This window comes from Neoarius graeffei, chromosome 13 (assembly GCF_027579695.1).
Source record: "Neoarius graeffei isolate fNeoGra1 chromosome 13, fNeoGra1.pri, whole genome shotgun sequence".
Taxonomy (NCBI): domain Eukaryota; kingdom Metazoa; phylum Chordata; class Actinopteri; order Siluriformes; family Ariidae; genus Neoarius; species Neoarius graeffei.
In genome coordinates, this window is record NC_083581.1 from 82,399,865 (window position 1) to 82,471,953 (window position 72,089).

The window sequence follows — 72,089 nt, forward strand, 5'->3', positions numbered from 1 at the left end:
GATAAAGCGGCTACAGATAATGAGATGAGATGAGTTGTAGGTCTCTCTGATTGGACGTTCTATTTTTTGGGTTTGGAGTCAGTCACTGATTCACACTAAACGTCAATACCCACTGCATTTCCCGAAGTGCTTGCTTCACAGTGGGTCATTGGTGATTTCAAGAGAATTTCAGCATTGTGAGATGCAAGTCCATACATGCTGTAAAGGGATGAATGTGGAATGTGGGTGTCACTATGCTGCAGGTTTCACATGAATTCTCGACAGTGTGGTAATGTTGAGTGGTCGGTACAATGAGCCGAATGAAAGCACCTGTGTTATGAAATTAGTCATATTGTATATTCCCTTTTATTTTCCCAATTTAAACACAGCTGAGCAGTTGAGGGCTCAAGGATCCCAGGGAATGATTTCAAAATGGAACTCTCTTGGATTATTTTTGTGAATGTATGTGTCTGTATCACTGAGTCATCTTAATGCTTCTTGTCAATGGTGGACAAAAGTCCATGAAAATATGCATGACTTAAAATTATAAAATAGTGCTTATTGTTTAAATAGGACACTGTGTCCCAGCTCCATAACACATTCTGACAGTGGTTCAGATCTGAATACTGATGCAGATATTTAAATTATTATACAGATACAGTTAGTGGCATTGCATTAAACATGATGTTCTCACTCATTTCCATTTGGGTTATTTTAGCTGGCAACTTTTTGAAAAAGATAAGTGTTATCAACACTTGTATGAAAATGTTATAAACAGAACCATATCTGTTTTTTTTTTTTTTGGGGGGGGATCAGTTGTTTTATCCCTGAGACAAATTCAAAGATATAGCTTTCAGATTTAGACGCATATTAAACATTATTTCTGATTAAAATAATTCATGATAAATATATTTATGAAATGCAAATGAAAATTTGGCAAGATAAATGTTGTTAAATCAGAAAGTAACTTGTTTTCACAATCAGGCCCGTGGTTGAAGTCACCCAAGATCACACATTTTCCTTATTCTGATGTTTGATGTGAACCTTAACTGGGGTTGTGGTGGCTACTTTAACCCTATCAGCTCAACCTATTGAATGCTAACTGATCTATTGCATTGTGCTGCTGCTACATTATTGGCTGAGTCATGACTGTATATTTACATACATAGGTAGCTACCAGAGAAATAAGTGGTAAAATTTAGGACATACAGTAAATACAATAATCAAGTTCAATCAAGTGCCTTGCATAAGTATTCACCTCCTTGAACTTTTCGATGTTGTGTTAGAATCTGAAACAGAAATGGTCGTAATTGGGATTATATACCATTAATCTTGACAAAATAGTCTATAATATTTAAATGAGGGATATCAATATGGTGAGACAGACCCAAATGACTAGAATTTAGCCCCTAACTGAAGCTACTTCAGTCCAAGTGAATCACCCTTAAATTAATCTGTAGTGTTCCTTCACAGAGCAGGCCATTCAACTAAATGAATGTAGCAGATGCACGATTCCTCAAATGCAACACTTTATTAAGAATTCATTTCAATATAAAAATATATTTAATACATGCAACTGTAACTCCAGTATAACTTGTATGAATTGGGCCTCAAGAGGCAGCAGTGTAGCAATGCAACATAGGCTCAGTCCCCCTAACTCCACAAACCAAACAAAATAATCACAGCACTCTACAGCAAAAGCCAAATAAAAAAATACAAACCCAAATAATAAATGCACACTCAATAAGACCTGTTACAAAAGACACCCAAATGAAAATAACCCACAGCCAACAAAAAACAAGATATGCATGTAAGCCAGTACACTTGTCTCCCCCTTAGATGTAATTACCCAAGCCAGTACTGAGAGGTTACAGTGCAATATCAAATAAAAAAAAAACAAACAAACAAATTATCCAATATCAAAATGGACTTATCGGACAACACAATACAAACAAACACAGAACAAACAAGCAGACATACAGACAAACAAACCAACACTCAAGCACAGCACAGTTAATACAAGACACAGACGACACCATTCACCCTCACACAAGTAGGAGACACGTCACCATGCACACACAACGTAGACACCAAACATACCACAAGCACACGAAGCCGCCATACAATGGCCCACAGGAAAAGTGGAGAACAGCGGCCTTAAATTAAAACCCATAAAGGTAGTTTAGAAACGTTAAGCCAAGTAGCAGAAGATGGCAGTAGAAAGCAGCAACCGCATGCAACATATGTAGCAAGCCGAATCAAAACAGCAAAGCGGCAACAGCGAAGCAGCAAAGCAGCAGCCAACAAGTTTCTGTGGTGGTGCGTTTTGAGCTTACGACCAGGAAGCACTATAGTCGTCCCACACAACACAGCCTCAAACTCGAAAATATTAACCCCGAATCTCAAGGCCCACTTTCAAGCGTAGGAGCCCTTGACGAACATCCAGCATACCTGGACAAACACAGCCAGCCTACCCATCTCCACACAAACGTGAGCTGCAATCACGACACCTGTGCCTTAAAAAGGCCAACTGCACTGATGGCTAAATTAATGCCATGCCCCCATTCTCACCTCCATTGCGCTTCATCCTACCACAATGGGATAAAGTTCAGGGGTTTCACAGAACTGGAGGTGATACTTACCCAAAGAGACTTTTTACGATTTTTATTTGTGAATAATATTGCAAAAAAAATTTTCACCTTAATACTCACTGTTCCCAGGATTGGCTCCAAATCCATTGTAACTCACTCTGCCAAAGAAAAGAGCTTACTGAAGATAACTAAATGAGTAATATATTTATTCAGACAGCACTGAAAAGCGGAGCTCCTGACAAACATATTTGTAAGGGCTTGTGTATTTGCCTGAATAACCTGAATAGAATATTATAGCATATGGATCATCGAATTGTGTTGTGTCGTGTTTTTCACCTCAATAAATCAGTGCATTGTCTTGTGACAGTGAGACCAACAATGAGATACACATCAGTTATGATACATATTTTTTCATTTCTTTGACACTGTATGCCATGTGCAAGAAGCAACACCATAACATTTATAATGGTGTGACTCTGCTGGGTGCCTGGTGGACAGCAGTGAACCAGCACTTTCACTTTACAGCACTACTATAGAGTCATGATCACATATCAAACTTGATATCTCAAAAAGTTGTCTGGTTACATTTTTCATAGCCACGTACAGTGGATCTAAGAGCGCAGCCACACCGTAAAACGTGTTAATTAGCATGTATCTGTTACTGATTAGAGCTCATAGTGCATACATATAAGGACTCTCAGTAACACAGAAACTTTGCAAAAAGCCTTGTATTTTGTATTGCTTTTCTGGTTTTGACCGTGTTTGTGTTTTCGGACTGTGAGCTTTGTATTCCCTCTGATACACTGTCTGTGCCTCACTCAACCACTGCCTATTTTTATGCCTCTGCCACTGTAAGGTGCAGGAGGCATTATGTTTTTGGGTTGTCCATCTGTCCGTGCGTCTGTCCGTGCGTGCGTCCGTGCGTGCGTGCGTCCGTCCCAAAACCTTGTGAACGCGATATCTCAAAAGCTAATGAAAGGAATTTCACCAAACTTTCACCATTTGTGTGCTTTGGGACAAACATGAACTGATTAGATTTTGAGATCAAAAGGTCTAAGGTCAAGGTCACTGTGAGGTTAAATGTCTGTCCAAAAACATTGTGAACACAATATCTCCAAGGCAGATGAACGGAATTTCACCAAACTTTCACCATTTGTGCATGTGGGGACAAAGATAAACTGATTAGCTTTTGAGATCAAATGGTCTAAGGTCAAGGTCACTGTGAGGTCAAATGTCTGTCCAAAAACCTTGTGAACACAATACCTCCAAGGCTAATACAAGTAATTTAAACAGGTCAAGATTACTGTGAGGTCAAATGTCCATCCCCAAATCACAACTTAATAAGGCATGTAGTCCACCAGGCAGAGGCATCCCCATCGACGCCGTTGGCATCGAGTTCTATCTAGTTCAACTCTGTCTTTGAATCCATTTTGGATGTGTTTGCTAGCATGTTTCAATAAAACTTTTCCTGCACTTACACTCACTGACCACCTTATTAGGTACACCCATACACCCACTGCTTTATGCAGTTATCTAATCTGCCAATCTGCCAATTGACAGCAGCACAATGCATAAAATCATGCAGATACAAATCGAGTGCTTCAGTTAATGTTCAATTCAGACATCAGAATGGGAAAAATTGTGATCTCAAAGTGTGACTTTCTCTCACTGTGGTATGGGTGTTGGTTTGATCCAGATGGACTGGTTTGAGTATTTCAGAAACTGCTGACCTCCTGGGGTTTTCACACACAACAGTCTCTAGAGTTTACAGAGAGTGGTGTGGGGAGGGAAAAAAAAAACTTTGAATGAGTGACAGTTCTGTGGGTGGAAACAAACACCTTGTTGATAAGAGAGGTCAGAGGGAAATGGACAGATTGGTTTGAGCTGCCAGGAAGGATATAGTAACTCATATAATCACTATTTACAACAGTGGTGAGCAGAAAAGCATCTCAGCATCCAACAGCAGAAGAACACATTGGGTTCCACTCCTGCAGCCAAGAACAGGGATCTTAAGGCCCGGTCCCACTGCACTTATGGATGCAAAGAGGATGTAAAACGTAAAAAAAATCTTTGCCATCCGTTGGAAAACGCTATGCATCCGTTGTGTACTCATTGCATACGTGCTTCATACGCTCTATCCATCGAGCATCCGTCCACTGTGATTTCATCCGCGCAAAAAGTTTTGAGCTGCACAAAACTTTTAGAACGGATGAACTTTCCGCCGTGTACGATGTAAATCCGCAACATATACGAGCAACAAACGTTCTATGTCCGTTATCATCCGTTAAACGTCTGCTGTATCCTCTCTGCATCCTCTGGGCATCCTCGCAACTCACATCCGCTGCAGCTGAAAACGGAAAGAGGGAGGAAAGATAAGGTACATGAAACGTCTATTCATCGTTAGTAGCACGGAAATAGAAAGGATGTAAGCGTATGCATCTCGTATATAAAGTATTCAAAACGGACAAAGCGTTTATATCTGGGATGTATCTCGTATATTTAGGATGTCTGGAGTATGTCTAGAGTATGTAGAAGGACACCTAGCGCAGTGAACGGTCTGCATCCGATATACATCCGCGCAACATCCCCTTTGTTTCCGTTAGGCGTACGTGATGCATCCCCTTCACCCGCTATGCATCCGCTCTTTCTGCTATGCGTCCGCTTCTCAGTTATCACCGGTAACCCCTTCGGAGCTGTCATCCACTTCCATCCGCTTTCATCCGCTAGGCGTCCTATGAACATGCGTTTAACATCCCCGCTATATACTACCCACGTCCGTTCTTTTCCGTTCTGTTTTCGCCAATTTTGTCCATTTCTGGAGCGGATGAAAACGGATAGAGCCACCCCCGAAATTTTGCTCGTCCGCTGTGTCCTTTTTGCATACGTTTTGTGTCCATCGGCCAGTGGGACCGGGCCTTTAGAATTAAGAACATGGTCCTATTATAGTGGCCATTGAGTGTACATCTGTCTACTGCTCCTACATTACAGAAACTGTCAATTGTCTAACATGCTAGTGGACTAATAAAATTGTTTTAACTACTTTTATATTAAACTGTCATGAATATTTTCTGTAAAATGTGTTCGCAAATCTCTCACTCATTATTAGAGATAATGAGGAGAGATGAATGAGGTGTTCGCAAATAAGCGTACATTATTATTATTATTATTATTATTATTATTATTATTATTATTATTAAAGCAAATTAAAAATACCACTGGATAAAACCCATCTATGTTATGTCAATAAAGATACAAATTTAATTTTCTGGTTGCCAAGTGTTAATGAGATATGCTGCCTTGCACTTATGATTGGGTTCCTTGTGGTGGTATACGTTCATATGTGAGGACAGATGTCGTACAATCAAGCTCTCAAAAATCAGGTCGATGCATTACCATATTCTATTAAGTATGGGGCTCTGCTCCATGCACAGAGGAAAAAAGAGGAGCTCCACTAATAAGCTTATTGACTTCAGTTAATGAATTGAAATGAATGCCAGTCACAATAATGTGTTTCTTTAATTTCCTACTCTGAAAGCTGAATGAGTAATGCTAACATGAATAAATACTGAATGAATAAATAAATTAAAATACAAAAGCATGCTGTTTACAAAATTATTTTGAACATTTGAAACAGTGTAACTGGTTTAGGTTCTTTAGGATCAGGAATAAAAGTGTAATATCAGACAGAAATAAATATTATGGAAAGTATCAAATCAAGTTTATTTGTACAGCGCTTTGAACAATAAACATTGTCGCAAAGCAGCTTTACAGAATTTGAACGACTTAAAACATGAGCTAATTTTATCCCTAATCTATCCCCAATGAGCAAGCCTGTGGCGACGGTGGCAAGGAAAAACTCCCTCAGACGACATGAGGAAGAAACCTCGAGAGGAACCAGACTCAAAAGGGAACCCATCCTCATTTGGGCAACAACAGACAGCCTGACTATAATATTAACAGTTTTAACAGGTATAACCCTCAACTGTCCTCATGGGGCCATCCTTCACAGGAGTGGGGCGATAAAACTCCGACCAGACACAGGGCACCAGGATGGATCAAGCAGGTCCGAGGGGCAGAAGAGGCCAGCATCTCAATCCCAGGATCAACATGTAACTCAGAGGGACAGATGGGGGGGGAGAGAAAGAAAACACGTTGTTAGGTATGCCCTAAAAATGACAAGTATTAAATCTGTGTGGTAGACTCGCAGAGACGAGAGTCTTTACATCAGGCATAACACACAACAATGGCATGTTAATATGGTAAAATATATCATGACCTGCTCTGGCTGGATGCTTGATTGGGTGATGGGAGCACACTCCTCAGCAATGATGAGATGCAGATGGGACCCTTAGGGCTGGCCAAGACAATTCAGTTACATTTCACCGGGTCTGGGACATGCGACAGAATGTCTGACGGCCGATTCCCTGCAGGCTATGATAGCCAGTCGAGGTCTCCACCGTCTCCACCAAAAGATTTCCTGTTGACTCCATGTAACTCAGAGGGACAGATTTGGGGTGGGGGGAGGGAAAGAAAACACAGGTGGTTAGGTATGCCCAATGTCACCTGAATAAGTAGGAACAGTATACATATTGCACCGAGTACAAGCAGGGACTCCAGCAACTAACTATGACAGCATAACTAAAAGGAGAGAGCCAGAAGGTAATACAGGCATGAGGGAGCCCCGGGACATAAAGCAGCAGCCACTACACCGTCAACAAACTCGAGTGAGCAAGCGAGTGGGGACTGACAGCATCCATACATCCCAGTTTACCAAAACACTCTATGTCTGAGGACCCTCCAGATCTACTCCTTTACCTCATAAACACCATTAACAAAAGGCTTGACTAAACAGATATGTTTTCAGCCTAGACTTAAATGCTGAGACTGTGTCTGATTCCCGAACATTACTTGGAAGGCTGTTCCATAACAGTGGGGCTTTGTAAGAAAAGGCTCTGCCCCCTGATGTAGCCTTCACTATACAAGGTACCAGCAGATAGCCTGCACCTTTTGATCTAAGTAGGCATGGCAGGTCATAGAGGAGCAGAAGTTCACTCAGGTACTGTGGTGCGAGACCATTTAGTGCTTTAAAGGTCAATAGTAGTATTTTATAATCAATACGAAATTTGATTGGGAGCCAATGCAGTGTGGATAAGACAGGCGTGATGTGGTCATATTTTCTAGTTCTAGTAAGGACTCTTGCTGCGGCATTTTGAACTAACTGGAGCTTGTTTATGCACTTATTGGAACATCCATACAGTAAGGCTTTACAATAATCCAACCTGGAGGTAACGAAAGCATGGACTAGTTTTTCTGCATCATGCAATGACATTAAATTTCTTATCTTTGCAATATTTCTGAGATGAAAGAAAGCTATCCGGGTGATGTTATCAATGTGAGTTTCGAATAAAAGACTGGGGTCAATAATCACTCCGAGGTCTTTTACAGCTGCATGTGAAGAAACAGAAAGGCCATCCAGAGTTACTGTGTAATCAGAAAACTTACTTCTAGCTGTATGTGGTCCTAGCACAAGTACTTCAGTCTTGTCAGAGTTAAGCAGAAGGAAATTAATAAGCATCCAGTGTCTAATATCCTTAACACATTCCTCAATTCTATTAAGCTGGTGTCTCTCATCAGGTTTTGCAGAGACATACAACTGTGTGTCATCAGCATAACAGTGGAAACTAATACAATGTTTACGAATAATATAGCCCAGAGGTAACATATATAGAGAAAAAAGCAGTGGACCCAAGACAGAACCTTGTGGAACACCAAACTTTACCTCGGTACGTCTAGAAATATCACCATTTATATCAACATACTGATAACGATCAGTTAGATAAGACCTGAGCCAGGAGAGGGCCATTCCCTTAACTCCCACAACATTTTCTAGTCTATCCAGAAGAATGGAATGATCCATGGTATCAAATGCTGCACTAAGGTCAAGCAACACAAGTAGCGAGACACAGCCCTGATCAGACACCAACAGTAGGTCATTTACTACTTTAACCAGTGCTGTCTCTGTGCTATGATGAGGTCTAACTCCTGACTGATACATTTCATGGATGTTATTCCTATGTAAATATGAGCATAACTGCTGTGCCACAGCTTTTTCAAGGATCTTGGAGATAAAGGGGAGGTTTGATATTGGCCGATAATTGGACAGCTGACAGGGATCAAGGTCATGTTTTTTAATCAGGGGTTTGATAACTACTAGTTTAAAGGATTTGGGTACATAGCCAATCATAAGAGAAGAATTTATTATTTTTAGAAGTGGTTCAATTACTTCAGGCATTATCTGTTTGAATAGATGTGTCGGTAAGGGATCAAGTACACAAGTTGAGGCTTTTGATGTAGAGATTAATGAAAGTAATTCAGTTTCTTTTAGGGGAGTAAAACATTCTAACTGATGATCTGATACAGTTATATTGTTAACTACAAGGTCACTTTCATTGTCTAACCTTAAATTAGTAGTTTGAATTTTTTGTCGGATATTCTCAATTTTGTCATTAAAAAAATTCATGAAGTCGTTGCTACTACATACTGCAGGTGTGCATGTGTTGATAGTGGACTTATTCCTGGTTAATTTTGCTACAGTATTAAATAGGATTCTAGGATTATAAAGTATTGGCTTCAATTATTAATATTTAAATAATTAGATGATTAGTCTAATTTAAATAATGGGAATCATAGACTAATTTATGCTGTAGTCAAGATCAACATTATAGCTTTTTCTCCAGTATATACCAAGACATATTTTACTCACCAGTACAGTTCTCGGTAACCACATCCCCCAACCTGCATGTATTTCCTGTTATGTTTTATGTCAACACACACTGTGGTGTCAACAGCAACTGCTGCTGCTAGCTGTGATACCTCAGTGTTCATTTTTGCTTTCACCATCTCCTACTGGAATCTTCATATGAATCTATTGTGTTCAGTTCAGCAACAAGTTACAGGCTTGGCAATATGATTCCTGTACTTTAGGAAGTCATTTCCAAAAGTTAATTTTCCATATGTGATGACAGAGGGATCAAGCTCAGCATTTGGGAGCAATTTACTGGCAATAGTAATTTATACGTAAGGCTATACATTTTTAAACATATTATCTATTCCAGGTGGCATGGTGGTGTAGCAGTTAGCACTGTTGCCTCACAGCAAGAAGGTTCTAGGTTTGAGCCCAGTGGACAATGGAGGCCTTTCTGTGTGGAGTTTGCATGTTCTCCCCGTGTCTGTGTGGGTTTACTCCAGGTGCTCAGTTTTTCCCCACAGTCCAAAGACATGCAGGTTAGACTAAAGGCCTCTGCATGCTCTTCCGACAAGGCTTTCGCAGATGGCTTTTCGCAGACAGTTGTAATTTATTGTTGAGCGGGGGAATAGGCGTGCGCAATGTTATTCACCGGCACAACGCAAGGGGGTGCGAAGTCGCTAGGAGTAGTTGGTGGGTGTGGTTAGTGGAGTGTTTATCCTCCGGTTACTTAATGACTAGAACTTTTTTTTTTTATAATGACTAGGACTGGAGTCGTATAGATGCACGTACTTCCTCACTTCCTCAATCAACTGCTCTTCATGCTGCTCCATCTTCGCTCGTGTTTTTAAAAATGCCGGTCGTGAAAACAAAACAAACCGTGAAAGTAGGGAAGCGGAAGTGCGTGTACAGCGGGTAGAGTGGACCAATCAGAGCCCTCTTGTCTGCCAGGCTTCTGCGGTGGTCACAATTTTTGGGAGGTGCACGCAGAGCGTCTGCGAACGTGGGGGGGCTACGCAGACACTGTCTGCGACACCGTCTGCGAGGACTGGGTTGTCAGCATAAATTGGCCTTAAGTGGTGGCTCTAAATTGACCGTAGATGTGAATGTAAGTGTTAATGGTTGTTTCTCTCTATGTGTTAGCCCTGCAATGACCTGTCAACTTGTCCAGGGTGTACCCTGCCTGTCGCCCATAGTCAGCTGGGATAGGCTTCAGCTTGCCTGCAGCCCTGCACAGGATAAGTGGTTATGGATAATGGGTGGATGAATGGATCTATTCCAGTGATTAATACCAATAACCTGGGTTTTGATGCATATTTCTAAGAAACAATGTCAAACAGAAACTATTCAACTCTCTGCCCTATTAGGCCAAGGTGTTAATGTATTAAATTGAGTAAATATTTTTCATATATCTGTTTTCAAAATATCAAAATGCATAACGTTAAGGAAGATAAGACATCTTAATCTCTATGCTCTTGTTTTTGCACTCCACTGAGCTTTCTTTTTTCAACATAGTTGTAGGTCTCTCTGATTGGATGTTCTATTTTTTGGGTTTGGAGTCAGTCACTGATTCACACTAAACGTCAATACCCACTGCATTTCCCGAAGTGCTTGCTTCACAGTGGGTCGTTGGTGATTTCAAGAGAATTTCAGCATTGTGAGATGCAAGTCCATACGTGCTGTAAAGGGATGAATGTGGAATGTGGGTGTCACTATGCTGCAGGTTTCACATGAATTCTCGACAGTGTGGTAATGTTGAGTGGTCGGTACAATGAGCCGAATGAAAGCACCTGTGTTATGAAATTAGTCATATTGTATATTCCCTTTTATTTTCCCAATTTAAACACAGCTGAGCAGTTGAGGGCTCAAGGATCCCAGGGAATGATTTCAAAATGGAACTCTCTTGGATTAGTTTTGTGAATGTATGTGTCTGTATCACTGAGTCATCTTAATGCTTCTTGTCAATGGTGGACAAAAGTCCATGAAAATAAGCATGACTTAAAATTATAAAATAACAGTACTTATTGTTTAAATAGGACACTTGCCAAAAAGGTTCACAGAGCATCTGGTTGAGAAAAGAGATTTCACTAAAGAAAGAAAAAAGGTGTGCGAGTCATGCAGGTTTATAAAGGTCACAGGACAAACAAAAATTACATCCATTATCATAAACACAATTTAAAGCATTAATTAATTCTGTCATCTGTTGTAGATTTATTCAAATATATAGCTACAATTATGAGGCTCACTTTTTTGGTCTATTGTCAGTGGTTTGCTCCAGTAAACTGACCTAAACGCTGCCTTACTGAGATCCACAATTAAACTATATTTATATCATATATTTACACAAACTGGGCTGAAATTCATAACAGAAAAGCTTTTATTTTTAGATCCAGTGCTCCTATAGCCCACACAGATCATACACTGTGCACATTACAACATATTTCTGCTGGGTCTTAGAAAAGTGTACATTTATTGTGCCTTTTTCATTGTTCTTAAATATAAATGGTCTCAATTGTTAGTAAAAGTAAAGCTTCCCAGAAAAAAATAAAAATCACAGGAAATTTTAATGAAATGTTGCTGAAAAAATCCCATTTTGACTCACAGCAGCACCATGCCCCAGCTCCACAGAACATTCTGACAATGGTTCAAATCTGAATACAGACGCAGATTTTCAAGTCATTACACAGATAGTGGTATTGCATTACACCCCTAGAATATATGATACCCCCCCCCCAAAAAAAAAACCTCTTCAAGTAAATTATTTGTATTTCCCAAGACCATGAGTACTTTGAGTTTAAAATCTTCTACCAACTCCTAATGCAGAACTTTACAAAACCCATTATAACTGCACCCAAAATTAGCGACTCTAAAACAGCTTTCAAAAATATTGCTCCCATTTTTTTCATTCATTATTAAGCATTCATTTATCCTCAGTAAGTGCTGTGTCCTCAGTGGATCCACAGCCTATACCAGAAACACCAGAAGCAAGGCAGGTATCCACCCTGGGTGGGACATCAATACACACACACACACGAGGTGTTTTTAGGAGGTGGAACAAAGCTGGACAACATGGAAGAAATCCTCATAGACACAAGAATAACATATGAAACTCTACACAGGTAGTAACCTGAACTTGGAATAAAGCTGCTCCCCTAAGGGTAGATTAAAAAATGCATATGGGTAGTTCAGCTGAAGGAAACCTAGTGGTTCATTTCACTAGTTTTTGCAACTGAACCCCAAAAGCAAAAGTGGATAAAAAGAAAAAGACTGTTGGTTTTTGTTGGGAAACATTTCCAGGGTTTCCAATTTCATGGAAATAAAGTACAATTAGATGAATTTGGCATGAAGAGAACTCATTTTATACATTCTCATTTGAATGAGTTTTGAAAGGTGATTTACATTTTTTGAAAGATGTTTTTTTTTGTAATAAAGTCCTTTTTGCTTAAGCTCAACTATTTCCACCCATTCCCAATGCAGAGCACCATGTAAACCCACATCAGTTTTATTTTCTCTCTAAATATTTTCTCTCTCCAGCCCTGTTCCTGCAAGTAACATAGCAGAACACAATCACATTGTCCATCTGCCCATACATGAGGAAGGCACGCTAAATCAGGATTACCTGCAAATCTCAGTGTCATGTAAGCATACGCCAAAATCACAAGGTTCTCTCAAAGGGTGAGCAAAAAAAAAAACCCCTGATTATTAGTGTTCAGGTTTTTATTCAAACTGTGACAGATCAGGCCTGCACACAGTTGCTAGTTTCTTGAATCGTAAATCTAAATTTGTAATGATGTCTGGACTGAAATCTATCTCAGGAATGGGGATAGGATCAAGGTTTTGGTTTGTCTCGTGTTCTCCTTCATCTGCATAGCAGTGCGGCTCATAATCGAACAGATCCTCTTGAGTCTGGAGCTGGATGAGACGCTGGAGAGGGGAAAAAAAACAACCATTGTTATATTAGCGTTATTTGTTTTCTGATTAAAATTAATTTAAGGGTGTGACAAAGCCCAGTAGAAACTGGGAATAAGTTATTTTCAGCTGTAGCTTTTGTTTCTTTTAATTTAATGAAATAAATTGATGATTTTATTGCTTGGTGTAAAGAGTCTTATTTATCTATTAATGTAGCCAAGACCAAAGATATGATAACTGATTTCCGCAGGTCTCAGAAATCTTTTACACATACTGTTATTCAAAACGAAACTGTTGATGTCACAGAATACAGATACTTGGGAACCATTATTGACAACAAATTGTCATTTGAGAGTAACACTGATGCTATGTGTAAAAAGGCCCAACAGCGGCTTTTCTTTTTAAGGAAGATGAAGTCTTTTAATGTGTGTAGGACCTTGATGACTTTATTTTATCAAAGTTTTATTGAATCTGTTTTGTCCTTTTGTATTGTTGTGTGATATGGTGGTCTGCCACTGACCAGTAAGGGCAGGTTATCAAAGCTAGTTAATGTGGCAGCAAAGGTGGTTGGGGTTCATCTTACTCAGCTGCAAGATGTGTATGTAAAACGGGTCACGAGTAAGGCACAACAAATTCTAAAATACCCCAGCCACCCACTTTTTGGGGAATTTAGTTTGCTCCCCTCAGGCCGCCGTTTTGGAATTCCTGCTGTAAGGACAAGGCATGCCAGAGATTCTTTTATTTTAGTGGCTATTAGGACCCTTAATTCATTAAGGGACACCTAATTTTTTTTCCTCCTATTTTTTTCTGTAGTTATTGTTATTGTCATTGTTTAGTGGCAATAACTAACAGTGACAGTTATGAGTTGGGTGGGGGGGTGGGCTGGTGGGTATATCTATTTGAGTAATGTGTTTGTGTGTAAATATATTTATGAATGTGTCTGTGTGGTCCATGTCCATGTCTATGCTTTCTTAACTCATGTTCTCTGAATACCTTCTGCACACCAAATTTCCTTTTTAAAGGATAATAAATCTGAAACTTGAAACTTGAAATAATAATTAACACACACACAAAAAAACACTGTACATCTTTAAATATATTATCTAGGGTCTAAAATGCAACATTTTATTTAAGTCAGGAAAGTTAAAGCTGTTTACAAGACTAGGTTTTTGGTGGTTGAAACATTCTTTGCTCCTTCTGAAATGCTAGAGAACCAAGAGCATAGATGAAAACTTACTAATACTTTGTTTCCTCCTCATAAGTATTTATTCAGTGTTATACTCAGTGGCTGGGCATATCACCCATAATCCAGTATGAACATGGGATAGTATTAACATCTATAATGCTGTAAATGACTGGCCAGTTTACAATCGACTGATTATATAATAAATAAGACTTTGTTCTCTGTACTGATGCAGATGAGAATGCTATTCCCTTCTGTCGCCTCTTACCTTATTAGCTATTCAATAAATTTAGATCGGTTTAACTTTTCTTGACCTGAGCTATTCTCATGAGATTGGGTTGTCAGATCACATAAAATGAAACAAAAGTAAAACTAGTGCAGCATTACCTGATCAAGCTGAATCGACAGTTTTTGTCTCAGAGAAAAGACATCTGAGGAGTAAGTTGCATACTTTCTGCTCATTGTGTCCTGGATGAGGAAAAGATACCAGCATAACAGCTATGTTCAGATTTTACTATCTGCATAATACTGAAAAACATACCAATCTCTGAAATATAAACTTTACAACTTTAGTGAACTTGTCCTGCTAAAAGGATTTTATTGACCTCTACTGACACAATGACTTTTGCATACATTATATATATATATATATATATATATATATATATATCATTATCTGTAGCCGCTTTATCCTTCTACAGGGTCGCAGGCAAGCTGGAGCCTATCCCAGCTGACTACGGGCGAAAGGCGGGGTTCACCCTGGACAAGTCGCCAGGTCATCACAGGGCTGACACATAGACACAGACAACCATTCACACTCACATTCACACCTACGCTCAATTTAGAGTCACCAGTTAACCTAACCTGCATGTCTTTGGACTGTGGGGGAAACCGGAGCACCCGGAGGAAACCCACGCGGACACGGGGAGAACATGCAAACTCCACACAGAAAGGCCCTCGCCGGCCACGGGGCTCGAACCCGGACCTTCTTATTGTGAGGCGACAGCGCTAACCACTACACCACCATATATATATATATACACACAGGGAGTGCAGAATTATTAGGCAAATGAGTATGTTGACCACATTACCCTCTCTATGCATGTTGGCCTACTCCAAGCTGCATAGGCTTGAAAGCCTCCTACCAATTAAGCATACCAGGTGATGTGCATCTCTGTAATGAAAAGGGGTGTGGTCTAATGACATCAACACCCTATATCAGGTGTGCAAAATTATTAGGCAACTTCCTTTCCTTTGGCAAAATGGGTCAGAAGAGGGATTTGACGGACTCAGAAAAGTAAAAAATAGTGACATATATTGCAAAGGGATGGAGCACTCTTAAAATTGCCCAGCTTTTGAAGCGTGACCATCGAACAATCAAGCGCTTCATTCAAAATAGTCAACAGGGTCGCAAGAAGCGCGTTGAAAAAAAAGGTGCAAACTAACTGCCCGTGAACTGAGGAAAGTCAAGCGTGAAGCTGCCAAGATGCCACTTGCCACCAGTTTTGCCATATTTCAGAGCTGCAACATCACTGGAGTGTCAAAAAGCACAAGGTGTGCAATACTCAGGGACACGGCCAAGGTAACATAGGCTGAAAAACGACCACCACTGAACAAGACACACAAGATGAAACGTCAAGACTGGGCCAAGAAGTATCACAAGACTGATTTTTCTAAGGTCTTATGGACAGATGAAATGAGAGTGAGTCTTGATGGGCCAGATGGATGGGCTCGTGGCTGGATCAGCAAAGGGCAGAGAGCTCCAGTCCGACTCAGACACCAGCAAGGTGGAGGTGGGGTACTGGTATGGGCTGGTATCATCAAAGATGAGCTTGTGGGACCTTTTCGGGTTGAGGATGGCGTCAAGCTCAACTCCCAGTCCTATTGTCAGTTTTTGGAAGACACCTTCTTCAAGCAGTGGTACAGGAAGAAGTCAGCATCCTTCAAGAAAAACATGATTTTCATGCAGGACAATGCTCCATCACACGCATCCAAGTACTCCACAGCATGGCTGGCCAGAAAGGGTCTAAAGGAAGAAAGATTAATGACGTGGCCTCCTTGTTCACCTGATCTGAACCCCATAGAAAACCTGTGGTCCCTCATCAAATGTGAGATCTACAAGGAGGGGAAACAGTACACATCTCTGAACAGTGTCTGGGAGGCTGTGGTTGCTGCTGCACGCAATGTTGATCGCAAACAGATCAAAACACTGACCGAATCCATGGATGGCAGGCTTTTGAGTGTCCTTGTAAAGAAAGGCGGCTATATTAGTCACTGATTTGTTTTTTTTTTTTTTGAATGCCAGCAATGTATATTAGTGAATGTTGAGTTGTTATATTGGTTTCCCTGGTGAAAATAAATGAGTGAAATGGGTATATGTTTGTTTTTTGTTAAGTTGCCTAATAATTATGCACAGTTATAGTCACCTGCACACACAGATATCCTCCTAAGATAGCTAAAACTAAGAAAGCCCTACTCCAACTTCCAAAAATACTCAGCTTTGATATTTGAGTCTTTTGGGTTCATCAAGAACATAGTTGTTTTTCAATAATAAAACTAATCCTCAAAAATACAACTTGCCTAATAATTCTGCACTCCCTGTATGTATATATATATATAGCTACAAATGGTTTGCATTTTAATTCATAAAAATGAGAAATCATTGAGTTCACTGACTCTTTACATAAAAAAAAATCCAGAAAATTTGATATTTTCCAAAATGCAATAATAACAAAACTCTGCGATTTGTTAATTCACATGAACCTTCATTTAACTGAAAAATAAATAAATAAATAAATAAATAAATTGCTTTACTTATCAACTTAATTGTATTTTGTAAATATAAACAAAGTTAGAATTTGATGCCAACAACACACTCAAGAAAAAGTTGAGACAGAGGCATTATTACCATTCTGTTACAGTACATCACCTTTCCTTTGAATAACACTTTTTAGTTGTATGGGAACTGAGGATACTAATTGTTGCAATTTTGCAATTGGAATTTTTGTCCATTTTTGCTTGATACAAGACTTCAGCTGCTTGACAGTCTGTGGTCTCCGTTGTCTGATTCTCCTCTTAATGATGTGTCATACATTCTCAATAGGAGACAGATCTGGACTGGCAGCAGGCCAGTCAAGCACATGCACTCTGTGTCTGTGAAGTCAAGCTTTTGTATCCTGTGCAGAATGAGGCCTGGCATTGTCCTACAGTAATAAGCAGGGCCTTCCTGGGAAGAGACATCACCTTGATGGCAACATATGTCTCTCTAGATTCACAATATTCACCTCTGCATCAATGGTACCTTCACACACACACATGCAACTCACCCATGCCGTGGGCACTGATGCACCCCCATACCATCACAGATGCTGGCTTTTTGTACCTTTCTTAGATTTTGGCACAAAGGGGTGAGCCACGCCCCAACCTTGCTTGCAAAGACTGAGCCTTTGGTGCATGCTCCTTTTGTACCCAATCACAATACCCTCACCTCTTATTAATTAATTTGCTTATTCTGTAATCTTTCAAAATAGTGTAACTTGAATATCCTTTAAACTTTTCAGTCTTATTTTGTCTCTGTCCCAACTTATTTTAAGTGTGTTGCAGGCATCAAATTCTAATTCCATTTATATTTAAAAAATATGATCAAGTTGGTCAGTAAAACTATTGAAAATCTTTTCTTTGTACTGTTGTCAGTTAAATAAACGTTCACATGAATTAACAAAACCACGGATTTTTGTTTTTATTGCATTTTGGAAAATATTCAAACTTTTCTGGAAATGTGGTTTGTATGATACCATATAATATGGATGAAAGAGTACAATATTTAGCCAGAATAGCCAAATCTTTTCTAGAATGTTGGAAAATATTAGCATCTTACTGTTGCATCATAACCCTAACCCTGTTTGCTTGTAGTTCTTGAATAATAATAATAATAATAATAATAATAATAATAATAATAATAATAATAATAATACTTATTATTATTATTATTATATTTTTAAGATTTAAATACTAGGAAATCCTGGAAAACTACAGAGCCATTTAAAGGACATGGTGTAATTTTAGGTAAATATTTAGTGCTCACCAGATACTATCAGGATTTCACTGCATGCAAACCAGACACTACTAGCCGAGCAGCAGATATTATCACATGTGAACCAGACACCACTGCATTCTTACCCAAAATGGTTTATAGTTTAAAAGAACATATTGCCTAATAGTTCTGTTTTGCAGTTATGCTGCAGCTGAATTAATATTACCTTTATAGTTTATAGAAGTATACTTTCAGCTACATCTCAAGTATAAAAAACATCATGTTTATTGTTGCCAGTCATCATGGATACTTTATTACCAAAAGACATTTAAAAGTATTTTGAAGTCGAAGGGGGATCATAACAACTACAGCTGCATAGGTCAGCCACATGGTCACAGGTCATGCACAACAAATGTCAAGAAACTAATTTACCTGTGAACAAAGAAATTTAATCTGAAAGATCCCGGATCATAGAGAAGTTCAGCTCAGAAACGCTAACAGTCTGCACTGTTGTAAGTACATTGCAAGAGGATAAAACTGCATTTTAATTCCAATGATAAACTGGAGCCACTTGGTATTTGTATCAAGATGTGAGTGCAGATTCTATGCTTTCAATGCATTTAAACATTTAAAAATGTTTTGAGAGTCTTCTTGAGATATTATGTACAATAAGTATAGCAAAATTCATCCACAGCTTGTAAATGTTAAAGTTGCAATGTCAATTCTAACTAATTTGTGTTAATTTCCTATGGAATTAGGCATTAAATGAACTGTTTTATATTATTGCAATGTGTTTATTCCAACTCAAACTGATTCAGAACTTACACTATGTGTATAACACTATCAATCTCCACCTCATTGCCTCAGCCACAAATACCACTGCCATATATGAACCAATTCAAGCCTCAGATATTCTGCTAAGAGAAAATGAACAGACATGGCATTAAAAAAAAATTATATTTACCCATTGGAGAGATCTCCTAATCATTTGTTGTTCAGTGGATGCTGAAAAACCTTGATAGAAACCCTGCAGGAGGGAAATGAAGAAAAACAGTGAGCTGATGTGTATCACAGAAATGGCCAGGCTTGATTAGTTCTAGGAAACCGGTGCCTGTGTGAATTTCTGTTCACGCATCATAAGTTCCAGTCTAACTAAATTGTGGAGGCTCTATTTACAAAGAATCTTGAGGCTAAATTGCTTCGAATTATGAGTTTAAAAATATTATTAAATTATTAAGAATAATTCATAAAGCATTTTGTGCTAAACGCAGCTCCCAAACTTGTGAAAACATAAAATCACGAACACCCCTTAAAGATTTAAGAAGTCAAGTATTTGATGTGTAATGACAACAAACATCAAAAAGTATTCTATTTTTTTTTAGACTTTTTTGTCTAATATCACTCACAATAGAAATTTTAGAACTATACAAAGCCAAGCAAAGTAGCCATCATTATGATACTCATCTCATCTCATTATCTCTAGCCGCTTTATCCTTCTACAGGGTCGCAGGCGAGCTGGAGCCTATCCCAGCTGACTACGGGTGAAAGGCGGGGTTCACCCTGGACAAGTCGCCAGGTCATCACAGGGCTGACACATAGACACAGACAACCATTCACACTCACATTCACACCTACGCTCAATTTAGAGTCACCAGTTAACCTAACCTGCATGTCTTTGGACTGTGGGGGAAACCGGAGCACCCGGAGGAAACCCACACGGACACGGGGAGAACATGCAAACTCCACACAGAAAGGCCCTCGCCGGCCACGGGGCTCGAACCCGGACCTTCTTGCTGTGAGGCGACAGCGCTAACCACTACACCACCGTGCCACCTATTTATGATACGGAAGAATAAAATGCACTGTGTTGTACTAGATTTGTGTTTAATTGTATCACATACATTGTGAAGCACCGACTCCTGTGAAGAAATTCCATTTTGAGCTCGTAGAGAATTGAATGTCTTCACACTGTGCTCACTCATGTCCATTTGGGCTATTTTAGCTGGCAGCTTTTTGAAAAAGATAAGTGTTAACACTTGTAGCACAGAGTTACGACAATGTTATAAACAGAACCAGATTATACTCCACAGACACAACTTATTATGAATCAGGATGGCCATTTTTACTTTTTTTTCTGTTTAATGCAACAACATTGACAGGAATAATATTTGTTATTTATAGCCATTAATTTTGAAGATGTACATTTGTATGTATTTATTGTAACCAATAGTGTAGATTTGTCCATGCATTTAAATTAATGCTTAAAATTTATTATTATTACATTTATAATGTATTTTCAGTAACCTTGCAGTCAGTGCCAGGTGTCTCAGTGTTGGATTTAATAAGATACCAATCAGGAACATCATCAGTTGGGATCATAATTTTCTTCTGCTTGCAGGATATCAAAAAAGCCATCAGAAGAAATGCTGCCCAAAGAAAAATAAAAACACACACAACAGTATGTTGTTGTGTTCACACAACTTACTGCAGAAAAAAAATCCATCATTTAATAAGCATTAATCAAACATTTTACTCATCCAATCATAATTATTGAGTTCTACAGAGCACCAGAATGGACATGGAGGAAAAACAAAACATACTGAAAAAAAGATACACTTTTATGAGGTCAACATGGAAACAGGGCTGTAGTGGAGGCTAAACACATGTAAATGGTGTTTATGCGCCACATACTTTTCTGAAATAGCATTGCCACACCTCTAAATGGAGTTTACCCAGTGTTAAAAGCATTAGAGTTTCCTATTTTACTAGCACTAGCTGTAATATATTCAAAGTTGCACTGCATTATTAGCATTTATGGTACCTGTGGGATTGTTTCTCAGATGCTAAAGTCACTGTGGTTATAACCACTGAGTGGCTACCTTAGCATTCACATTAGTGTTCAACTCAAATGCTGTGAAAACAAACAAAAAAACACATCTAAAAAATGGATTTAGTGTCTTTAAATTTGAGCCCAATCTCAAGATTCTATGAACCTCATTCACTGGTGCGTGCACTCCATTACTGTGGTTTCCATCAGGGTTTCCATGTCACTGAACTGACCCGGAAGTACATTGACCTCAATGAAAAAGGTTTTGTGAGCTCTCATAAAAGTACATTTTTTTCCCTCCGTGTCCCTTCCAGGTCTTCAGAGAGTTCATTGTTTAATAAAGAGAAAGATTTTATTTTTCAGCTGATCCTACAGGTCTATTTGGATGCCCTATTCACTTCATTATTTTCAATAATTTCATTATTTATTTAATTCAAAAGAAAAACACAGTGTTTATTTCTGTAATTCTTCAGTGAAAGTTACACCTGTGCATAATGTGAATATCCCTGAATCTCAGCTTTACCTAGCAGAAACAACAAAGCAAATATTATGATTCCAATGGCGCCAAGGCTCGGCCGTGCAGTCATATATCTGCGACCCTGGCAGTTGGGTTCAATGATGCAGTCACACACAGTGATGGACAGGTTTTGGACTGATCCAATGCCCTGGTTGTCAGATATTTTAACCTGAAATTCATAATGGCCTGAATAGACGTTTTTCTCTCGGATTAGGTTCACAGTTGTTCCTGCAGAGAGATCAGAGAATATATATTCATTATGTCACACTAATTCAGCATTTTGATTTTTGTACAATAACAGTAATTAATTGTTTAATATGATGCTAATACAATTTGTTTCTCTTCCAGTATTCCTTAGAATCTGGCTTAAACTTTGCATAAATAAACAGCTAGTATTTGTCTGTTAAATTGTGTTTCATAAATATTAAAAAAGCAAACTAAAAGATTGGTGAGCTCTTGATCATAGAGCTCTCGCATTGTAAAGTCCAACCCCTATCAGAATGAGTTGGGATGGTATGAAAAATGCAAATAAAGCAAGAACCATTCCTGCATTTCAGGCCTGCAGAAAAATAACGACTGAAAATATATGAAACAACAATGCTATTTATTTATTTTTAAACTTTATCTCAGTATGTCTAGAAAATTCAGCATTTATATCAACAAACTGATAATAACAGGTAATAAGAGCTGAGCCAGGAGAGGGTCAGTCCTTTAACTCCCACAACATTTTCTAGTCTATCCAGGAGAATGGTATGATCAGTGGAGTCAAAAGCTGCACCAAGATCAAGCAACACAAGCAGCGAGACACAGCCCTGATCAGAGGCCTATAACAGGCCATTTACTACTTTAACCAGTGCTGTCTCTGTGCTATGATGAGGTCTAAATCCTGACTGATACATTTCATGGATGTTGCTCCGATGTAGATATGAGCATAACTGCGGTGCCACAGCTTTTTCTACAACCCCAATTTCAAAAAAGTTGGGACAAAGTACAAATTGTAAATAAAAACGGAATGCAATGATGTGCACATTTCAAAATTCCATGTTTTATTCAGAATAGAACATAGATGACATATCAAATGTTTAAACTGAGAAAATGTATCATTTAAAGAGAAAACTTAGGTGATTTTAAATTTCATGACAAAACCACATCTCAAAAAAGTTGGGACAAGGCCATGTTTCCCACTGTGAGACATCCCCTTTTCTCTTTACAACAGTCTGTAAACGTCTGGGGACTGAGGAGACAAGTTGCTCAAGTTTAGGGATAGGAATGTTAACCCATTCTTGTCTAATGTAGGATTCTAGTTGCTCAACTGTCTTAGGTCTTTTTTGTCGTATCTTCCGTTTTATGATGCGCCCAATGTTTTCTATGGGTGAAAGATCTGGACTGCAGGCTGGCCAGTTCAGTACCCGGACCCTTCTTCTACGCAGCCATGATGCTGTAATTGATGCAGTATGTGGTTTGGCATTGTCGTGTTGGAAAATGCAAGGTGTTCCCTGAAAGAGACGTCGTCTGGATGGGAGCATATGTTGCTATAGAACCTGGATATACCTTTCAGCATTGATGGTGTCTTTCCAGATGTGTAAGCTGCCCATGCCACATGCACTAATGCAACCCCATACCATCAGAGATGCAGGCTTCTGAACTGAGCGCTGATAACAACTTGGGTCGTCCTTCTCCTCTTTAGTCCGAATGACACGGCGTCCCTGATTTCCATAAAGAACTTCAAATTTTAAAATAATTAGTTTTTTCTTTTGTTTCAGACATGAAACAAAAGAAAACACTAATTATTTTGATTTAAGAAGACATAATGAACGTAATATATTTATTAAACTTCAAATTCTGATTCGTCTGACCACAGAACAGTTTTCCACTTTGCCACAGTCCATTTTAAATGAGTCTTGGCCCAGAGAAGACGTCTGCGCTTCTGGATTGTGTTTAGATACGGCTTCTTCTTTGAACTATAGAGTTTTAGCTGGCAACGGCGGATGGCACGGTGAATTGTGTTCACAGATAATATTCTCTGGAAATATTCCTGAGCCCATTTTGTGATTTCCAATACAGAAGCATGCCTGTATGTGATGCAGTGCCGTCTAAGGGCCCAAAGATCACGGGCACCCAGTATGGTTTTCCGGCCTTGACCCTTACGCACAGAGATTCTTCCAGATTCTCTGAATCTTTTGATGATATTATGCACTGTAGATGATGATGTTCAAACTCTTTGCAATTTTACACTGTCGAACTCCTTTCTGATATTGCTCCACTATTTGTCGGTGCAGAATTAGGGGGATTGGTGATCCTCTTCCCATCTTTACTTCTGAGAGCCGCTGCCACTCCAAGATGCTCTTTTTATACCCAGTCATGTTAATGGCCTATTGCCAATTGACCTAATGAGTTGCAATTTGGTCCTCCAGCTGTTCCTTTTTTGTACCTTTAACTTTTCCAGCCTCTTATTGCCCCTGTCCCAACTTTTTTGAGATGTGTTTCTGTCATGAAATTTCAAATGAGCCAATATTTGGCATGAAATTTCAAAATGTCTCACTTTCGACATTTGATATGTTGTCTATGTTCTATTGTGAATACAATATCAGTTTTTGAGATTTGTAAATTATTGCATTCCATTTTTATTTACAATTTGTACTTTGTCCCAACTTCTTTGGAATCGGGGTTGTAGGATCTTGGAGAAAAAGGGGTGGTTTGATATTGGTCTATAGTTGGAAAGCTGACGGGGTCAAGGTCAGTTTTTTTTTTAATCAGAGGTTTGATTACTGCTAGTTTAAATGATTTGAATATATAGGCAGTGCTAATGGGACAATTGATAATTTTTGGAAGATGTTCGACTGGTTCTGGTATTTGCTGTTTGAAGAATCATATAGGTGAGGGATCTAGTACACAAGCTGAAGATTTTGATGAAATTAGTGAAGTAAGTTCGATTTCTCTAAGGGGAGTAAAACAGTCGAAGTGTTGATCTGATACAGTTATATTGTTAACTACAGGGTTACTTAAATTGTCTGGCTTTAAATTGACAATTTAAATTTTTTTGGCTGCTATTTTCATTATTGCCACTGAAAAAAGTCATGAATTCATTGTTATTGTATATTGAAGATGTGCATGCTTCTGTGGTGGTATTATCTCATCTCATCTCATTATCTCTAGCCGCTTTATCCTTCTGTGGTGGTATTATTCTGATTTAATTTTCATGGAGTGTTAAATAAGAAACTAGGATTATTTTTGTTATCTTCTATTAGATTGGAGAGCTATGTTGCTTGAGCAGCACTAAGAACTTTTCTATAGTTCAGGAGGCTCTCCTTCCATGGTAATTGGAATACAACCCATTTTATCTAATTTTTGAGTGGTCTGCTTTAAAGTGCATGGGTAATCATTATACCAGGGTACTTTTTTCTCTCTCTAATTATCTTTCTTTTATGTTGAGCTACATTATCTAAAGTATATTCTAATGTTGACTCTAAGCATTCAGTCATCTGAAATAAAGATATGAAGAGATTTCGCTATTTCATGCTCTATGGTGCATATCATCGTTAAACTATTCTAGGAATCTGGAGGAATTTCAGTGTGTAAAGAGCAAGGACACAAGCCTAAGCTGAACTCCCATGAGCTCTGATCTCTCAGATGGCATTGCATCAAGAACCATCATTCATCTATAGCTGATAGAACCACATGGGCTTGGGATTACTTTGGCAAACCTTAGTCAGGCACAACAATATGTACTTACATCCACAAATGCCAGTTAAAACTTTACTGTGCAAAAAGAAAGACGTATATTAACTGTCTAGAAGTGCTGTTGACTTCACTGGGCCCAGAGACATCTGGGATGGATCATCATACAGTGGAAACATGGAGTGAGGTCAGATCAATCAGTATTCCAGCTCTCTTTTTTTTTGTCTCGTCTCGTCTTCTTCCGCTTTATCCGGGACCGGGTCATGGAGGCAGCAGTCTAAGCAGGGAAGCCCAAACTTCCCTTTCCCCAGACACCTCGGCCAGCTCCTCGGGAAGAACACCGAGGCGTTCCCAGGCCAGCCGAGAGACATAGTCCCTCCAGCGTGTCCTGGGTCTTCCCCGGGGCCTCCTCCCGGGGGGACATGCCTGGAACACCTCCCGAGGGAGGCGTCCAGGAGGCATCCGAAAAAGATGCCCGAGCCACCTCAGCTGATTCCTCTCAATGTGGAGCAGCAGCGGCTCTACTCCGAGCTCCTCCCGAGTGACTGTGCTTCTCACCCTATCTCTAAGGGAGCGCCCAGCCACCCTGTGAAGGAAACTCATTTTGACCGCTTGTATCCGCGATCTTGTCCTTTCGGTCATTACCCAAAGCTCATGACCATAGGTGAGAGTCGGAACGTAGATCAACCGGTAAATTGAAAGCTTCGCCTTTTGGCTCAGCTCCTTCTTCACCACGACGGACCGGTAAAGCGACCGCATCACTGCGGAGGCTGCACCGATCCGCCTGTCGATCTCACGCTCCATCCTTCCCTCACTCGTGAACAAGATCCCGAGATACTTAAACTCCTCCACTTGAGGCAGAACTTCTCCACCAACCTGGAGAGGGCAAGCCATCCTTTTCCAATCGAGAACCATGGCCTCGGACTTGGAGGTGCTGATTCTCATCCCAGCCGCTTCACACTCGACTGCAAACCGCCCCAGTGCATGCTGAAGGTCCTGGTTTGAAGAAGCCAACAGGACAACATCATCCGCAAAAAGCAGAGATGAAATCCTGTGGTTCCCAAACAGGATTCCTTCTGGCCCCTGGCTGCGCCTAGAAATACTGTCCATAAAAATTATGAACAGAACCGGTGACAAAGGGCAGCCCTGCCGGAGTCCAACATGCACTGGGAACAGGTCTGACTTACTGCCGGCAATGCGAACCAGACTCCTGCTCCGTTCGTACAGGGACCGGACAGCCCTTAGCAAAGAGCCCCGAACCCCATACTCCCGAAGCACCCCCCACAGAATACTACGGGGGACACAGTCGAATGCCTTCTCCAGAGCCACAAAGCACATGTGGACTGGTTGGGCAAACTCCCATGAACCCTCGAGCACCCTATGAAGGGTATAGAGCTGGTCCAGTGTTCCGTGACCAGGACAAAAACCGCATTGTTCCTCCTGGATCCGAGGTTCTACTATCGGTCGAATTCTCCTCTCCAGTACCCTGGAGTAAACCTTCCCCGGGAGGCTGAGAAGTGTGATTCCCCTATAATTGGAGCACACTCTCCGGTCCCCTTTCTTAAAAAGAGGGACCACCACCCCAGTCTGCCACTCCAGAGGCACTGTCCCTGACCGCCACGCGATGTTGCAGAGGGGTGTCAACCAAGACAGCCCCACAACATCCAGAGACTTGAGATACTCAGGGCGGATCTCATCCACCCCCGGTGCCTTGCCACCGAGGAGCTTGCAAACCACCTCAGTGACTTCGGCTTGGGTAATGGACGAGTCCACCTCTGAGTCATCAGCCTCAGTCTCCTCAGTGGAAGACATGACGGTAGGATTGAGGAGATCCTCAAAGTATTCCTTCCACCGCCCGACAATGTCCCCAGTCGAGGTCAACAGCTCCCCACCCGCACTGTAATAAGTGTTGGCAGAGTACTGCTTCCCCCTCCTGAGGCGCCAGATGGTTTGCCAGAATTTCTTCGAGGCCGACCGATAGTCCTTCTCCATGGCCTCCCCGAACTCCTCCCAGTTCCGAGTTTTTGCCTCCGCAACTGCCCGAGCTGCAGCATGCCTGGCCTGCCGATACCCGTCAGCTGCCTCGGGAGTCCTGGAGGTTAACATGGCCCGATAGGACTCGTTCTTCAGCTTGACAGCATCCCTTACTTCTGGTGTCCACCACCGGGTTCGGGGATTGCCGCCACAACAGGCACCGGAGACCTTGCGGCCACAGCTCCGAAAAGCTGCGTCCACAATGGAGGTAGAGAACATAGTCCACTCAGGCTCAATGTCCCCCGCCTCCCTCGGAAGCTGGGAAAAGCTCTCCCGGAGGTGGGAGTTAAAGACCTCCCCAACAGAGTGCTCGGCCAGACGTTCCCAGCAGACCCTCACCATACGTTTGGGCCTGCCAGGTCTGTCCAGCTTCCTCCTCCGCCAGCGGATCCAACTCACCACCAGGTGGTGATCAGTTGACAGCTCAGCCCCTCTCTTCACCCGAGTGTCCAAGACATAGGGCCGGAGATCAGATGAAACGACTACAAAGTCGATCATCGACCTCCGACCTAAGGTGTCCTGGTGCCACGTGTACTTATGGACACCCCTATGCTCGAACATGGTGTTCGTTATGGACAAACCGTGACTAGCACAGAAGTCCAATAACAAAACACCACTCGGGTTCAGATCGGGGAGGCCGTTCCTCCCAACCACGCCCCTCCAGGTGTCACTGTCATCGCCCACGTGAGCATTGAAGTCCCCCAGCAGCACAATGGAGTCCCCAGTCTGAGCACTCCTCAGTAACTCTCCCAGGGACTCCAAGAAGGCCGGATACTCTATACTGCTATTTGGCCCGTAGGCACAAACAACAGCAAGAGCCCTCTCCCCAATCCGAAGGCACAGAGAGGCGACCCTCTCGTTCACTGGGGTAAACTCCAACACATGACGGCTGAGCTGGGGAGCTATAAGCAAGCCCACACCAGCCCGCCGCCGCTCACCACGGGCGACTCCAGAGAAGTGGAGAGTCCAGCCCCTCTCGAGGAGCTGGGTTGGATGGCAGTCGCGAAGTGACATTCCATGTCCCAACAGCCAGCCGCTGTGTCCGGGAATCAGGTCATCGAGGCCCCTGCCTTCGACTGCCACCCAATCCACATTGCACCAGTCCCCTACTGCTACCTCTGTGGGTGGTGAACCCACAGGAGGTCGGGCCCACGTCACCTCTTCAGGCTGAGCCCGGCCGGGCCCCATGGGCAAAGGCCCGGCCACCAAGCGCTCGCATACGAGCCCCAACCCCGGGCCTGGCTCCAGGGTGGGGCCCCGGCTGCGTTATCCCGGGCGACGTCACGGTCCTCAGATTTTTCTCCATAGGGGTTTTGGTGAACTGCTCTTAGTCTGGCCTGTCACCTAGGACCTGTCTGCCTTGGGAAACCCTGACAGGGGCATAATGACCCCGACAACATAGCTCCTAGGATCATTCAAGCACACAAACCCCTCCACCACAATAAGGTGGCAGTTCTAGGAGGGGTCTTTTTTTTTTGTACAAAATGAATACTGTGTGCGCTGGACCAAAGAGACAAAGGACCATATAGACTGTTACCAGGAACAAGTCCAAAAACCAGGGTCTGTCATGGTATGGGGTTGGGTCAGTGCCCTTGGCAAATGTAACTTACACTTTTGTGACGGAGCATTAACGCAGAAAAGTACATTGGGGTTTTGGAGCAACATATGCTGCCCTCAAGATGACATCTTTTCCAGGGAGATTTCAACAAGGCAATGAAAAACTACATTCTGCACACATTACAAAGGCATGGCTGTGGAAGAAGAGGGCATGTCCCCTTTGTCCCCAATAGAGAATGTGTGGTTAATTTTGAAATGAAAAATATGACAGTGACAGCCTCATACTATTACACACCTTAAGACCTTCATGCATCAGTTTGCAGGAAGAATGGGACAAAATAACACCTGAAACACTTCATCACTTGGTGTCTTCAGTCCGTAAACATTTTTTAATTGTTGTGAAAAGCAATGGCAACATTACAAAGTGGTAAATATTTTATTGTCCCATTAATTTTTTTTTTTTTTAAATGTGCTACAAGAATCAAAATAAGTGTTTATTTGGGGGAAAAAAAATCATGAGGTAAAACATCAAATAATGTACTGCTGTGTTGTTTTGAATGCAATGCAGGTCAGAAATTATTTACAAATCATTGTTTTCAGTTTTAACTTCAACATACCGTCCTAACTTGTTCTGATTTGCAGTTGTATAATCTTTCCTTTCGAGTGAATTTACCTTTTCCTTTGTTTTATTAGAGGCAGGATGAAATGTAGAGTACACTCTAGGTCTTATCCTTCAGCCATTTTACCCAAGTATGACTCAGTAATCTCAAATTTTACAAGGTCCTATTCAGGCAGCTTTTAATTTTTCAGGGAGGTGCCCGTAATAAGACCCTACCATTTTCTATCTGTGATAAAACTCAAGACTCGCAGGTTTATTTTCCTAAAAACCTCAATGTTTTCACGTTGCAGGTTGATGCACAGTACTTATACAACACTGGGTGCAGTATAATGTGAAATACTGTATAAAAGCCAATGAGGGCATGGTTATCCACTGTGCTGCACTGGAGGTCAGGTCTTTAGGGACAAGGAAGAGGGATAATGATGAACATGGCTCACTTCATCGTTTTTGTCCCACATACAGTACCAGTCAAAAGTTTGGACACATTTTTTTATTACTCTGAATGAGTGAGTGTGTCCAAACTTTTGACTGGTACTGTATATTTATGTGATCTCTCTTTCTGGCTCTCTCTTTTTCTTTCACTGAGCAGCAATCTGTGTGTGTGTGTGTGTGTGTGTGTGTGCGCGCGCACGCGTGTTGCCAAGAGTAGAACAAAAAGTGCCAAGCAAGCTGAAAGCTGCCAATTTGTGTATTTGTTTTGGAGAAAGTTTTATTTTACTTACTGATTACCATGCTGAAGGCATGAGTCCAAATAAAAAGCTCACATGCTTGCTTATTCTGGCTCTGCTGTTTTCACACACTTGATTACTGTAGCTTTATTATAGCCATTTTAAGCAAATTGTGGTCTTTTGATTTGATTTTCTGTTTGATGGTGTAGTGATTAGCACTGTCGCCACACAGCAAGAAGGTTCTGGGTTCGAACCCAGTGGCAGACAGGAGCCTTTCTGTGTGGAGTTTTTTCTCCCCATGTCTGTGTGGGTTTCCTCCGGATGGTCCGGTTTCCTGCACAGTCCAAAGACATGCAGTTAGGTTAAAATGGGGCAGCCATGGCCTAAGCTTGGGCTGAAGTGCCCTTGAGCAAGGCCCCTAACCCCCAATTGCTCCCCGGGTGCTGTAGCATAGCTGCCCACTGCTCTGGGTATGTGTGTGTGCTCAGTGCTCATTTGTGTGTGCATGTGTGTGTTCACTGCTTCAGATGGATTAAATCAGGGTTTCTCAAACTTCTTTGCTCTGGGGCCCAGTAATGTTAGGCCTCGGTGCTGCAAGGCCCTGCATAGGCCTACGCCTCTGTGTGCCCACCCCCGACACACACACACACATCGTGTGCGCCTCCATAGATAGATAGATAGATAGATAGATAGATAGATACATACATACATGCATACATACATACATACATACATACATACATACATACATACATAGTTTATTATTATTATTATTATTATTATTATTATTATTATTATTATTATGTTAGTAGTACTGGTTACGGTACAAGTAGCAGGCTTATACCAGCATAACAATATTTTGGCTAAATAAGACCTAACAGGAGTACATTGGCAGAATTGTAGAAAATTGCCAAATGACCAGTAACTGTCCAAAGATATGCCATTATTATTATTATTATTATTATTATTATTATTATTAATAACCTATTATTACAATTTGCACAAGAACCATTAAACCAAGATATTTTTTTTTTACTTTTGTGTTTTAGATTTTTTTTTTAAACTACACCTTTGAACTTGAAGCACTGCCAAACAGTGCCTCAATAACATACACACACTTATAAAAAGGTCTACCAGAAACATGGGACCTCAAACCGAGAAACCTAAAGACCCACTGTAGCCCTAATACTGACTGATTACACAGTCCCAGTATGAAGAAGAGAGAACTGAATGTAGGCTACGTGCTGACTTTTAACCTCACATGACAGGCCCAGTCACCCACAGAGATTTGGTAAAAGAAAAGTCAGCATTCTAATGCGAAGGATGTGCCTGCTTTCTTGCCACTAACAGCTCAAAACGAGGAAGACAGGGTGACACGGCCACTCTGAGCATTTTCTGAGTTGAGCCTGTTTGGGTATTTTGTCTTTGTGGCTGTCAAATGTGAAAATGCGGTCTCGCAGAGGTATGTTGAAGGGAAAGGTATCAGTGTTTTCACTGCCATCTTACTCAGCTGGGGATCTTCATCGCAGCATGACAGCCAGAATTCAGACAGAGAAAGTCGACCAAATCTTGACTGCAGACCAGCATCGCACGAAAGCTCCAGAAGTTTATCCTGCACCACAGGTGGCAGAGCGCTCGTTTCTGGGTTGGTGAACGGATCTCTTACCCATTGCTTTTCCATGAGACGGGATTTTGAGGGGAAATATGAATCAAAATGACACAGTGTTTCGGTAAGGTGTTGCGCGATCACTGCCGGCACCTGCCCCAAATCCACACCTTCATCAGCCAGAGACGACAGACAGCCAAACGTGTCAAACACACCTCTATTAACTCTGTTGGTCCAGACTGAGAGCTTCTTTTTGAAAGCCATGATTTTATCATTGGCTTGAAAAATGTCACACGCTTGGCCTTGGATCGACAGATTTAGCATATTGAAATGGTCCAGCATGTCAGAAAGATAAGCTACCTTTATAAGCCAAGACTGATCTCGCAGGTGATCGGCAAGATTGGACTGTTTATTTGTCAAGAATGCCTCAACCTCATGCCTCAACTCGTATACTCTGTTCACCGCTTTACCCCGTGACAGCCAATGAACCTCAGAGTGCAAGAGCAGATGAACATGATCTCCCATCTCATCACACAGAGCTGTAAATAGATGGGAATTTGTCGGATTGGCCTTAATGAACTTCACTATTTTGACCACTTGATTTAAAACTTCATGAAGCTCTGTGGACAGGCGTTTAGAGGCAAGTACCTCTCGATGAATAACACAGTGCGTTGCCTGCACTGATGGTGAAACGGCTTTTACCCGAGCAACAACTCCGTTGTGCCTGCCGGTCATAGCCACTGCCCCATCTGTGCAGACACCGATGCAACGCCCCCATATCAACCCATGCCCAGAGATGTACCCATCAAGCATACGGAATATTTCTCCAGTGGTTGTGGTCCCTGGAAGCACCTTACAAAACAAAAAATCCTCATGAAACCGGCCCTCATGAGCATATCTGATGTAGACCAGAAGCATAGCCAAGGTAGAGAGATCCGTGGCCTCATCCAATTGAATGGCAAACCAGTCAGATGACTTCGCCCTTTCTAAAATTTGCATTTCGATGTCTGCCGCCATATCGTCAATTCGACGACAGACCGTGTCATTTGACAGAGGAATCTCTTTAACTTTGGCTACAGCAGCCGGACCCAACACCTCACTACAAGCAGTAACAATCGAAGGCATAATTAGCTTCTCCCCAATTGTGAAGGGTGCCTGACATTTGGAAATGTGGTGTGAAATCATGTATGATGCCTTTGTTAGCTTTTCATTCTCGGTCAAATTACTTTTCAACACTTTAGTTTGGGTGGCCAATTCATCACGTTTTCTTCTGAAAAAATCCTCTGATTTATCCTTGAGATGCGAATGTTTAGTTTCCAAATGCTGGCGTAATTTGGATGGCTTCATAGCTTCGTTGCTTAGCATGGTTTGGCAGATAACACAGATTGGTTTCGGGGGACAACTATCACTTGAAATAAAGCCGAATTGTATGTATGAAGGGTCGTAATTGCGAGTGAATGGGCGATATTTTTTTGCCTCTGGCTCCTGTTGTGTATCTACACTGTCAGATGGGCGCTTTCCAAAGAAAGAGTCAAGAGTAGCTTGCTTTGAACATGCCATGATATTGCTCTCATAAAGCGTGTGCGCAAATGACTGGACTTGGGACAGAATGAATGAATAAGTGCAAGTGTGCAACTTCACATGGGCAGGAACGCTTAACATTCTAGAATGGAGGGGCAGGACTTACGCTACGTGGCACACAGTGACAAAAGCACTGAGAGCAGAGCCAGCCAATCGCTCTTCTACATAATCTGATTGACAGTGACCAGTAGTTTGAAATTATAATACTGACTACTAGTGCAGAGGCAGGCTTGCAGACCGACGGTAATCTTCTCACGGACCGGTACCGGTCCACGCTCCATAGATTGAGAAACACCGGATTAAATGAAGAGGTTAAATTTCACTGTGTGCTCAAGTCTGTGCTTGAGTGTACGTGTGACAAATAAAAGGCTTCTTGACTTCTTGGCTTCTGTGGTTTCCCAGTGAGGTGTTTAAGAAGTTTTCACTTTTAATGTTTTATTTTATGCTGAATGCACTTTTTTCTTGTCTCAGACAAATATTAGGGATCTGGGACAAAAACGGGGTCAAATTTACATGTGCACCCCAACTGTGTTGTGTAAACAGTTCAGTAATGTGTATTTCTCGGCTTACAAGCTGTTGCAAATGTGCTGAGATTTCCAAGCCTGTTTGAAACTGTAGGCAGTAAGTGCAGCCCTTAGCAAGAAGTAGTATACTTAAAGTTCATTTTATTAAGTATGCTTCAGTATGATTATAAGTATAGCAAGTATACTACAGACCATGTACTTTTAGTGTACTAGAAAGTATACAAATTTAATACTTTTTCGGACTAAATTGGAACATTTCAAGTTTATAAAAGTATACTTTAAAGTTCATTTTAAGTTTGCAAAAGTACACTTTAAAGTATACAACAAGTACACTCATCTATATACTATCAATGTACTTGGTATATCCCTCTTGCATGCTTAAAGTATACCACAAGTACACTTATCGATATACTTCTTTTTTTGGGCTTTTTTCACCTTTAATGGATAGGACAGTGTAGAGACAGGAAATGGATCAGGAAATTACCTTGGGTTGGAATCAAACCCAGGTCCCCAGATTTATGGTATGGCGCTTTAGTTGACTAAGCCACAACACCCCTTGGTTACATACTTCAAGTCCCTATTTTTAGTTTATTATTGTATACTTTAAGTATACTGTTATAAACATTGGTTATTTCACTAGTTCACTTGTTATACTTTAAGTTTGCTTGGCATATTACTTGTAGCTTACTATTTTTTATACTGGAAATATACTCCTTAATGTATTCTTAAAGTTTACTCATACTGTATGTACACAAGAGTGTGATGCATTTACAAAATCACAAGACAGAATGTTGAAAACAAGTTTGATATATTTTCAAACATTTCAAAAATAAAGACCTATGAAATCAAGTCCTTCCTTACTGGAGAAATTGATCAATAAAGTCAAGTCAAAAGTTTTTCTGTTTTTGTGTATGATTTTAAGGTACATAAAGATAATGCAATTGAGCACACATACTATATACTGTAAAGTTTTAAACTCCAGCATTATATTATATTAATGTATAAATTAAATGTTAAGCATGAGTCAATGACTTGACCTTATTATGCACTTGGAGCAAGATATACTAAGTATTAGTACTTTGTGGCAGAAAAACGTGAAAAGTATACTAAAGTATACGTTTTAGTATTAAAGTATAAATCTTAGTATTAATGTACTTAGTCTTAGACTTTTATTTATACTTTTCAGTATAAGCCAAGTATACTTCACTATACTATTCTTAAGTATATAAAATATAGTTTATAAAAAGTCAACTTCAAGTATACTTCTGCAGTTTTAGTAAAAAATAAGTATACTCATAGTACACTTGAATAAACTTCTTTTTGCTAAGGGAGTGTAAGCACCTCTGCAACAAACAAGAAAAGAAATAAAAACAAATAACCCTTCCTCCACATTTTTCACTTATTTTCCATTTTTTCCTGTTTCCTTGATTTTTGTGAGTGACAGGTGCTAATTAGCTACTTTGCTGAGCTGGTAATAACCTTTTGTTATTGCTTTAAACTATTTCTTATCTCTTGCATTAATGGGAAGCACCAAGATGTCAAGGTATTCTAGGTAAATTAGAATCCTCACATCTAATCTTTCAGCCATGGCCAATATGTTAGAGAAGCAGCCTTATGCCCAAAGGGTTCGATTCCCTGGTCTGGCAGGATAGTTCATAGCTGAAGTGCCCTTGCACAAGGCACTTAACCCCCAACTGCTACCCAGGTGCTGGGTATGTGTGTGTGCTTGTTGTATGATGCTTTGAATAAGCGTGTCTGCTAAATGCCTGTAATGTAATGTAATCTGGTCAAGGATATGGACTGACTCTTGGGGAAGCCATGGCCTAAAGATTAGAAAAGCAGGTTTGGGTCTGCAAGGTTGCTGGTTTGATTCCCTGGACCAGCATGAATGGCTGAAGTGTCCTTGAACAAGGCACCTCACTCCCAACTGCGTCCCACTGCTATGGGTATGTCAGGGTCCTGTTGCTCTAGATAAGAGTGTCTGCTCTATGCCTGTAATATAATTCTTATTAGCCAAAGCTAATTAAAAGTCCATCCATCAATATTACTTATCTATCAGGGTTGTGGGGGAAACTGGAGCCAATCCCAGCTGACTTTAGGTGAGCAGCAGGGTACAACCTAGGCAGGTTGCCAATCTATTGCATGGCTAACTAATTAAAAATTATATTATTCAAGTCCACAAAATAGAACTTCCTGATCAGTTGGCTCATGAGAAGGCTTACAAATTTTCAGCCATGAAACCATGCTACATGTATACTGTTATCCCAATGTTAAGTGAAAAATAGTGATGGTGTCAACTGTGTACCATGTTTTGGTTCGATTCTCCATTTTCCCTTGACATCTCCCAGGAGCTCATAGTGGAATGGTGCACTGTATGGTGGAAGATCCAGATCAACAGCAGTGATGTTAGTCCTGGTTTCCTTGTCTGACAAACACATATCCACTTTGTTCACCTCCAGCAGTGGTATATTATCATTCTGATCTCCTAGATTGATGACCAGCGTCCCTGTACCCGTTGCTGGAGGTTGAGCTGTAGGTAAAATAGGGAGGGAAGGGCAAATTTGTGATTATGTAGTCTATGGAGTGTAGTCCATTCAAATAGAAGGGTCAGAAAGGGCATTTTATTCAAGATCTGCTCTTACCCTGTGGGTACCTGGTTAGGATCCTGAAAAAAAAAAGCCTAAGAGGAGTCTTAGGAAATAAACTGCAAAGAGCCTCCATGACCAATAAAGACCATTTTAACCCATGAGCTTCAGGAAGAATTAAAACATTTAAAATAAAACAGAATCTTTTCAACCTGAACCAGGATTTACATTTAGCATGTAGAAGCCATTACAGATCTTATTTTTGGTTATAAATACATAAATGAATAGCATTTCCCCTTCTTCTGGGAAGCTTTTTCTTCTGCCCCCCCCCAATTTATTTATCTCATCTCATCTCATTATCTCTAGCCGCTTTATCCTTCTACAGGGTCGCAGGCAAGCTGGAGCCTATCCCAGCTGACTATGGGCGAAAGGCGGGGTACACCCTGGACAAGTCGCCAGGTCATCACAGGGCTGACACATAGACACAGACAACCATTCACACTCACACCTACGGTCAATTTTAGGGTCACCAGTTAACCTAACCTGCATGTCTTTGGACTGTGGGGGAAACCGGAGCACCCGGAGGAAACCCACGCGGACACAGGGAGAACATGCAAACTCCACACAGAAAAGCCCTCGCCGGCCCCGGGGCTTGAACCCAGGACCTTCTTGCTGTGAGGCGACAGCGCTAACCACTACACCACCGTGCCGCCCCGACTCCAGTCTTATCACTGTGAATTATCCTGGCTATGTCAAGCTAGATCATCAAACTATAGTCTAATCTTTGTATTCTTAAAGCCCTTGAAATAGTTTTGATCATATGAGTATTTAAGCTGTATTTTCAATAAAAAAGGTTGTTGTTTACCATCATACAAGTATCTTGTGCCTATCTGATAAAAGCAGATTGTTTTAGCAATCTACTGCATGAGAAATTGCTTATGAACCAAACTAAAAGTAAAACCAGTCATTTTGAATCAAAAAGTTATCACTTTGCTGTAAATTGCACAACACTTATAACACTAGCAACAACAAACATTTCTATATTATGCAACTCATCTCATCTCATTATCTCTACCCGCTTTATCCTGTTCTATAGGGTCGCAGGCAAGCTGGATCCTATCCCAACTGACTACGGGCGAAAGGCAGGGTACACCCTGGACAAGTCGCCAGGTCATCACAGGGCTGACACATAGACACAGACAAACATTCACACTCACATTCACACCTACGCTCAATTTAGAGTCACCCGATAACCTAACCTGCATGTCTTTGGACTGTGGGGGAAACTGGAGCACCCGGAGGAAACCCACGCGGACACGGGGAGAACATGCAAACTCTGAAAAGAAAGGCCCTCGCCGGTCACGGGGCTCGAACCTGGACCTTCTTGCTGTGAGGCGACAGCGCTAACCACTACACCACCGTGACACCCATATTATGCAACTATGTAATTGTGGCAGCGGGGGCGTGGTCAAGTGCTGGTCTGTGATAAGAGGGCGGAGTCAGGGAAGGTAAGTGGCAGAATCACTACACCTGACTGCAATTAACCTGTTTGTGTGTGTCTTCCCAGTGACCGCGCCCTATTTAGGGAGGGAGAGCAGAGGATCTCTCCCGAACCAGACACCTGATGTGTGTGCGTGCGTGTGTCTGGCTGTGTGTGTATGTTTGAGAGACCACTGAAGTGTAAAAATAAAACGATTGTTGAACCTGATCTCTGTCCTGCCGTCCTCTGTGCTCCACCCCTTCATAAGAACTGTTACAGTGGTGCCGAAACCTGGGATCTGGAGCACAGAAGCCTAACAGCCCCATGGAGTCCTCCCCGTTCGCTGGATCGGGCAGTCGAGCTGGCGGAGGACCATTTGGCGGCTGTCCCGGCGGCAGGACAGCAGACGGCATCTTCTCTTCTCTCCTCTTCTCTCTCTCTCTCTCTCCCCCTCCTCCTGTGTCCCGTCCTCGCCCCATTCCCCCACCGTGGAGGCTAGGGCCAGCACCACCCCAGCCGGCCCGCCGCACCCACGGTGCCCTCCCGTTTCCCCTTCTGTGTCTGTCTCTCCCCCACCTCAGGTGAGTGAGCCCCAGATCACCAGTGCAGAGGGAAAGTCCGGGCCGGTTTGCTGGCGCTGCGGGGAGCCGGGCCACTTTCAACAGCAGTGCACGGCGATGGAGGTGGGCGCGGTGGTTCGGATCCCCGACACGCCAGAGGCCGCCCTCGATCGGGCCGGAGCGTATTGCATACTGGTGAGTATCCAAGGGGATACATATCAGGCGTTGGTGGATTCTGGCTGTAATCAGACCTCAATTCACCAAAGCCTGGTCCAAAACGAGGCATTGGGGGGAGCACAGGGGGTGAAGGTGTTGTGTGTGCACGGGGATATTCACCGCTACCCTCTGGTGTCAGTCCACATTTTTTTCCGAGGGGAAAAATTTATAGTGAAAGCGGCGGTTAATCCGCGCCTTACCCACTCTTTAATTTTGGGGACTGATTGGCCGGGATTTCGGGGTTTGATGACGCGCTTACTAAAGAGTGGGTCCTGCCATTTAGCAGGGGGAGGTCCCGGTGTCGCTTTGGCGGGAGCAGCTGTCACAGAGCCGTCTACGTCATCTCTGTGTCAGAGTGAGGAGCCCCAGGCTCCTCCTCCCTCTCTCGGGGAATCCCTCGCGGATTTCCCATTAGAACAATCGTGAGATGAGACTCTGCGACATGCGTTTGACCAAGTGAGAGTAATCGATGGTCAAACGCTTCTGCCGAACGCCACCCTGTCCTTCCCCTATTTCTCTATTATGAAGGATAGATTATACCGAGTGACACAGGACACTCAGACTAAAGAGCGAGTCACGCAGCTTTTGATTCCGAAGAGCCGCTGGGAACTGGTATTCCAGGCGGCTCACTTTAATCCCATGGCTGGACACTTAGGGCAGGATAAAACACTAGCCCGAATAATGGCCCGATTCTATTGGCTGGGGATTCGCGGTGATGTTCGTAGGTGGTGTACGGCATGCTGTGAATGCCAGTTAATAAATCCAGTGGCCATTCCAAAAGCGCCTTTGCGCCCTCTACCGTTAATTGAGACCCTGTTTGAGAGAATTGGGATGGATCTCGTTGGGCCATTAGATCGGTCAGCACGAGGGTACCACTTTATATTAGTTCTGGTGGACTATGCAACGCGATACCCGGAAGCAGTGCCCCTGTGCAATATCTCAGCATGCAGTATTGCAGAGGCACTCCGCGTCATCTCCCGAGTTGGAATCCTGAAAGAGATTCTGACTGATCAAGGCACTACATTTATGTCACGGACACTGCGCGAACTGTATGGGTTACTGGGGATTAAGCCGATCCGCACCAGCGTGTATCACCCACAAACGGATGGTTTAGTAGAACGGTTCAACCGCACCCTCAAAAATATTATTAAAAAATTCGTAAGTGAGGACGCATGTAATTGGGATAAGTGGCTTGAGCCCTTGTTGTTCTCAGTGCGAGAGGTCCCCCAAGCCTCCACGGGGTTCTCCCCGTTCGAATTATTATATGGGCATAAGCCGCATGGCATCCTAGACGTGCTGTGGGAAAATTGGGAGGAGGGACCTTCACAAAGCAAGAACGAAATTCAGTACGTTATGGACCTGCACGCAAAACTCCACACGCTCACCCACCTAACTCAGGAGAATTTGCGGCAGGCCCAGGAACTGCAAGCCCGCCTGTACAACAAGGGTACGCGCCTTAGAGAGTTCACACTGGGAGATAAGGTACTCATACTGTTGCCCACGTCGAGCTCCAAATTGATCACCAAGTGGCAAGGACCCTTTGAGGTCACACGGCAAGTTGGGGATGTCGACTATGAGGTGAGGTGAATGGACAGGGGTGGGGCACTACAGATTTACCACCTCAATCTGCTTAAACTCTGGAACGAAGAGGTCCCCGTGGCATTGGTGTCGGTGGTTCCAGAGAAGGCGGAGCTGGGGCCAGAGGTTCAAAAAGGGGCATTGGCATCACGTACCTCTCTGGTCCCCTGTGGAGACCACCTCTCCCCGACCCAACTCACAGAGGTCGCCCAGTTGCAGATGGAGTTTTCGGATAGGCTGCCCGGCCTGAGTCGGGCGGTGGGGGTATGTGGCAGCGGGGGTGTGGTCAAGCGCCGGTCTGTGACAGGAGGGCGGAGTCAGGGAAGGTGAGTGGCAGAATCACTACACCTGACTGCAATTAACCTGTTTGTGTGTGTCTTCCCAGCGACCGCGCCCTATTTAGGGAGGGAGAGCAGAGAGTAGAGGATCTCTCCCGAACCAGACACCTGATGTGTGTGCGCGTGTGTCTGGCTGTGTGTGTATGTTTGAGAGACCACTGAAAAGTGTAAAAATAAAACGATTGTTGAACCTGATCTCTGTCCTGCCGTCCTCTGTGCTCCACCCCTTCATAAGAACTGTTACAGTAATCAAAATATCTTTTTTTTATATCAGGAAAACATTCCTAGTCACTGTTCCTTGTCACCTGTCAGGATGCAGGCACTTATGGATGTATGTGCAGGGGAGAGCAGGAAATGCAGACTAGCAAACAAATCCAAAACCCTAGACGAACTCAAAGTTGAGGGACAGGCGGGGTCGATTTATCAGCAGATAGAGTAATAAGGGCTAGACTAAAGAGTAACGAGAACGAGACAATAATGAGGGTTGAGAACACGATAAGGCAGGCAGAATAACAAGGCTTGGCATGACAGGTAAGACACTGAATGATACTTCGCATCGAGTGAGTGTGGGAGAGGTGTTAAATAGTGTGGGCTGTTTAAGCAGGAAATGAGGGGCAGGTATAATTAATAGACAGGCAATAGAGGGCACTGTGGTGTTGCAGTTCAGATCAGCCATGTTTGTAGTCTGACCGGAAGTGGCACTCTCTATCGCATTACTGACGGAATTCACTCCCCTGAGGAGCTCCCTCCAGGAGCTACATTCTTCTTAGGATGCCCCCTCCTTCTGGGTGTGGGCTTGTCAAGGTGTTGGTTGTGAAATTCTTGAGTAAGGAGAGGGTCTAGGATGTCCTTAGCTCCCACCCAGCTTCATTCCTCTGGTCCACAGCCCTCCCAATCTACCAGGTACTCTAGCTGACCTCTTCTACATCTAGAGTTTAGGATCCAATTTACCTGGTAGATGGGTTCTCCTTCTGGGCCAGGAGACAGGTGGTTGGGGGTGGGCATGTTCTCAGACAAGGGGCCCTGGATAGAGGGTTTGAGGCAGGAGATGTGGAAGGTGGGTGACAAATGATTGTGAGGTGGAAGCTCAAGTCTATAGGAAACCTTGTTGATGCGCCGGAGCACCTTGTATGGTCCAATGTAGCATGTCTGTAATTTTTGGCATGTGTTGGGTTTCCTAAAGTCCCTGGTGGACACCCATACCCGATCGCCAGGAGAGTACTCGGGGTTGTTGCTCCAGTGCTTATTGGTGTATTCCTTGCACTTGGCATTAACTGACATGATGCATTGGTGAACGTCCTCCCAAATGGACTGGCTATGGGGGAACTATTCTTCCATGGCCTGTACCCATGCTGGAGAGTCATCCCAAGGAAACAGGGAAGGTTGGTAGCCGAGCATACACTAGAAGGGTGTAAATTGTGTGGCTGAGTGCTTGAGAGAGTTTTGCATGTATTGGGCCCAGTCCCTTTGGTTTCGCATGCAGAAGATTCTGAGGAAACACCCGATTTCTTGGTTGGCTCTCTCTACCTGGCCATTTGACTGGGGATGATATCCCGAAGTGAGGCTCACCAAGACCCCTAGCTGCTCCATGAAGCTGGCCCACAGATGAGAGATGAATTGAGGGCCACGGTCACTGACTATGTCTTCTGGTATGCCAAAGTATCAGAAAATGTGCTGGAACAATAATTCAGTGATCTGAAATGCTGTGGGTAGGCCAGATAACAGGATGAGTCTCAGTACCTTGGAGAAGTGGTTAATGATGACCAAAACTGTGGAGTTGCCTTGTGATGGTGGCAGGTCAATGATGAATTCGATTGCCAGGTGGGACCATGGTCTCTGAGGCACAGGAAGAGGGCATAGATTACCAGCCAGAGGAGTTCAAGGGACCTTGGCTTGAGCGCGCTCAGTGCATGAAGAGATGAAATGAATTATCTCAGTCAGCATGTTCTCCCATCAGTACTTGTTTGCAGCAGTTGGTGGGAGCGATGGCTGCTGGGATGGCCAGTGGCAGGAGAAGTGTGTGCCCATGTGATGAGTCTGCTCCTGAGATGATTAAGGACATACAGGCAGCCTGGTGGGCAGTTGACTGGAGGATTCTGTGGTTGTCAAGTCAAGTCAAGTCTATTTGTATTGCACTTTTAGCAATAAACATTGTCGCAAAGCAGCTTTACAGAATTTGAATGACTTAAAACATGAGCTAATTTTATCCCTAATCTATCCCCAATGAGCAAGCCTGTGGCGATGGTGGCAAGGAAAAACTCCATCAGACGACATGAGTAAGAAACCTCAAGAGGAACCAAACAAAAAAAGGGAACCCATCCTCATTTGGGCAACAACAGACAACATGACTATAACATTAACAGTTTTAACATGAAGTCAGTTTCGCTGATGTTGTAACTCTTCATTGATGGAAACTTGAGTGCAAAACTGTTCATGACAACTGCAGTCCTAAAATTAGCAAGTCAACTGTAGTCCTCAGCCATAAAAGCATGACTGTAAGTGTCCAGAGCGTCCTCCAAGTCTGATTTTCAATTGTCCATATGGGGCCGTACTCCACAGGAGTGATGTGATGAGAAGCCAGACATAGGGCATCAGAATGGATCAGGCCGGTCTGAGGAGCAGAAGAGGTCAGCATCTCGATCTCAGGATTGACATGTAACTCAGAGGGACAGATTGGGGGGGAGAGAGGGAGAAAACACAGGCTGTTAGGTATGGCCAATGTCACCTGAATAAGTAGGAACAATATACATTTTGCACTGAGTATAAGCAGGGACTCTGGCAAAACGAACTATAAGAGCATAACTAAAAGGGGAGAGCCAGAAGGGAACAGGCATGAGGGAGCCCTGGGACATAAGGCAGCCAGCCACTACCCCATCAACAAACTCGAGTGAGCAAGCGAGTGGGGGACTCACAGCATCCATACATCCCAGTTTACCAAAACACTATGTCTGAGGACCCTCCAGATCTACACCTTTACCTCATAAACACCATTAACAAAAGGCTTGACTAAACAGCTATGTTTTCAGCCTAGACTTAAATGCTGAGACTGTGTCTGATTCCTGAACACTACTTGGAAGGTTATTTCATAACTGTGGGGCTTTGTAAGAAAAGGCTCTTCCCCCTGATGTAACCTTCACTATACAGGGTACCAGCAGATAGCCTGCACCTTTTGATCTAAGTAGGCATGGTGGGTCATAAAGGACCAGAAGTTCGCTCAAGTACTGTGGTGCAAGACCATTTAATGCTTTAAAAGGTCAAAAGTAGTATTTTATAATTTCGACGTATGACGAATGGGGCAAGGATGGGAAGCAGAGAGAGAGAGGAGAAGCACGTCTTCCTGCCATTGGAACTGCCGCCATGTGGTCCTCTGCCAGCTCGATAGCTTGATCCAGCGACGCCGGGCGATGACACTGGACCCACTCTGCCGTTCCTTCCGGAAGTTGCGCGATGAACTGTTCCATTGTCACCAGGTCAATAATTCCCTCAGCGTCATGGTCATCTTCCCTCAGCCACTGCCAGCAGGTGTCCTGGAGTTGTTGCCCGAACGTGAATGGTCAGCCAACCTCCTCCAAGTGCAGCAAGAGGAAACGTTGCCGCTGTTGCTCTGGGGAGCGGCCGACACACTGGAGGATGGCACTTCAGAGGTCCGCATACACAAGCCGGCTGTCGGCAGGGAGCTGCAGCACGGCAAGCTGCGCCTCACCTATCAGCAGGGGGAGGAGGCGTGCTGCGCACTGTTCAACTGGCCAACCCCACGCCTCTGCTGCTTGCTCAAAGAGCATGAGGAAGGCTTCTGGATCATCTTGCGGACCCATCTTTTTTAGAGTGAGGTGGGGAGGGTCCGCTCCACTGGTGGTCATGGACCCCACCGACACGAGCAGGTGCTGGAACGCCTGGCGGTCTTCTTGTTGGGCCAGCACCAAGGCTTCGAACCATTGTTCCTACTCCTTCCGGAGGGCGATCAGCGCTTGATGCTGGTTCTGCTGTGCTGTAGCAAGGGCCTGGATAAGATCTTTAAATGGCAAGAACTCCATGGGGCTGTTCCCTTCTGCACTCCCGGGTTTCGGCACCACTATAGAAACGTTCCGGATGAGGGTGGAGCACAGAAGTACGGCAGGCTGTTATTTGCTTGTGAGTGTTCTTTGTTTTGCTTTTCAGCACAACTCTGTCCGTTGGGGACACACTCATACACACACACTCATACACACAGACTACTATCGTGTTCTGGTCCCCGATCTCTCCTCCTCTATTCCTCTCACTCCTTTTATAGGGCGCTGTCACTGTAAGAGACACACAAACACACATTAATTGACAACAGGTGTAGTGATACGACCACTCAGCTTCCCCGACTCCACTCTCCATTCATAGACTGACACTCGGCCATGCCCCTGCTGCCACAATAATAGAATTGAATGTTTATGGAGTATTCGGAATCCTATTGCAGTAAATAGAATTAGACCAGAATTAAATTCCGAGCATATAAAAAATTACATGCTTGAAATATGCATATTTTTCTGTTCCATTCAGATTTTTTTTTTTTTGCAGTTTGTTGTAAATATCTGCCACATATTAGAGTATCAGTAGACATTTTATATTTTGGTTCGAGGAATGGCATGCGACCTTTGACCTGGATTTTCATGTGGTTACAATATCAAATTGCCTGTTGGCATTTATTGGTAAACTACAAAACTAGAAATTAATACAAACAACGAATGATTAACAAAATGTGATCTACGAAAATACTTAGAAAGTGGAACAAAAAGATTTTCTGACGCAGGTTAAACATTATCAGTTCATTTGTTTACAAACATTAGAATGACTTCCTCATTTATGTAAGCACCGACATCCATATATTTATATAAAATATATTTTGGACTAAATACAAGTCTATGGAAAACAAATTTTAAATAAAAACTATGTTTTGTTAACTTAATACCACATACTGATTTTATATATATATATATATATATATATATATATATATATATATATATATATATATATATATAATCATCTGGATTTTGATAACTGTGTACAAAGGTGTCGATAATTGTGGAACAGTATCACGTGATCCGATATGCTAAGTAATCTGGAATCAACTCTTTTTTTCTCCAGTGGAAGTTTGATTAACTATTCATGCACAATTTACATATTGAAAATATTTTCTACTTTTGCAATGGCCAAAAGATCGTTAAGGCATCGATAATTGTAGCCGCCATGCTATAATGCATCTCCATAAAACCTGTCATACTAAGAACTTAAAAAGTCTGATGGGCTTAAAATATATGAAACTATTCTCACATATGAAGTCAGGGAGTGATTTTGACAAGGGGAATTCACCTATAATAACTAACAACTGAATGTCAAGGGATCAGAAAAATAAATTAAATGCATTGGAAAGAAACTACATTAGACTAATGGGCTGTTTGTGACAGCAATAAATTTGCGCTAGCAGCACTGGTGCAAATTGTTACTCTCATTCAGGATCTTTCTACTTTTTTATTATTATTATTAATATCCTCTTAATATTTTTGCGACACTATTTCTCCCTCAATTTTCAACCAATCATCACCAAATTCCACATGAAGAATACCTCTTGGCTGCCTTATGTTGCTGATCTGGATCGCTGAACTGGAATGATCCATGAAAAACAGGATATTTTTCAAATCACTTATAACTGTAAATTTTCATGATTTTTCAATAATTTAAAAAAATTTTGTTCAGGGCAACAGGGCACAACTTTTCCTCACTAAGCATCATTCTGTATCTCTTACCGTTCCAGATCTATAGGATACTGTCACACTTGTGTGCATTGGCTGGCTCTGGACGGTGTGCGCTGCGAACTGATTCACGTACTCACTGCTAATGACTCACACTGGCACTGGTTTAAGGCACAATCAGTGCGCATATATAAGGCTGTCAAAGACTAACTCAGATTCCGAAGTATTGAGTTGTTTAGACACATTACCGAGCCGCAGGGCCGTCAACAGGGGGGGACAACCGGGTATTTTGTCCCGGGCCCAGGCATGAGGGGGGGCCCAGAACTGGTCCCTCATGAAGATGCCATTAATCATTCTGTTTCATTTCAAAATGTGTTGATTTGGGGGGAAAAAATGTGCTATATTTGCATTCAATGAATGATTTCCGGTTCTTTTGCCTTTATTGTCTTCGAAAATAGATTCAAGAACCCACCTACCACCCCTAATGCAGAAATGGTTTGGTCTTTGATTAAGGCGCCAAATAACACGGCACTATTCCATCATAACGCTTCGACAATAAGCATGCGAGCCCGTTTGCCAACATGCACAAGTCAGGAGCAAAGAAAAGAAAAGAGAAAAAGAGATGAAGAAGCCAAGAGCCTCAGGGGCTCACTGCATAAATATTTTAGAAAAGATTCAGATGATGCAGCAGGTGGTGAAGGCAGTGGGGCAGCTGAGCCAGGTAAGACACAGATAACTTTTTTCCAGCCCCGTAATGTAACCCCAGCACGCGCAACGCGCCATTCATAATTATAAAGTAGGGGATAGCAGGGTACACTGAGTGGACACTGAAATGCACAGGGCATTGAATTATTTCATAAACATATCGGTTTAATAACACTGTGTTGCATATATCTCAATGAAGCAAAGAATAGCACATTGGCCCGCAATCATATCCAAATGTTTTAGGCATGCTTGCTGAGCTGCGCTGAGCTGGACTCCGGTTAGCTGAAAGCCCGTGGAACGCTGCCTCTTGTTAATTAAACCTTATTTTGTTGGAAATCATCCCGTGTAGATACGACGGCATGTGAAATTGCCAGCTAGATAGAGTTTAATGTAACGAATGGGCTATAAATGGGGTGTTTTGAGGTTAGTCTGTTGCAAAACATTAAACTTTCACTTAGACTGGATATTCTTCAAACAATTCCCTTGCTCAAGTGAAAAATGATAGGCCTGTATGAAAAGCGCAATTAATGAAAGTAGCCTAATAAGCCCTAAATGAATAAAACAACCTCTGTTTTATTGTTGTTGCTTACATGTTAAGATTTTGAAATCTTCTCGGTCCAGTTCTATATCCAGGGAACATTGTAATCCTTTTGGTTTATCCATAATAAATGTGTCAGCCCCCAGGTCAGATAGGCTAATGTTACGTGGTTGGGAGGGAGTCAATTTTTTTTGTAACATTCTAAATCGAGTACGGAAAGGATGTTTATGAAAAACAAGACAAAAAAATACACTGAAAAACTCACTGTACACATCACTAGTGGTGATGCTTCTATGTTCAGATTTTGGAAAAGCCATAACTCCGTTCTCATTGAGGCCCAGTTCCATCCCGTAAACAATCATTTTGGTTTATCAACTACCTGCACTCAAACATGTCACAGGAGAGGCTCAATGGGCTGGCTATGCTCTCTATAGAGCACGAACTTGCAAAGAAGCTGGACTTCAATGACCTTATTTACGACTTTGCCACAGCAAAAGTCCGGCGCATTGCATTTCGCACCTGAATAGTTGCAGACTAAGAAAATGTTCAAACTGTAAATATGTTGAAATGTTGAAATAAAATGGTTGACTGTTATAACGGTCCCTCTGAGTTACATGTTGACTGTTATAATTGTCCCTCTGAGTTACATGTTGATCCTGGGATTGAGATGCTGGCCTCTTCTGCCCCTCGGACCTGCTTGATCCATCCTGGTGCCCTGTGTCTGGTCGGAGTTTTATCGCCCCACTCCTGTGAAGGACGGCCCCATGAGGACAGTTGAGGGTTATACCTGTTAAAACTGTTAATATTATAGTCAGGCTGTCTGTTGTTGCCCAAATGAGGATGGGTTCCCTTTTGAGTCTGGTTCCTCTCGAGGTTTCTTCCTCATGTCGTCTGAGGGAGTTTTTCCTTGCCACCGTCGCCACAGGGTTGCTCATTGGGGATAGATTAGGGATAAAATTAGCTCATGTTTTAAGTCGTTCAAATTCTGTAAAGCTGCTTTGCGACAATGTTTATTGTTAAAAGCGCTGTACAAATAAACTTGATTTGATTTGATAACGGGCTTGGAATACCTGTTATTTAAGGGTTGGAGTGAATGGAGACTGTGAAAAGAGGGGTTGGGTGTGGGTGGTTGCTGTGTGGCGATGTGCGTGCGTGCGTATGTGTGTGTGTGGGGGGGGCACTCAGATTATTTGGGGGGGGCCCATTCAGATTATTTTGTCCCGGGGGGGGGCCCATTCAGATTATTTTGTCCCGGGCCCAGCCAAAGCTGTCAACGGCCCTGCCATGTGTTGTTTTGATTTCCTGCTTTCTGAATTCCTTGTTCCTGTTCCTAGTCCTTTGATTCCACCTTTGTCTGTGCCTACAATATTCTGTTTGTGCCTCGCCCCACCTCTTGCTTGTTTATCTTTTCTGATTTATGCCTGCTGATTTGGACTGTATGCATGATTGCACTTTTCTTAATAAATATCTTCTGTACATTCATTCATCTCCACCCATCCCTGACAGGCATGGTGATCAGACATCCCAGTTTGTGATAGCTAATGCAAATTACTGTGACTTTAGTCATAGTCTCTAATTAAAGGTAGACTGCCTTTCAGATTTTTCAAGTATAGGTCATTGTGGCAGTGGGGGCGTGGTCAAGCGTCGGTCTGTGACCAGAGGACGGAGTCAGAGAAGGTAAGTGGCAGAATCACTACACCTGATGTGAATTAACCTGTGTTTGTGTGTCTTCCCAGCAACCACGCCCTATATAAAGAGAGAGAGCAGAGGAAGGGAGCTCTCTCCTGCACCAGATGACTTGTGTGTGTGTGTGTGTGTGTGTGTGTGTGTGTGTGTGTGTGTGTGTGTGTGCGCGCGCGCGCGTGCGCGACTGGGAGAGTGTGAAAAGTTAAAGCTGGAAAGCTAAAATAAAAGAGTTTCGGAACTCAGTTCTGGCCTGCAATACTTCTGTGCTCCACCCACCCACTCTGACTTTTACAGTGGTGCCGAAACCTGGGACCGAGCACAGAAGAGAACAGCCCCATGGAGTCCTCCCCCTTCGCAGACCTGATCCACGCCCTCAGCATGGCCCAACAGAGCCAGCACCAGGCGCTGCTCGCCCTCCGAAAGGATCAAGAACAACGGTTTGAGGCCCTGGTGCTGGCGCAACAGGAAGATCGTCAGGCGTTCCGGCACCTCCTCACGTTGGCGGGGGCCACCATCTCCACCACTGCGGGCCCACTCCACCTCACCCCAACGAAGATGGGCCCGCACGACAACCCCGAGGCCTTCCTCACGCTATTTGAACAAGCAGCAGAAGCCTCGTGGTGGCCGGTGGAACAGCACCCGGCGTGCCTCCTCCCCCTGCTAACGGTGGCTGGTCCGCCGCACCTGCGGTGTCCTCCCATTTCCCACTTCCATGTCTGTCTCCCCCCCCCCCTCAGGTGAGTGAGCCCCAGAGTACTGGTGCAGAGAGAAAGCCTGGGCCAGTTTGCTGGCGCTGCGGGGAGCCGGGCCACCTCCAACAGCAGTGCTCGGTGATGGAAGTGGGCGTGGTGGTTCGGATCCCCGACGCGCCAGGAGCCACCCTCGATCGGGCCGGAGCGTATCGCATACCAGTGAGTATTCAAGGGGATACATATCAGGCTTTGGTGGACTCTGGCTGTAATCAGACTTCAATCCACCAAAGCCTGGTGCAAGACAAGGCATTGGGGGGAGCACAGGGGGTGAAGGTGTTGTGTGTGCACGGGGATGTTCACAGCTACCCTTTAGTGTCAGTCCACATTTTTTTCAGAGGGGAAAAATTTAGAGTAAAGGCAGTGGTTAATCCTCGCCTCACCCACTCGATAATTTTGGGGACTGATTGGCCGGGATTCGGGGCATTAATGAGTCATTTAATAAAGAGTGGGTCCTGCCATATTTCAGCAAGGGGAGGTCCCGGTGTCGCTTTGGCGGGAGCAGCTGTCACAGAGCCGTCTACATTATCTCCGCGTCAGAGTGAGGAGCCGCCGGCTCCTCCTCCCTCTCTCGGGGAATCCCTCACGGATTTCCCATTAGAGCAGTTGCAAGACGAGACTCTGCGGCATGCATTTGACCAAGTGAGAGTAATCGATGGTCAAATGCTCCAGCCAAACGCCACCCTGTCCTTCCCTTATTTTTCTATTATGAAGGATAGATTATAGCGAGTGACGCAGGACACTCAGACTAAAGAACAAATCACGCAGCTCTTGATTCCAAAAAGCCGCCGGGAATTGGTATTCCAGGCGGCTCACTTTAATCCCATGGCTGGACACTTGGGGCAGGATAAAACACTAGCCCGAATAATGGCCCAGTTCTATTGGCCAGGAATTCGCGGTGATGTCCGTAGGTGGTGTACGGCATGCCGCAAATGCCAGTTAGTAAATCCAGCGGCCATTCCAAAAGCGCCTTTGCACCCTCTACCATTAATTGAGACCCTGTTCGAAAGAATTGGGATGGATCTCGTCGGGCCATTAGATCGGTCAACATGAGGGTACCGCTTTATATTAGTTCTGGTAGACTATGCAACGCGATACCCAGAAGCAGTGCCTCTTCGCAATATATCTCAGCACGCAGTATTGCGGAAGCACTCTTCCGTGTCATCTCCCGAGTTGGAATCCCGAAAGAGATTCTGACTGATCAAGGCACCTCGTTTATGTCACGAACACTGAACGAACTGTATGGGGTATTAGGTATTAAGCCGATCTGCACCAGCGTTTATCACCCACAAACGGATGGTTTAGTCGAACGATTCAATCGCACCCTCAAAAATATAATTAAGGAATTCGTAAGCGAGGACGCACATAATTGGGATAAATGTCTCGAACCCTTGTTGTTTGCAGTGCAAGAGGTCCCACAAGCCTCCACGGGGTTCTCCCCATTCGAATTGTTATATGGGCGTAAGCCGCGCGGCATTTTAGACGTGCTGCGAGAAAATTGGGAGGAGGGACCTTCACCAAGGGAAAATGAAATTCAATACGTTATTGACCTGCGTGCAAAACTCCACACACTCATGCACCTAACCCAGGAGAATTTGCGGCAGGCCCAAGAACGGCAAACCCGCCTGTATGACAAGGGTACACGCCTTAGGGAGTTCGCACCGGGAGATAAAGTACTCGTACTGTTGCCCACATTGAGCTCCAAATTAATTGCCAAGTGGCAAGGACCCTTTGAGGTCACACGGCGAGTCAGGGACGTCGACTACGAGGTGAGGCGAACGGACAGGGGTGGGGCGCTACAGATTTACCACCTCAATCTACTCAAACCCTGGAACGAGGAGGTCCCCATGGCGTTGGTATCGGTGGTTCCAGAGAAGGCGGAGCTGGGGCTGGAGGTTCAAAAGGGAGTATTGGCATCGCGTACCTCTCCGGTCCCCTGTGGAGACCAGCTCTCCCCGACCCAACTCGCGGAGGTTGCCCAGTTGCAGACCGAATTTTCAGACGTGTTCTTGCCCCTGCCCGGCCGCACCCACCTCATAGAGCACCACATTGAGATGCCCCCAGGGGTTTTAGTGCATAGCCGCCCTTACAGGCTACCAGAACACAAGAAAAAAGTGGTTCGGTAAGAACTCGAGGCCATGCTCGACATGGGCATCGTCAAGGAGTCCCACAGTGACTGGAGCAGCCCGCTGGTCTTGGTACCCAAGGCTGATGGGTCGGTCTGGTTCTGTATAGACTATAGAAAAGTCAACGCGGTGTCTAAATTTGACGCGTACCCAATGCCTCGTATTGATGAGTTGCTCGATCGACTAGGCACGGCTCGCTTTTACTCGACACTGGATTTGACAAAGGGTTATTGGCAGATCCCCTTGACTCCATTATCCTGAGAAAAAACAGCCTTTTTCACACCGTTTGGCTTACACCAGTTTGTCACACTTCCTTTTGGGCTGTTTGGGGCGCCGCGCCCGCTACGTTTCAGTGGCTGATGGATAGGGTCCTCCGCCCCCACGCCACCTATGCTGCCGCGTACCTTGACTACATCATTATTTATAGTAATGACTGGCCGCAGCACCTACAACACCTGAGGGCCGTCCTTAGGTCACTAAGGTGGGCGGGTCTCACAGCCAACCCGAAGAAGTGTGCAATTGGGTGGATGGAAGAATGGTATCTGGGCTTCCACTTGGGCAATGGGCAGGTGCGTCCCCAAATTAACAAGACTGCAGCGATTGCGGCCTGCCCGAGACCCAAGACCAAAAAGGGGGTGAGACAGTTCCTGGGGCTGGCTGGCTGTTATCATAGGTTTATACCTAATTATTCGGACATCACCAGCCCGCTGACTGATCTCACTAAAAAGGGGGCACCAGATCCAGTCCAGTGGACGGAGCAATGCCAGCGGGCTTTTTCTGAGGTAAAGGCTGCACTGTGTGGGGGGCCACTGTTACACTCCCCTGACTTTTCTCTCCCTTTTATATTGCAGACAGACGCGTCAGACAGAGGGCTGGAGGCTGTTTTGTCCCAGGAGGTGGAGGGGGAGGATCGCCCAGTGCTGTACATTAGTCGGAAGCTGTCAGTGCGTGAGGGGCACTACAGCACCATAGAGAAGGAGTGCCTGACCATCAAGTGGGAGGTCCTCGCCCTCCGTTACTACCTGCTGGGATGCCCTTTCACCCTCTGTTCGGACCATGCGCCCCTCCAGTGGCTCCACTGCATGAAGGATGCCAATGCGCGGATCAGCCGTTGGTATCTGGCACTCCAACCCTTTAACTTCAAGGTGGTCCACAGGCCGTGGGTGCAGATCATCGTGGCGGACTTTCTCTCCCATCAAGGGGGGGGGGAGTCGGCTGCGGGCCGGACAGCTGCCCGGCCTGAGTCGGGCGGTGGGGGTATGTGGCAGTGGGGGCGTGGTCAAGCATCGGTCTGTGAAGGAGGGCGGAGTCAGAGAAGGTAAGCGGCAGAATCACTACACCTGATGTGAATTAACCTGTGTTTGTGTGTCTTCCCAGCAACCACGCCCTATATAAGGAGAGAGAGGGCAGAGAAAGGGAGCTCTCTCCCGCACCAGATGACTTTTTTTTTTTTGTGTGTGTGTGTGTGTGTGTGTGTGTGCGACTGGGAGAGTGTGAAAAGTTAAAGCTGGAAAGCTAAAATAAAAGAGTTTTGAATCTCAGTTCCGGCCTGCTGTACTTCTGTGCTCCACCCACCCACTCTGACTTTTACAGTCATAAAAAGGATTTTCCCATGACACACAATTATTTTTGTTTAATGGACCAAAAGCTACTGAATTTGAATCACAGACTTCCAATTTTTAGGTTTTTTTTTTAAATAGAACAATTAATGAATTTAAGGCCATGTGGCCCGAATTTCTCAGCTATTTATTCTGCTTCACCATGACCCAATTCAAGATACTACGCCATGCATCATATAGTGGGCTTTCCCTGGTCACGCAAGGCATTGTGGGATACAAATTTGAAACAGGAGAGAAAAATGGAGGAGGTGAGTGTGTGAATGAAACTTGAAAGACCAACTACAGTAACAGAAAGCGAGAAGAAAAGATGTTATGTTATATATGAAGGAAAGGCAATGCAGGACCAAACTAAAATATTGGTGGTCAGAGAGCATCTTGTTGTGATCAGCTGTTCGTTTAGCAACAAAATGATGTAACGGTCAGGGCACGGTCAAAGGGAAACCTGTAGATGGCAGTAATGCAACACTATGGATGCCAGCTGCTGTACAGTAAAACCCAAAAGAAGAAGGAAAAAGAAGGTAAACCTGCACATCCGCACACGGATTTCCTCTGTCTGCTTGACTGCAAGAAGCGAGCGATTTCATGCACATTATTTGCTTGGGAATCCCCTCAAATTAAATAACTTCTCAACCATAGAATGGTCTTTTTTTTTTTAGATATTACAGAAATAAACATATATCACAATGACCAAATTTCAGAGGGAACTAAATTTCACAGATTTTATGAAATCGAAAGGCCATCTAGCTTTAATAAATAATTATTTAATAAATCAGTTGATTTTTGTGGCAGCGGGGGCATGGTCAAGCACCAGTCTGTGACAGGAGGGCGGAGTCAGGGAAGGTAAGTGGCAGAATCGCTACACCTGACATCAATTAACCTGTTTTTGTGTGTGTCTTCCCAGTGACCGCGCTCTACGTAAGGAGGGAGAGCTAGAGCAGAGGAGCTCAGCCCCGAACTAGACACTGGTTGTGTGTGTCTGTTCGATTGAAAGATTGTTCACTGAAAAGTGTGGCAATAAAGCCCTATTGCGAACCTGATCTCTGTCCTGCTGTCCTCTGTGCTTCACCCATGCATAGTGAACCGTTACAGTGGTGCTGAAACCCGGGATAATATCGGAGCGCAGCAGCCGATCAGCCCCATGGAGTCCTCCCTGTTCGCCGACCTGGTCCATGCCCTCGCCACGGCCCAGCAAAGCCAGCACCAGGCGCTAGTCACCCTCCGAAAGGAACAAGAACAGCGCTTCGAGGCCCTGGTGCTGGCCCAGCAAGAAGATCGGGAGGTGTTCCGGCACCTCCCCGCGTCGGCGGGGTCCACCAGCATTCCCACCATGGGCCCGTCCCCCCTCACCCTAACCAAGATGGGTCTGCAGGACGACCCCGAGGCATTTATCGCACTCTTTGAGCAAGTCGTGGAGGTCTCGGGGTGGCCGATGGAACAGCGCGCGGTGCGCCTCCTCCCTCTGCTAACAGCTCCCCCACCGACCGCCGGCTGACCTACGCGGACCTCCGCCGGGCCGTCCTCCAGCGTGTGGGGCACACACCAGAGCAGCAGCGCCAGCGCTTCCGCGCTTTGCGCTTGGAGAAAGTCGGTCGGCCGTTTGCGTTTGGCCAGCAACTCCGGGATGCCTGCTGGTGGTTGAGGGCCGACAACCGCGACGCCAAGGGGATCATCGACCAGGTGGTGCTGGAGCAATTAATCGCTCGCTTGCCAGCAGGAACCGCGGAGTGGGTCCAGTGCCACCGCCCGGCGTCGCTGGATCAGGCAGTTGAGCTGGCGGAGGACCATTTGGTGGCTGTTCCGGTGGCAGGACAGCAGACAACCTCTTCTCTTCTCTCCTCTTCTTTCTCTCTCCCCCTCCTCCTGTGTCCCGTCCACGCCCCATTCCCCCACCGCAGAGGCGGGGGCCGGCACCACCCCAGCCGGCCCACCGCACCTGCGGTGCCCTTCCATTTCTCCCTTCTGTGTCTGTCTCTCCCCCCCCTCAAGTGAGTGAGCCCCAGAACACCAGTGCAGAGAGGAAGCCCGGGCCGGTTTGTTGGTGCTGCGGGGAGCCGGGCCACCTTCAACAGCAGTGCACGGCAATGGAGGTGGGCATGGTGGTTCGGATCCCCGACGCGCCAGAGGCCACCCTCGATCAGGCCGGAGCGTATCGCATACCGGTGAGTATTCAAGTGTTAGGACTAGGACTGTTTTGGCCTCTAGAGGCCGCTGTTATTTCCTTTTCATGTCGTGTTTATTTTGGCCTCTAGAGGCCGCCACTGTTCCTGTGTTTTGTGTTTGTGTTAATTGCCTAATTATCTTCACCTGTGTCCTTAATTAGTTTGTCTATTTATACCCCTGAGTTGAGTCCTCTTGTCACGGAGTCTTTGTGCTGTTATGTTTATCTCCAGTTTCCTTTGTACTGTGTTTTTGATCTTCTTAGCTTTTGAATTTTTGCACTTTGCTTTTCTTTTGGATTATACTCTTTGGTTTTTTTTGTCTTTTGTTTTGCCCTGTATATAGTGTATATAGTTTAAATAAACCTTTTGATTCTTTTTCTACTTCCGCCTCACGCCTCTGCATTTGAGTCATCCCCCTGGTGGCCTAGTGGGGGTTTGCTGGATTATCACACCAACGAACCAGGTTCGAATCCCAGCAAAACCCTAACATCAAGGGGATACATATCAGGCGTTGGTGGATTCTGGTTGTAATCAAACCTCAATTCACCAAAGCCTGGTGCAAATTCACCAAAGCCTGGTGCGGGAGCAGCTGTCACAGAGCTGTCTACGTCATCACCGCGTCAGAGTGAGGAGCCACCGGCTCCTCCTCTCTCTCTCGGGGAATCCCTCATGGATTTCCCGTTAGAACAGTCGCGAGACGAGACTCTGCAGCATGCGTTTGACCAAGTGAGAGCAATCGATGGTCAAACGCTCCCGCCGAACGCCACCCCGTCCTTACCCTATTTTTCTATTATGAAAGATAGATTATACCGAGTGACGCAGGACACTCAGATGAAAGATCAAGTCACGCAGCTTTTAATTCCCAAGAGCCACTGGGAATTGGTATTCCAGGTGGCTCACTTTAATCCCATGGCTGGACACTTAGGGCAGGATAAGACACTAGTCCGAATAATGGCCCGATTCTATTGGCCGGGGATTCGCGGCGATGTTCGTAGGTGGTGCACGGCGTGCCGCGAATGCCAGTTAGTAAATCCAGCGGCCATTCCAAAAGCGCCTTTGCGCCCTCTACCATTAATTGAGACCCCGTTCGAAAGAATTGGGATGGATCTCGTCGGGCCATTAGATCGGTCAGCACGAGGGTACCGCTTTATATTAGTCCTGGTGGACTATGCAACACGATACCCGGAAGCAGTGCCCCTGCACAATATCTCAGCACGCAGTATTGCGGAGGCGCTCTTCCGCGTTATCTCCTGAGTTGGAATCCCGAAAGAGATTCTGACTGATCAAGGCACCACGTTTATGTCACGGACACTGCGCGAACTTTACAGGTTATTGGGGATTAAGCCGATCCACACCAGCGTGTATCACCCACAAACGGATGGTTTAGTGGAACGGTTCAATCGCACCCTCAAGAATATAATTAAAAAATTCGTAAGTGAGGATGCACGTAATTGGGATAAGTGGCTCGAGCCCTTGTTGTTTTCAGTGCGAGAGGTCCCACAAGCCTCCACGGGGTTCTCCCCATTCGAATTATTATATGGGTGTAAGCCGCGCGGCATTCTGGACGTGCTGCGGGAAAATTGGGAAGAGGAACCTTCCCAAAGTAAAAACGAAATTCAATACATTATGGACCTGCACGCAAAACTCCACACGCTCACCCACCTAACCCAGGAGAATTTGCGGCAGGCCCAAGAACGGCAAGCCCGCCTGTACAACAAGGGTACGTGCCTTAGGGAGTTTGCACCGGGAATTAAGGTATTCGTACTGTTGCCCACATCGAGCTCCAAATTGATCGCCAAGTGGCAAGGACCCTTTGAGGTCACATGGCGAGTCGGGGACGTCGACTATGACGTGAGGCGAACAGACAGGGGTGGGGCGCTACAGATTTACCACCTCAATCTGCTTAAACTCTGGAATGAGGAGGTCCCCGTGGCATTGATGTCGGTGGTTCCGGAGAAGACAGAGCTGGGGCCGGAGGTTCAAAAAGGGGCATTGGCATCACGTACCTCTCAGGTCCCCTGTGGAGACCACCTCTCCCCGACCCAACTCACGGAGGTCGCCCAGTTGCAGGCCGAGTTTTCGGATGTGTTCTCGCCCCTGACCGGCCGCACTAACCTCATAGAGCACCACATTGAGACGCCCCCAGGGGTGGTAGTGCGTAGCCGCCCTTACAAGCTACCCGAACACAAAAAAAAGTGGTTCGGGAAGAACTCGAGGCCATGCTCGACATGGGTATCGTCGAGGAGTCCCACAGTGACTGGAGCAGCAGTGACTGGTACCCAAGGCCGACGGGTCGGTCCGGTTCTGTGTGGACTATAGAAAAGTCAACGCGGTGTCTAAATTCGACACGTACCCAATGCCTCGTATTGATGAGTTGCTCGATCGACTCGGCACTGCTCACTTTTATTTGACACTGGATTTGACGAAGGGATATTGGCAGATCCCCTTGACTCCACTATCCTGAGAAAAAAAAATGGCCTTTTCCACACCGTTTGGTTTACACCAATTCGTCACACTTCCGTTTGGGCTGTTTGGGGCGCCCGCTACATTTCAGCGGCTGATGGACAGGGTCCTCCACCCCCATGCCACCTATGCGGCCAGCTATCTCGACGACATCATCATCTATAGTAATGACTGGCCGAGGCACCTCGAACATCTAAGGGCCATCCTTAGGTCGCTGAGGCGAGCGGGTCTCACAGCCAATCCGAAGAAGTGTGCGATTGGGCGGGTGGAAGTACAGTATCTGGGCTTCCACTTGGGCAACGGGCAGGTGCGTCCCCAAATTAACAAGACCACAGCAATTGCGGCCTGCCCAAGGCACAAGACCAAAAAGGGGTGAGACAGTTCCTGGGGCTGGCTGGCTATTATCGTAGGTTTATACCTAATTATTCGGACATCACCAGCCCGCTGACTGATCTCACTAAAAAGGGGGCACCAGATCCGGTCCAGTGGACGGAGCAATGCCAGCGGGCTTTTTCTGAGGTAAAGGCCGCACTGTGTGGGGGGCCACTTTTACACTCCCCTGACTTTTCTCTCCCCTTTATGTTACAGACGGATGCGTCGGACAGAGGTCTGGGGGCTGTTTTGTCCCAGGAGGTGGAGGGAGAGGACCACCCAGTCTTATACATCAGTAGAAAGCTGTCGGTGTGGGAGGGGCACTACAGCACTATCGAAAAAGAGTGCCTGGCAATCAAGTGGGCAGTCCTCGCCCTCCGTTACTACCTGCTGGGATGCCCTTTCACCCTCTGTTCGGACCACGCGCCCCTCCAGTGGCTCCACCGCATGAAAGATGCCAACGTGCGGATCACCCGTTGGCATCTGGCGCTCCAACCCTTTAATTTCAAGGTGGTCCACAAGCTGGGGGTGCAGATGGTCGTGGCGGACTTCCTCTCCCGTCAAGGGGGGGGGAGTCGGCTGCAGGCCGGACGGCCGCCCGGCCTGAGTCGGCCGGTGGGGGTATGTGGCAGCGGGGGCGTGGTCAAGCGCCGGTCTGTGACAGGAGGGCAGAGTCAGGGAAGGTAAGTGGCAGAATCACTACACCTGATGTCAATTAACCTGTGTTTGTGTGTCTTCCCAGTGACCGTGCCCTTCTTAAGGAGGGAGAGCGAAAGCAGAGGAGCTGATCCCCAAAGCAGACGCCGGTTGTGTGTGTGTGTCTGTTTGAATTTATAAGTTGTTCACTGAAAAGTGTGGCAATAAAACCCCAGTTGCCGAACCTGATCTCTGTCCTGCCGTCCTCTGTGCTCCACCCACCCATACAAACTGTTACAGTCTGCTTGTTGGCTTGCACTCTAAACCCTATGCACCCAGAAGAGTAAACGGACTGTGGCGAGGCAGCACCTTACTGACTGGGGGCTGCCCAGTTTAAGGCGGGTGGTGTTATACTCTGCCCCGTATTCACTCAAACGGACTACAGAATATATCTTTCTAGCCCAACGGGGCTATAGTTTTATTAAACTCATAACTGGAGTTACAAGAAGCATAACTTCCCTGGCTCAGTCACTGGTGTAACCAACTAAACAGTCCGTGTGGACAACAATTCCCATTGTTACATCCTTTCTCTTTTTTTTTTTTTTTGATTACACTCTTAACCTGTAAACAATGTACACATTCAAAATTCTGTTAAGGCACACGGTCCAGTATTACTGAAAATATTGTCCACAAGGTATAACTCATAACTGTTTAACCACTACATTCACACTGTCGACTTTCTGTGCATTAACACTGAGTATTTCTTCAAAATCATCACTTTCAGATACAGCTACATGCACCTGTTTCGTTTTCTTTTCTCTGGTCAGCTGACTCACTTTACACTTCACTGCAAAATGGTTCTCTTTGCCACATTTTTTGCATTTCTTCCCGAATGCGGGGCATTTCTGTTTATTTTTCTCATGTGTTTTTCCACAGAACTTACATTCAACGATGTTTCCCGTCTGTCTGTTCCGCGCTGGCTCTTTCACTGCATGCACTTCTTCCTCTTTGGGTCCGGAGATGGTTTTCACATTTTCCCGCGACAACTCCGCTGCATGGCACAACTGTATGCAGGACTCGAGTGTCAGTTTTTCCTCCCGAAGCAGCCGCTCCCTCATGGTAGCATTGTTGCTCCCACACACGATTCTATCACGAATCAACGTGTCTCGTAACGTTCCAAAGTTGCATGTTTTTGCCAACACTTTCAATTCAGTCACATAGCAGTCTATAGCTTCACCAGGGCATTGATTTCTCGAAAAGAAACGAAAACGTTCCACAGTTTCATTCACGCTAGGCGTGCAATGTTCATCAAATTTCTTTAGAATATCTGCTATCTTCCAATCCGCTTTAGGCGTCTCACCCATCAATGTATCCAGCAACTCTCTCCCGCTCTCACCCACGAGATAACCGAACAGTTTCACTTTGGTGGTTTCATCGTCAACTCCCACCGCAAGGTCCACATACAGCAAAAATTCTTCTTTCCATACCTTCCAAGTCTTTGCTAGATTGCCTGAGTCCATGCACAGACGCTGTGGAGGTTTCAATCCGTCCATGCTCGGGCGTCCGTATGCTAATCCACGCCGTGTGCTGGTGATTAGCTGACTAGCAGGTGTATCCTCCTTCCCGCGGCGAAACGAGCGAAGTCAAAACTAAACTAAACTAGACTAAAACAGGTCAAATCCGTGACCGCTGCCACCATGTTATACTCTGCCCCGTATTCACTCAAACGGACTACAGAATATATCTTTCTAGCCCAACGGGGCTATAGTTTTATTAAACTCATAACTGGAGTTACAAGAAGCATAACTTCCCTGGCTCAGTCACTGGTGTAACCAACTAAACAGTCCGTGTGGACAACAATTCCCATTGTTACAGGCGGTAGCTGCCCAATGCGGTATGATGACCTCTCCCACTGTCGGAAGCAACCCCTGGCATCTCGCTCTATGCCAATCAAGCATGAGACTTATAACCGGTAGTCTGCTACTTCCCGTGTTGTGTCGACACTGGCGAAGCTGGAGTATCCTCTCCAGAGTGTGAAGCCTGGGTAGAGAAGCTATGGAGGATAGGCTGTTACCTATGCAGCAGATCCCCCCTCTCCACGTCACTGAAATATTCCAATGGAAAGGCAGAAGCCAATACGTTTGGTTTCAGCGGCATTGCAGGAGTTACCGGAACATGACTGCACTTAGACATGAACCGCCTTAGGGACTCCAGCTCCTGATTTGACCTCGAGTTTTACTCCTGAAGCCTTTTCCATGCCTTGGATGGATGTAGCCGCAAGGCAGCGGAGGTTTAAAGTTTTCCTTCTTCTGTAAGCAACTGGTTTTAAGGCGCCATTGACCCGCCTTCGCCCCTTCTCCTGTCTGTTGTAATGGAAATTTCTAATAAACACTTCAGAATGCTTAGCAGTTGTGTTTTCAGTCATTTATTATGGTAAATCATATAAAAGAAATATATGATAGGAAAGAAAGAAAATTAAAGCAGAACATCACCTCTAGTGATGTGAGAGTACGCGCACACTCTGAGTTGTGTTTTAGTGGCTGTTATCTATATACTCTAAAGGCATTCGCTTTACTGCCCGTGTCTTCACATGATTGGCTCAAGATTTTCTATGAAGCTTTGCTAATGAGTGCACCTGGCATGCTTTGGTATGTGCAGGCAGACGCAAGCAGGGAGAACTCAAGCTCTCTGCTTATCACCACCGAGGTCAGGAGAGGTGGTTACATCATGAGAAGATGCTTAGTTAGGACGAACTCAAGCACCCTGCTCATTACCACCAAGGTCACAGAAAGGCGATTACAACATTGGAAAAGCATCTTTCTCAGTACACTAGGCCACTTAAGCTCAACACACAGAAACACAGAGAATAATAATGTTCATCCATTAAATTTCACTCACATTTCCCCCCTTTTTATCCTACAGGATAATAATTGCTAAATAAAGAAATGTACACAATTTCAGTGGTAAGAGTTCCCAGAGAGATTCGACTTAACACGTCATTGAGTGTACAGGGATAATGCTAAGGCTGTTTTGTAAGACATAGATGTCTTAAGTTAATACTAGCAAGCTATATACATAGATCAGGAAACAATAGAGCAGGAAACAACCATAAATGAAAGTGTTTTAAGCTAGGGCTAATTTCATATCAGCTGTGCTGACGTCGTCAAACAGTGGGTTGTAGTCTTAGTGTGGGTTTGGAGGCCAGTCAGGCAAGTCGTCTGGGTCTATTTTCACCATCTGGTAACCGATATTTGTCAGCTGCCTCTGAAACACAGACATACAACATTGAACACTGAACATACAACAGGGAGCAAACATAGCATCACAATCACTAAACCCAGGACCAGTATGGTGGATGGAATCAGAATCTTCCATCCACTAAACCAACTGTCTTCGACTCTGTGTCAGCCTGGGTTCCCTGTATCGACCACCACACGAATCCTCCCATGAGCCCCAGCAGGATCAGGATGCTCAGGCCCACGACTGGACCTAGCTTATAATGATTTACCCCCTTCATTTTATGTTAACTATGTCTCCAAGTTAACCCTTGCCCTTCTTGACGTTTGTTGGTGCTCAGAGGGCGGGCACGCCCTATCAGCCCTCGTCCCACCTCACCAGGACTTGGAGGAAACTCGAAACCCTAAGACTTATCTATTGGCTAGACACTGAAATACTCTTCCTTATTGAAGGTGTGTGCGTGATTGATGTGATACTCGCACTGTTCCATGCAGTGATGCCTTTCTTCCTCATGAGCTTTAGTCAGCGTCCAGGTCACTTAGGCCTTCCTCTTCCTCCTGCTCAGCCGGTTCAGGAACCCTACTGCAGTGGCTAGCGTGGATCCACGTCACTCTGCCCATGACCTTCACTGCCATTGGGGTTGCGAGCAGGACCTGGAATGGGCCATTCCACCGTGGCTTGTTCCACTTGGTTCGTCAGAAGTCCTTGGGCTGGCCCTATCCCCGTGTTGGGTACTCATCCAAACAGAATTTCAAATGGGCTTAACCCATGTTTAGGCCTAATTTGCATCCTCATTTGTGTGAGTACTACAGGGAGGACCTTTGTCCATCCTAGCCCTGTTTCTGCACAAGCTTTGCTTAGTTTATTTTTAAGGGACCCATTTTCCCTCTCTACTGCTCCCACACTGGCAGGATGGTAGGCACAATGTTGTTTCAGGTTTATCCCTAGGAATGCTCCCATTTTCTTTAGGGCTGCATTAACAAAGGGGGTTCCATTGTCACTTGAGATTTTGCTAGGTATATCCCACCTAGGAATTATATCTCTCAGGAGTGCTTTGACTACTGCCTCTGAGTCTTGTTTAGCTGTGGGGAATACTTCAACCCATTTTGAAAACATGTCAACTATTACCAGACAGTACCTTTTCCTTCACTAGGTGTCAGTTCAATGAAGTCCATTTGGAGATGATCAAACGGTTTGTCTGGTATTGGGTGTGCTGCTTGAGTTAGTTTGATACCTTGACCTGCATTATGTTGTGCGCATATCAAGCATTGCTTGCAAAATTTCGTAGCATAATTTGAAAACCCCTTTGTGAACCATCTCTTTGTTACTTCTGCTACCATCCCCCCTTTTGACACATGGGTGAGTCCATGGGCCAATTTTGCATAGAAAGGGAACATGTGTTTTGGTAAACAGGGACGGCCCGAGGGACAAACCTAGACCAAGTTTGCAAAGATACAGCCGGCCTGTTTCCAGACTTGTCTCTCGTCCTGGGTGGCAGTGCTCTGAAGGTCCACTAGGTGTAAACAGGGGGTAGAAACCTGAGGAAAAGCAAGGTTAGAGGGTGAACTGGAAGCTGAGGCTGCACACTTAGCTGCTGCGTCTGCCCTGGCATTCCCTTGAGACACAAGATCAGTATTGTTAGTATGGGCAGCACACTTACACACAGCAATGGCTCTAAGGAGTAGAATAGCATCCAACAACTTAGAGACCAGTTTATGATGTGCAATGGGAGATCCTGTGCTAGTGAAAAAATTTCTGTGTTTCCAAATGGTGCCAAAATCGTGCACAACGCCAAATGCATACCTACTGTCCGTAAAAATATTGACAGATTGCCCTGCAGCCAATTTGCATGCCTCGATAAGGGCACAGAGCTCTGCGGTCTGCGCCGACAGGTTTGAGGGCAGACATGACGCCTTGAGGACCTCGTGATCTGACACTACGGCAAAACCTACTTTGTTCTTTCCCGTCTCTGAGTCTCTGGAGGCTGAACCATCCACATAGAGGACCATGCCTGGATTTCCTAAAGGGTCGCTCTTTAAGTCTGCCCTGGGGGAACAAAAATCGTTAGTGAGAGCAACACAGTCCTGTGGTTCTCCATCGTCCTCTGTAGGGAGAAGAGAGGCAGGATTCAGAACAGTACAACGTTTCACAATGATGTTAGGCATATCAAGTATGACAGTGTTATACTTCAACCATCTCTGTGCTGACAAATGTGACGTCTTTTTCTCCAACAGAACTGTCACAAAACTCGTGTGCTGTTTAAAGTGATTAACTCTGCTCTGAATGCACCACAGACTGTGGTAATTGAGCCCTCCCCTTCTGTGTGTGAAAGCTTTTTGCAATTCTTTACTGCTAAAGTCACCTCTACTAGAGCACTTATTTCACTTCCTGCTTATGACCCCTCAGTGTTTGTACCCTGTTCTGCTACTTTTGATTCATTTGAACCAGTTACCCTGCGGTTTGTGCAGGAGACTATGGGACATTTAAAGCCATCAGGCTCGCCCAGTGACCCTGTTCCTCCTCAGCTTTTTAAGGAGGTTTTCCTCACTGCGGGGCCATATTTACACAGCATCATTAACAGCAGTCTATCCTCAGGAGTGGTTCCTGTACATTTCAAACATGCAGTTGTGCAGCCACTGATTAAAAAACCCGGACTGGATCCTGCTGTTATTAATTTATGTATGTAATTTATGTATGTAATTTTAGGCCAATTTCTAAACTGTCCTTCTTTTCAAAAATCTTAGAGAAGATTGTCTACTCTCAGCTCATGGACTTTTTAAATGAACAAAATGTTCTTGAAATTTTCCAATCTGGTTTTAAAACATTGCATAGCACAGAATTAGCGCTTTTAAGAGTTTTTAATGACGTCTTTTTAGCTACTGACGCTGGTCACTGTGTAATCCTTGTGCTCCTAGACTTAACTGCTGCTTTTGACACAGTGGACCATGACATACTGATTGATCGTTTGGAGCGGTGGGTGGGCATCAGGGGCTCGGCATTGGAATGGTTCAGGTCTTACCTGTCTCACCGGACATTCTGTGTCAGCCTTGGTGACTCTGTGTCCTCCACTGCTCCTCTCTCATGTGGGGTCCCACAGGGTTCAGTGCTGGGCCCTCTTCTATTTTCTTTGTATCTTCTTCCACTTGGTTCCATTCTCAGGAAGCATGGCATTCTTTTCCACTGTTATGCTGATGACACTCAGATTTATGTTCCCCTAAAAAAGGCTGATTCATATTCCCTTAAATTGTTTAGAGGATGTCAAGGCTTGGATGTCTCTAAACTTTTTAAATTTTAATGAAAAAAAGACTGAAGTGATAGTCTTTGGTGGCACCTCTGTGACCCCCTCAGTCGATCTGGGTTCCTTGGCACAATATGCCAAACCTATAATTAATGATTTGGGGGTAAAAGTGGACGGGGACCTTAAGTTTGATAGCCAGATTAAAGCAGTGGTGAAAGGAAGCTATTTTCAGTTGTGGCAGTTGGCAAAAATAAAACCATTTTTACCCAGACAGCACTTTAAAACAGTAATTCATGCCTTTGTGACCACTCGGCTAAATTACTGCAATGCACTTTATATGGGGGTCAGTGGGTCCTCCATTGCACATCTTCAACTAGTACAAAATGCAGCTGCACGTCTTTTAACTGGCACAAGGAAATTTGAGCACATTTTACCAATTTTAGCTTTGCTCCACTGGCTACCCGTCCAGTTTAGAATTATCTCATCTCATCTCATCTCATTATCTCTAGCTGCTTTATCCTTCTACAGGGTCGCAGGCGAGCTGGATCCTATCCCAGCTGACTACGGGCGAAAGGCAGGGTACACCCTGGACAAGTCGCCAGGTCATCACAGGGCTGACACATAGACACAGACAACCATTCACACTCACATTCACACCTACGATCAATTTAGAGTCACCAGTCAACCTAACCTGCATGTCTTTGGACTGTGGGGGAAACCGGAGCACCTGGAGGAAACCCACGCGGACACGGGGAGAACATGCAAACTCCACACAGAAAGGCCCTCGCCGGCCCTGGGGCTCGAACCCAGGACCTTCTTGCTGTGAGGCGACAGCGCTAACCACTACACCACCGTGCCGCCCCATTTTAGAATTCATTTTAAAATTATTTTATATGTTTTTAAATCTTTAAATGGTCTTGCTCCATCGTACCTCTCTGAGCTGCTATACCCCTATACACCCAGCCGAGCTCTCAGGTCAGCTGACCAGCTGCTCCTGAGAGTTCCCAAGACTAGGCTGAAGCTCAGAGGGGACCGGGCTTTTTTGGTTGCAGCTCCAAAATTATGGAATGCATTGCCGCTGCACATTAGACAGGCCTCCTCACTGTCTAATTTTAAAACTCTTCTTAAAACGCACCTCTTTTCTTTGGCTTTTAACACCATGTAGGTTGTTGATTTTATGTACACAGATATTTTATTTGGAGTGGACAGCCTATTTAATTATTTATTTTTATTTTATGTTCTATGGTGTTATTTTTATTGTACAGCACTTATTTTATTGTATAGTTTTATTGTGTTTATTTATTGTACAGCACTTTGGAAACCTTTGTGTTTATTTAAACCGTGCTTTATAAATAAAATTGGATTGGATTGGATTGGAACAGAAGCAGGGAGACAGCATATGGGACCAAAAGGGTAAGGTTTATTTATTTTTATTTTTTTATTTAACCCTTGTTTAACCAGGAAAGGTCCCATTGAGTCACAGTGACTCTTCTTCCAGGGAGTCCTGGCCAAGTGGCAGCAAGTTAAAAGTTAAAAACACAAAAGACAGAGGACAACACTACCAAAACACTAAAGACTAAATCAAACTACAAAGCACACAAAACAATGGAATATGTGCTATAACTAAACATGTAACATACACTAAATACACCAAGTCAAAGGAACACAACTAAAACAAGACAAATCTCATAAACATAACAAAAACAATTGACAGTACAGCCAAGGACACTAAAGACAAAAGACTACAAGAAGACAAGACTCACATAAATTCTAAGATAAAACACAAACTAAACAACAATAAAAGGATTAAAAAAAAATGTAGACACATGGGCACCATATTTAAAAGCAATGGCACTGCTCTGTAAGGGCTGATTTTAAAAGATTTTTAAAAGTATTAACAGAAGGAAGTGTCTCTAGGTGTAGTGTGTTCTGAAGTTCGTTCCAAACGTATGGTGCATAGTAGGAAAAAGAGGTCCTGACCAATTCAGTTCTTATTGAGGGTGTGATTAATAGTATCTTATTTGTAGACCTTGTACTATAAATACTAGTGTGATAAGAAAGCAGATTTGAGATGTACTGTGGTAATTTACCCATTAATGCTTTCAAAGTAAAAATCAACAAGTGAAACTTTCTCCTGAGAGAGAGAGAGGACCATTGAACCATTTCATATAGCAAGCAGTGGTGAGTCCTATTTGCTGTTCCTGTGATAAAACGCAAGGCAGAATGATATAAAACATCCAATTTTTTCAATAGCAATTGTGAGGAATGCATATAAATCATATCACCATAGTCTAATACTGATAAGAAGGTGCTCTCTACCAACCTTTTTCTTGCTTTGTATGGAAAACACTTTCTTTGTCTAAAATAAAATCCTAATTTGGGTCTGAGTTTTTTTAAGAGACACTCAATATGTGTACTAAACGACAGTTTATCATCCAACCATATTCCTAGGTATTTATAGGAGGATACTTTTTCTAACTGTGTTCCATTCGTAGTACAAATAGTGTCATTACAAGGTGTGTGTGAACGTGTGAAGACCATAAATTTAGTTTTTTTAGCATTTAGCGCCAACTTAAGTCCTACAAGGGAATTTTGTACCTTGTTAAAAGCAGACTGTAAATAGTTCACAGCCTCCTGCACTGATGAAGCAAAAGTGTATAATATCGTGTCGTCTGCATAAAGATGTACTTTTGTGGGACTTAGTCCCGCACCCAAGTTATTTATATAGATAGAAAACAAAATGGGGCCTAGAATTGATCCTTGGGGCACACCCATTTTTACCTCTAAAGAGGATGAGGTGCAGTTATCAACAGTTACACATTGAGTTCTACCACTCAGATAGTTAGAGAACCACTTAATAACAGAAGGGCTGAAACCTATACTTTTCAATCTGTTCAAAAGAAGATCATGACAAACCGTATCAAATGCTTTAGACAAATCGATGAATAAAGCAGCACATGATTTTTTGTTGTCTAAAGCAGTAATAATATCATTCGTGACTGATGTTACGGCAGTAATAGTACTGTGCCCTTGTCTAAAACCAGACTGCATGGGGCTTAAAACACTGTGATCAGCTAAGAAATTTTTTTATTTGTTCATTTATAAGTGATTCAAATAATTTAGCCATGAAGGATAGTATGGAAATAGGACGATAATTGTCCAAATTAGTAGGGTCACCACCCTTTAACAGTGGGAGGACAAGTGCAGATTTCCAAGAATTTGGAATAGCGCCGCTGTTTAAACTTAGATTAAAAATAGCAGAAACAGGATCAGCTATCAATCTTGCAGCCAGCTTAAGAAAGTATGGTTCAATCTGATCTGAACCAGCAGACTTTTTACAATTCAAATTTATAAGTGCCTTTTGTACATCATATGCAGATATATAAGAAAAGTTAAACACATTCAAAAAGCTAGAAGAGACTGAAGGGGGTTCACTGTCCACATTGGAGGTTGGGAGGACCGACTGTGTCACCATTCCTACATTGATAAAATATTTATTAAAAACCTCTGCTAAATTTAGTTTACCCCTCACTTCTCCTTGTTCTGTTATAATAGCTTCAGGAATGGTGGGGAGTGGCACATCCCCCGAGGTAGATTTAACTAGTTTCCAGAATGTTTTGGGGTCATTTAGGTTTTCCTGTATTAAATTTAGGTAGTGCTCACTTTTTGTATTTTTTATTAATCTAGTACATTTATTTCTTAAAACTCTATAAGATAACCAGTGTTTCCCGTCATTAAACCATTTAGCTTTAGCCCAAGCTTCATTTCTTTCTCTAATGGCTACTGCAAGAGTGTCGTTAAACCAAGGGTTATCTCTACCCTTCACTCTATATTTTCGAAGAGGCGCATGTTTGTCTATTATAGATAAAAACGTGTTTTTGAAATAATCCCATGCCAGTTCTACATCATCCATATAACACACTCTATTTAAGTCACTTAGATGGATGTCATGCAAAAAAGCCTGCTCATTAAAACATTTATAATTCCTTTTAAAAATAAACCGTGGCTTCACTTTAATTGATTTACAGTTTCTTACACAGACCACTGCACAGTGATCACTAACATCGTTGGAGAAAACGCCCACAGCAGGGTACTTATATGGTGCATTTGTAAGAATAACGTCAATTAATGTAGATTTGTCCATTCTCTTCGAATTAAGGCGTGTTGGTGACTGTACCAGCTGTGTTAGGTGTAGTGCGTCGCATAAATCCCTTAACGTAGAGGTCGATAGCCAGTCCCAATTTAGGTCTCCTAGAACAACATACTCGTTTGGAAGTTTCTGTAGAAAATCTGTCAGTAGAGCAGTCACTCCAACCACAGCTGAAGGTGGGCGGTAACAACCCACCACTGTCAGATTTGCGTTGTTGGAAAGGTTCAGTTTGATGGCACACAATTCAAAACATTTTGGTTTGGATATTGTTTCAACGCAACAACAATCCAATGATGCTTTGGTATAAATAGCTACTCCTCCTCCTTTCTGTGTACGATCCACCCGGAAGAGATTATATCCATCGATATGGAGCATACTGTCAGTAATTGAAGGTTTAAGCCATGTCTCAGAGAGAACAATTATGTCACTTTCTGTCAACTTCGCCCACAGGCGAATTTCATCGATTTTTTTCAGGTTAGAATACCCCACAATATTTCTGGAGGCAGTTACCACCTTTTCAGCTGCAGCAACTGCATGCAGGCAAACAGGAAGTCCAGCTGCCACTGGATCCAGCCTGCTGGAGAAGTAGGCTACAGGTCTCAATCTATCCCCGTGTTTCTGCAAAAGAACACAGGTCATAAAACCCTTATTTTCATCTACAGTTTGAACAAATGGTTTATTGGGGTCAGGCAGTCCCAGAGTGGGTGCGGTCTGCAGAGCACTCTTTAGGGACATCAGGTGCGTGCAGGACAACCGCAACATTGACTGCTTGCAGATCTTGGACAAACCTCCACTCATCGGGCTAGGACGGTTTTCTTGCCTTCTTAACTGGGAAAATAGGAGCGTGCACTGGATAGTCCTGGCAAGGGACAATCACATCTGCCTTCAGCAACGAATCAAAGACCGGTTTTATACCTGCGATTGCTTCTGGTTTGAGTGGGTACTGGGTCTGTCTAGGCCTGAAATCTGATTTGGGGGTGATCACCACTGGTTCAGCATTCTTTATTAGGCCCACATCATGTTTACCTTTAGCCCAAACAGAATTTGGAACTCTTGCCAATTTGGGGTGCACCTCTGCTGGAGTTATGCCTGTGGAAACAGAGACAAACAGGCCACTATGGCCGGGGTCCCCAGGATCCCGGTCTTCAGTGGCTAATATTACGCTGTGCTTTTTTGGTCCCTTTAAAAACAGGGTGGCACATGTTAAGGAGCTGAAACTCCTAAACCCTTCATCCAATTTTAATGTGGATACCCTCAAATGAAAGCTGAAAGTCTGGACTTTATGTCCATGTCCATTATATAACTATAACTTGAATATGTTTCAGTAAACAGGTAAAAAAAGAAAATTTGTGTCAGTGTCCAAATATATATGGACCTAACTGTAGTTTTGAGGGTCAATCTTTCACGTACATGGGGGTCTGCAAACCAAGTCTTTTCAAACTCTACATCTTGCCCTTGGTGAACATGTGCTGTGCAATGTAAATCTTCCTCTTTCATATAATCTGTGTCAACTGATGAGGTGTTCAAGTGTGCGAGCTGTACAAGGTGTTTTGAAGTTTGTGCGAGTTGATCTGAGCAGAGCCGCCAGACATACACATACAGGGGGCTTCCAAACCCATACTGCACACCGCACATTTCACTTACTTCAATAGTTAGTCCATCTGGAGTGGACGTGAGATTTACTCCTAATTTGCACATTAAATCATGTGCTAACAAATTTACTGGACATGTATGTGAGATGAGAAATGAGTGGGACGTAACTATTCCTCCCTCGCTTTCACACGGGAGGTTGACTGAGAAAGTTTTGGTTACAGGTCGTCCTGAGATGCCCATCGTCTGAATAGAATTTGAGCTGAGCGGTGGGTCTACTGGAAGTACCCCAT

General features: G+C 44.0%; 2 protein-coding genes across 3 annotated transcripts in view; both read right to left on the minus strand.

Moving 5' to 3' along the window:
* Positions 1–11,674: 11,674 nt before the first annotated feature.
* On the minus strand, positions 11,675–36,898 carry LOC132897210 (desmocollin 2-like protein). Of its 2 annotated transcripts, XM_060938683.1 has the most exons (7): positions 36,357–36,893; positions 21,791–22,012; positions 20,745–20,866; positions 20,342–20,449; positions 19,405–19,467; positions 14,795–14,875; positions 11,675–13,239 (listed from the first exon to the last, which is right to left on the minus strand). In XM_060938683.1, exons 1-7 carry the CDS (start codon positions 36,487–36,489, stop codon positions 13,033–13,035), a joined length of 936 nt encoding a protein of 311 aa, XP_060794666.1. In that variant the 5' UTR covers positions 36,490–36,893; the 3' UTR covers positions 11,675–13,032. The 2 variants fall into 2 exon arrangements, with proteins under 2 accessions (XP_060794666.1, XP_060794667.1); XM_060938684.1 differs by lacking the exon at positions 14,795–14,875 and having other exon boundaries at positions 36,357–36,898.
* Positions 36,899–67,711: 30,813 nt separating this feature from the next.
* Positions 67,712–72,089, minus strand: part of LOC132895973 (dynein regulatory complex subunit 2-like) — a 47,402-nt gene continuing 43,024 nt past the window's right edge. The window contains 1 exon segment of the mRNA XM_060936703.1: positions 67,712–67,725. Coding sequence (XP_060792686.1) covers positions 67,712–67,725 — 14 coding nt within the window.

Coding starts and splice junctions, on each gene's coding strand:
- LOC132897210 (XM_060938683.1), bottom strand. CDS start 36,489: ATGTGTTTGTCAGACAAGGAAACCAGGACTAACATCACTGCTGTTGAT. Junction 14,876..19,404: donor TTAGGAGATCTCTCCAATGG/GTAAATATAATT, acceptor TTCCTCATCCAG/GACACAATGAGCAGAAAGTA. Junction 13,240..14,794: donor TGTCGATTCAGCTTGATCAG/GTAATGCTGCAC, acceptor TCCCCTCTCCAG/CGTCTCATCCAGCTCCAGAC.